The sequence below is a fragment of the Leucoraja erinacea genome, chromosome 40, assembly GCF_028641065.1.
Source record: "Leucoraja erinacea ecotype New England chromosome 40, Leri_hhj_1, whole genome shotgun sequence".
NCBI lineage: Eukaryota > Metazoa > Chordata > Chondrichthyes > Rajiformes > Rajidae > Leucoraja > Leucoraja erinaceus.
Genome location: NC_073416.1, coordinates 5,810,279 through 5,881,726, shown reverse-complemented (window position 1 = coordinate 5,881,726; position 71,448 = coordinate 5,810,279). Strand labels below are relative to the sequence as shown.

General features: G+C 43.7%; 3 protein-coding genes across 9 annotated transcripts in view; 1 reads left to right on the top strand and 2 right to left on the bottom strand.

The window, feature by feature from the left end:
- mcrs1 (microspherule protein 1) overlaps positions 1-3,400 on the bottom strand; it is a 23,940-nt gene extending 20,540 nt beyond the window's left edge. The window contains exon 1 of one of the 3 annotated variants that reach the window (XM_055664450.1): positions 3,260-3,400. The gene's annotated coding sequence lies outside the window, so the exon portion shown is untranslated. Of the gene's footprint in view, positions 1-1,794; positions 1,835-3,259 lie in introns of those variants that run through there. The other 2 variants (XM_055664451.1, XM_055664452.1) reach the window with 2 other exon arrangements.
- Positions 3,401-11,884: 8,484 nt separating this feature from the next.
- On the bottom strand, positions 11,885-37,227 carry pmela (premelanosome protein a). Of its 2 annotated transcripts, none has more exons than XM_055664445.1 (12): positions 37,092-37,227; positions 28,761-28,895; positions 26,370-26,516; positions 24,492-24,632; positions 23,512-23,673; positions 22,061-22,477; positions 18,991-19,584; positions 17,911-18,066; positions 16,571-16,676; positions 14,935-15,140; positions 12,755-12,842; positions 11,885-12,182 (listed from the first exon to the last, which is right to left on the bottom strand). In XM_055664445.1, exons 1-12 carry the CDS (start codon positions 37,153-37,155, stop codon positions 12,020-12,022), a joined length of 2,379 nt encoding a protein of 792 aa, XP_055520420.1. In that variant the 5' UTR covers positions 37,156-37,227; the 3' UTR covers positions 11,885-12,019. The 2 variants fall into 2 exon arrangements, with proteins under 2 accessions (XP_055520420.1, XP_055520419.1); XM_055664444.1 differs by having other exon boundaries at positions 11,886-12,182; positions 12,755-12,848.
- Positions 37,224-67,072, top strand: cdk2 (cyclin-dependent kinase 2). 4 transcript variants are annotated; one of them, XM_055664457.1, is made up of 8 exons: positions 37,224-37,362; positions 44,679-44,881; positions 47,085-47,162; positions 48,766-48,886; positions 55,391-55,561; positions 56,176-56,292; positions 63,367-63,570; positions 64,171-67,072. In XM_055664457.1, the coding sequence occupies exons 2-8, from the start codon at positions 44,766-44,768 to the stop codon at positions 64,273-64,275; spliced, it is 912 nt and encodes a 303-aa protein (XP_055520432.1). In that variant the 5' UTR covers positions 37,224-37,362; positions 44,679-44,765; the 3' UTR covers positions 64,276-67,072. The 4 variants fall into 4 exon arrangements, with proteins under 4 accessions (XP_055520432.1, XP_055520434.1, XP_055520431.1 ...); XM_055664456.1 differs by lacking the exon at positions 37,224-37,362 and having other exon boundaries at positions 44,601-44,881; XM_055664458.1 differs by lacking the exon at positions 37,224-37,362 and having other exon boundaries at positions 44,602-44,881; positions 56,176-56,277.
- Positions 67,073-71,448: the final 4,376 nt, after the last annotated feature.

Sequence of the window (71,448 nt, the reverse complement as noted above, 5' to 3'; positions counted from 1 at the left end):
TGGAAAAAATTGTTTTAAAATGCAGCAAAGCTATTCTGATGCAAGTCAAATAAGTTACGCTGCCTTTCATACTCATCAAAACAAACCCCATCCTGCCCACTCACCTGTAATCACCCCAGCTCTGCCCAGTATCCACCAAAATGTGGTGCGATATAGATTCCTGGCCACCTGCCTTGACCAACAAGGTGAAACGGTTATAGGTTCAAAGGCCACTCCTGAACATCAGCACCTTGACCAAAATATGTGGCTTCAGTTTTCTCAATGCTTAGCTCGAAGAAATTGCAGTTCATTCAAGTTTAAGAGGCAGCCCGACATCCCAGAGTTAGCAGTAGTCAAGAGGGATGATGAAGAGATACACATGATCATTATACATGCAAAACCAGTTATGGAAGAAAAGGTCAAGAATAATCCTTAGGCTGTAAGAGAAGCTATTGCACTGGACGTATGGGGCCTGATCAGATACGAGTGAGCAAAACCAAGCAAGGGCAGTTAGTGAGCTGTTGAAGAGCATGTGTGTTGGATAAAGAATGGTTTGTTGACTGTCTCAAAAGCTCCAGAAGACAAAATATCATGTCCTGCAATGGTCACAGAGAAATTCTGGTAACTTTGATCAACGCAATTTGAGTGACGTGGAACATGCAGAAACCCTATTAGAAACAAACTGGTCTGTTGAAGTAAGATCTTGATTTAATGCTGCATCATTAAAAGTTCCGATTCCAGGAAAACAGCAGCATAATCGCAGATTGTTTGACAAACATTGAGACTACATGTTGCATGTAGCAGTGCATTTCCATGGACATGGAAAGCCCAGTGAATTATGTGGCATGGCCTTGTTATTTAGGAGAAAGTGCCATCGACATGAGCTAACAGCCAATCTTACTGAAAAATTCTTTCAGATGGCAAAGCGGAAAACAATCAGCATCATTTTTAAACTTGTTAAAAAGTTGCACTCACTAAATTGACACCAGAGTCCAGAAACAGGCACTCTATGCCGAGCTCAGTTAGGAAGACTTATAGGGGGGTTGCACGTAAGGTCACTGGGTCATAGGGCTCAACGCACGAAGCCGCTAAATCCAACTGGAAGACATCCGTCACTTCCGGTATATGTTATTAATGCTAGAAACGTGTACTTTCCTACCTGTTAAAAACCGCCAAAATTTTGAATTTTTGCGCTGAAAAAAATGGTGGGAGTCGGGTAAGTGTGAGAGACATGTACCCAAATTTAGAATTCCAAAACGTGAAGCGAAATGAAGGTATAGAGAAGCGAGAACTGAAGGGACTACAGCAACTAAAGTGCTTGGTAAACATTGAAAATATTGGGAATTATCGCGTTTGCTCACTGCATTTCATCAAGTAAGGCATTATTTGTGTTTTTTCTTGATTCCTTTGGTATCTAAAAAGTCTCAGAAGTGATAAATCTGGCTGTAAATTTTTCTTCAGATGCGTTTTCATTTTGTATGTAAAAACCCACAAGAACCATGGGCGATTTACAGCCAGATTTATCACTTCTGAAACTTTTTAGATGCCAAAGGAATCAAGAAAAAACACAAATAATGCCTTACTTGATGAAATGCAGTGAGCAAACGGCCAATGTTCGCTAAGCACTCTGGCTGTTGTTGTCCCTTCAGCTCTCGTTTCTATCTACTGTCATTTCTCCTCACTTTTGGAATTCTGAAGTAGGCTAAATGTCTCTCACGCTTATCCCGATTTCCATAATTATTTACAGCGCAAAAATTGACTATTTCAGCGGGTTTTAACGGGCCCGCTACGCTGGAAACAATGGTAAGTGCCTACCTACAGTACATCGCGTGTAATCCATTTGGAGTATCGTAGCAACAGTACGGGTCATGGGTCGTGACCCGACTGCCGTGAAACCTCCCTATAAGTGGAGAGAGGAAAAGGTTCAAGCCTCCTTGAAAAAGTATATAACATCCCCATCGACTCTCAGGAATCCCTGGCCCAGAACCACTCAATTGTGGAGGACCTCATAGGATAGTTTGGAGAACTGAATCCACAGATTGGGATCACATGGAAGCCCTGAAAACGCAGTGGGAGGCACACAATACCCAATTCCCAATCTACTTTGTTGCAGCCTTTGCACTTTTTATCTGCATTATGTGGTGTATGACTTGCCTGAACAACCTACATTAATATTGTCACCTGTAACAAGAATAGTTTTTCATTGTGTCTCTGTACACTTGATAATAATGCGCCAACCACCCCATTAGGCACCCTCTGCCCACAGATGGGCCGAATGGCATAATTCTGCTCATATCACTTATGAAGAACACGGGTGGAAGCAAGGCATCCTGAATCCAGAGGGCTGCATGAGAAGCAGTAAACAAGTGAAAGAGGATGAAGAGGGTCTGTTCCGAACTTGTCGAACCGACAAAATGACATCGGACAGCATAAACGGCTTTAAGCTGACTTACTCCAGCATTTTGTTAAAGAAGGAACTGCATATGCTGGAAAATCGAAGGTAGACAAAAAATGCTGGAGAAACTCAGCGGGTGCAGCAGCATCTATGGAGCGAAGATTTCCTTCGCTCCATAGATGCTGCTACTCCAGCGTTTTGTTCACTTTCAACGCGTTTAAGATAGCGATTTTGATCGGTTGTTCCCATAGCAGAGACAGAAACGTAATTTGGAGGGGAGCGAGGGAGGGATATTAACAAAAAGCTTCAGAGGCACCAAGTCTGTATCTTGACGCATAACCACCATCACTGGTTGTCGCATACGTTAGGAGGGTCATGTGCAAGTCAGCCTGCACAACATGGGGTGGAACCCTCTCCAAGACAGACAGACGTGAAGCTCACCGTTTGACCTGTTTTTACAAAATGTTAAATGGTCAGCTCGACATAGACTACAAGACCTACACCAAACCAAAACCAATTAGGAGCAGACGAGAATTTGAGATTCCAGCTACCAAGGTAATTCGTTCTTCCCCCGCCTGCACAATTAAAGCACGGAATAATCTTCACCCTACCATAGTTACCCAACCAGATGCAACTACATTTAAAGTAGCTCTTTCTTCGCAAAAACCCTTTCTGGCTTAAGCCCTCCCTTCACCACCTCCAGTTTAAATTCAATTTGGAATATTTTGGAGGGCCAAGAAACCTGGAAGCACCGAAGGCACAGACCGGACGCCCAACGAGAACCTCCATAAATCTCCCGAAGCAGCAGTTATATCCGCAAGGTATAACCTCGGCATAAAATAAACCCCCCAAACATACTCAACCCCCCGCAGGGGAAAAACGTACCTGCTATCGATAAAAACTCCAAATGTCTGACTATAATTCAGCACGAGCCTCCGCTGCTCCACACAGGCCCCGCCGAGCCACAACCACCGCCCGCCAACGCTTCCGGGTCACAGTGGCAACGTTTAAAAAAAAAATTAAAAAGAAAAACACACATCTTGCCCGTCTTAAATTCACGCAATCAGAAGGGGGTTTCGGTTTTTCTAATCATTTCAAAATGAACTAAAATATTCGTCTTCAAACAAAGTAATCATTTCCGGGTCATCAACCGAGGCGGACAACAAAGATCTTCAGGCGGGAAAGCTGCCCCTGGAGGGAATGTATGTTAAGTGCTTCGAAATGATTTTAGATCGATTTAACTAAGCGTTCAGATGCTTGATTCAGCATTCAAAGTATAGTTTGGCAGCATTTTGTTGTTATTCTAAAGTATCAGATTAGAAATGACTTGGTGGATCCATGGATAGGTGATGTTTCAGGTCGGGACCCTTCTTCAATAGTTTAAATGTGTTGGAAGGAACTGCAGATGCTGGTTTAAACTGAAGATAGACACAGAAAGCCGGAGTAACTTAGCAGGACAGGCAGCATCTCTGGAGAGAAGGAATGAGTGTCTATCTTCAATGGTTTAATTTGTGGGTTTGCCTCTGTTAGTAATACTGTTGCTGTTGAGGTTTTAGGTCAAGTCTCGCTTCAGAAAATGGCTGACACTGACCGAGACTTACCGAAGGTGTCATTTTTTTCAATGCCCACTCGCTGGCTTGGTGGGTAGTTGCATTTGTGGTTTATTGGACTTTTGCCATCACTCAATCTGCCTGGTTCTCTTGATTCCAACCCTGCCTCAGTTCAGGTTATCTGAAACCATCCATACGTTTATTAGCTCTGGAAAACCATCTCAACATACTCCTGGCTGGGATCCCTAAATCATAATCATAATCAGAATTTATTAGCCAAGTATGTTTGTCAACAGACGAGGAATTTGGTTTGCCACACAGTTATACCAAAAAAGCAACAAGACACACAACTACATAAAAAATTGACATAAACATCCACCACAGCGGCTCCTCCATATTCCCCACTGTGATGGAAAGCAATAAAGTCTTATCTTCTTTCCTCCTGCGGTCGAGGGAGTTGAACCATCCGCAATTGGGGCGGTTGGAGCTCCCGAAGCCGCTCCCATACCAGGGACAGCGAGCTCCACGTTGTTAAAGCCCGCAGGCTCCCACGGTTGGAGCTCCTGAAGTCGATCCCTGGCAAAGGGATTGCGAGCTCCACGAGGGTAAGTCCGCAGGCTTCAAAGTCAAAGTCAATTTTAATCGTCACGTACACCCGAAGGTGCAGTGAAATGAATTTTCCAGCAGCGATACACTTAAAAGGAACACACAATACACAATAAAATTTAACACAAACATCCACCACAGCATTCTTCACTGTGGTGGAAGGCAGCAAAGTTCGACAAAGTCCGCGGTTGGAGCTACCGAGGTCCCAGCAAGAGGCCGCCAGCTCCACGATGTTAGGCTGCAGTGCAGACGGAGATACGACACAGAAAAAGTCGCATCTCCGTCGAGGAAAGAGATAAAAAAAGTTTCCCCCATCACCCCCCACATAACACAAAACTAAAGATAAACTAAAACATACGTTTTACAACAAAGTAAAAACACAAAGAAGGAAAAAAGACGAGGCAGACCAGTGGCGAGGCAGCCATCGTTCGGCGCCCCCTGGTGGTAAATCTATCCTCAATAAAACTTCAGTTGTCTAAACCTTTGTTGTCAATGTTCTAATTGATACCAAGTCCCATTCAAGAGCCAAGTGTGTTTAATTGGCATATTACCAACAACAGAACAATCCAATTCTTACTTGCAGCAGCCGAACGGGCCTTTAAACATAGTAAGAGAACGTTAGATTTAGTTCGTAGAGCTAAGGGACTCAAGGGATATGGGGGGAAAAGCCGGAACGGGGTACTGATTTTGGATGATCAGCCATGATCCTATCGAATGTCGGTGCTGGCTCGAAGGGCCGAATGGCCTACTCCTGCACCTATTTGCTATGTTTCTATGTTACTCATAGATAACAATAATAAACAAAACAAAAAATCAATAAATGATAAACCCCAATATTAGTGCAAAAACCTTAAAGTCCTTAGTGCACAGGCAGTTCATAATTCATAGTGTTTGAAAGACTGGTGGCTTTAGGGAAGAAGCTGTTCCTAAACCTGGCGTCACTGTTTTCAGACGACTGAATCTTCTCCCCGATGGCATGTGAAATGAGAGCTTGGCCACGTTGATGATTTTTGAGGTAGTGCCTCCTGTAAATCCCTTCAATGGTGGGGAGGTCAGTAGCTATGATGGGCCAGGCAGTGTTCAATCTCCTGTGTTCCTGGGCGTTTGAGTTGCCAAGTCACCACTGTACACGCTGACAAACCTTGAGTCAATTTTAAGATTCTTCAATTCAATTCAATTCAATTCAATTCAACTTTATTGTCATTGCACAGATACAAGTATGGGTACAACAAAATGCAGTTTAGCGTCTGTTCGTAGTAATAGTGCAATATAGAAATAAAAATACAGAATAAGCAAACAATGTGGACGGAGAGACTGGAGAAATCTATCGGCGGGACTCCGAGTTCAGCAATGTGATAGTGTTGTTGAAGAAGCTGTTCCTCATCCTACTTGTACGAGACCTGAGGCTCCTGTACTGCCTCCCTGATAGGAGGAGGGCAAACAGTCCATGGTTAGGGTGGGAGGGGTCCTTGATGATCTTCCCGGCCCGTCTCAGACACCGTTTTCGGTGGAGGGCATCCATGGCAGGGAGCGGGGCACCGATGATGTACTGAGCGGTTTTCACCACCCGTTGTAGTGCCTTCCTGTCACCTACGGTGCAACTGCTGTACCATACCATGAAGCAGGTGGTCAGGATGCTTTCGATGGTACAGCGGTAAAAGTTGGTCAGGATCTGGGGGGGACAGGTGAGCTTTCTTGAGCCTCCTCAGGAAGTAAAGGCGCTGCTGCGCCTTTTTGATCAGTTTGATCAGTATCCATAGTTTCTTCATGATATCATCCCTGCCTCTCTCGGTAATCTCCTCTATCCCTTTAACCTCTGATATCCACACCTTGCTTGCTCATTCCTACATTTAAACCACATCACCATTAGCAGCCGTGCCTTGAGACGACTCTTTGCCAAGACACTGTAAGAGTTTGCAGCCTTTTGAAGGTGCCAGGTGATGTATCCATTAGAACAGGCGGGGTTTGGATTAATGCTTCATCTTGTAGATGGCAATTGATAATGAAGCATTTTCTTTAGAGTGGCACAAAGCTGCCAGCATGGACAAAGTGCTCAAATCCAAGAGGGAGATGAGGATACAACCTTTATGACTTAGGGAGCAGAGCAATGGCCTTCCTACTGATCTAAACTAATGGAATGGGTTGATGTAATAGACGTTTTAAATGAAACAGTACCTAAGCTGTCAATTGAGCTGTTTATCCGCAAGTCTGTTGGACACATTCTTAATATTTCAAGATAACTAAAAATACGGCTTGACTATCCCTGCAGAATCCTTGCTGGCTTCCTTTGTCCTTCTCTTTGTTCAAGTTCAAGTTCAAGTGAGTTTATTGTCATGTGTCCTGTATAGGACAATGAAATTCTTGCTTTGCTTAAGCACACAGAAAATAGTAGGCATTTACTACAAAACAGATAAATGTGTCCATATACCATGATATAAATATATACACACATGAATAAATAAACTGGTAAAGTGCAAATAACAGAAAGTGGTTATTAATAATCAGAGTTTTGTCCGAGCCAGGTTTAATAGCCTGATGGCTGTGGGGAAGTAGCTATTCCTGAACCTGGTTGTTGCAGTCTTCAGGCTCCTGTACCTTCTAACTGAAGGTAGCAGGGAGATGAGTGTGTGGCCAGGATGGTGTGGGTCTTTGTAAATTTGAGGTGATCTAATACTCTACTGCCCAACTGTGAACTCACACCAATCACCCGTGCTCCTGTGCTGATGACATGCCCTGCATCTCACCCACGTTTTCAAATCCCTCCATCATCCCTTTCCTCCTTATCCCTGTAATCTCATTAAGACCAACAACCTTAAACAATATCTGTAAACCTCTACAGATGCAGATGCTGGTTTACACCGATGATGGACACAAAATGCTGGAGTAACTCAGCGGGACAGGCAGTATCTCTGGAGAGAAGGAATGGGTGATGTTTCAGGTCGACACCCTAGTCTGAAGATGAGTCTCGATCCGAAATGTCACCCATTTCTTCTCTCCAGAAACGCTGCCTGTTCCACTGAGTTACTCCAGCATCTATCTGTAAACCTCTAATTCAGGCCTCCTGATTATTCCCGATTTCCTTTACTCCCTATTGATGAATTCAACTTGGGATGCCAGACTCCTAGGCTCTGGAAATTCCTCAACATTTCTACCTCTCTTTCCCTGCTTTAAAATGTTTTTTTCACCTGCTCAATGCTGTCATTTTGTTCTTTGAAATTGCTCCTGTGAAGTGCCTTGGGGTATTTTGCCACCTTTAAAGGTGCCTTAGAAATGAAAGAAAGAAAGTCCAGGGTAAGAAGAAGGGTTTCGGCCCGAAACGTTGCCTATTTCCTTCGCTCCATAGATGCTGCTGCACCCGCTGAGTTTCTCCAGCTTTTTTGTGTAACCTCCGAAAGAAAGTCCTAGTGTGTACGAAGGAACTGCAGATGCTGGTTTACACCGAAGATAGACATAAAATGCTGGAGTAACTCAGCGGGACAGGCAGTATCTCCGGAGAGAAGGATGGGTGACGTTTCGGTACGAGACCCTTCTTCAGACTGAAATGTCACCCATTCCTTCTCTCCAGAGATGCTGCTGTCCTGCTGAGTTACTCCAGCATTTTGTATCTGTCTTCGCAGAAAAGTCCTATTTTAGTTCTGAATAAAACATCTTTGCAAAACACTTTACCTCCCCCCTGGACTCCACCCAAGGACCTAGGCAGTCTTTCCAGGTGAGGCAGAGGTTCACCTGCACCTCCTCCAACCTCATCTATTGTATCCACTGCTCTAGGTGTCAACTGCTCTACATCAGTGAGACCAGGCTCAGGCTTGGCGATCGCTTTGCCCAACACCTCCGCGCAGTCCGCATTAACCAACCTGATCTCCCGGTGGCTCAGCACTTCAACTCCCCATTCCAAATCCGACCTTTCTGTCCTGAGCCTCCTCCATGGCCAGAGTGAATCCCACCGCAAATTGGAGGAGCAGCACCTCATATTTTGCTTGGGTAGTTTATACCCCAGCGATATGAACATTGACTTCTCCAATTTCAGGTAGTCCTTGCTTTCTCCCTCCTTCCCCTCCCCTTCCCAGCTCTCCCACAGCCCACTGTCTCCGCCTCTTCCTTCTCCCCCCCCCCACCCCCACATCAGTCTGAAGAAGGGTCTCGACCCGAAAAGTCACCTATTCCTTCGCTCCATAGATGCTGCCTCACCCGCTGAGTTTCTCCAGCATTTTTGTCTACCTTTGCAAAATAAAGATCATTTTTTTAACAAAGAACTGAAAAAACGATAATGAATTCCCCTTTTGTCTCTCTTATCTGTTTAAAAAAAAATCTTTACTTCCTCATATTATACCATTCCCAATGGGTCTCAACCCGAAACGTCACCTATTCCTGTTTTCTAGAGATGCTGTCTGACCTGCAGAGTTACTCTGATTTTTTGTGCCTATCCCCGGAAATAATTCACAGGACTGCCTGCACTTGTTTGTCTTTGTTTTGACCACTAAGAGGTTCGTAAAGTTTCCCAGTGAAAAAGCAACGGGCCTCCATTTGGAGACACGAGGAACTGCAGGATTTATGAAGGGAAAATCATGTGTGAAAATCATCTGTTGGAATTCTTTGAGCAAAGTAGTCTGAAATCTTGATCAAAACAAAAAACGCTGGAGGAACTCAACCGGGTCAGGCAGCATCTGTGGAGGGAATGGACAGACGACATGTCGGGTTGGGAGCCTTTTTCAGACTGATGGAGTTGGGGGAGTTCAAGTTCAAGTGTTCAAGTGAGTTTATTGTCATGTGTCCCTGTATAGGACAATGAAATTCTTGCTTTGCTTAAGCACACAGAAAATAGTAGGCATTTACTACAAAACAGATAAATGTGTCCATATACCATGATATAAATATATACACACATGAATAAATAAACTGGTAAAGTGCAAATAACAGAAAGTGGTTATTAATAATCAGAGTTTTGTCCGAGCCAGGTTTAATAGCCTGATGGCTGTGGGGAAGTAGCTATTCCTGAACCTGGTTGTTGCAGTCTTCAGGCTCCTGAACCTTCTACCTGAAGGTAGCAGGGAGATGAGTGTGTGGCCAGGATGGTGTGGGTCTTTGATGATACTGCCAGCCTTTTTGAGGCAGCGACTGCGATAAATCCCCTCGATGGAAGGAAGGTCAGAGCCGATGATGGACTGGGCAGTGTTTTACTACTTTTTGTAGTCTTTTCCTCTCCAGGGCGCTCAAATTGCCGAACCAAGCCACGATGCAACCGGTCAGCATGCTCTCTACTGTGCACCTGTAGAAGTTAGAGAGAGTCTTCCTTGACAAACCGACTCTCCGTAATCTTCTCAGGAAGTAGAGACGCTGATGAGCTTGTTGGAACAGAGAGATGGGGCCGGGTCTGAAGAAGGGTCTCGACCCAAAACGTTACCCATTCCTTCTCTCCAGAGATGCTGCCTGTCCCGCTGAATTAAGGGCCTGTCCCACTTGGGCGTCATTTGCGCGTCACGCAGATGACGCGCAAAGATTTTGTACATCCCAAAATCCTGGGGCGCCGCGCACGACCGCGTGCGTCGTGACACATAAATTATGTCGCGTAAATGACGCGCAAATGATGCCCAAGTGGGACAGGCCCTTTACTCCAACTTTTTGTGTCTGTCTTCTGGGGCCAAGCCAAAGTCTGCCAAGTGATAGGTGGATACAGGTGAGGGGGGGGTTAGATAGCCATTAATTTGGTATATTTTTAAACGCAGAACAGAAACTTGAAAGTAGACAAAAATGCTGGAGAAACTCTGAAGAAGGGTCTCGACCCGAAACGTCACCTAAGCCTTCGCTCCATAGATGCTGCCTCACCCGCTGAGTTTCTCCAGCATTTTTGTCTACCTTCGATTTTTCCAGCATCTGCAGTTCCTTCTCAAACAGAAACTTGAGAATCACTTTTCCATTTTGGGTTGATGTGCATTAAAGGATGTTATTTTTGCAACTGAAAATTCATTTCTTTAATCGCTATCCATTGCCTGTCCACTGCCACACAAATCAAACGTATTTTCGCAGTCGACCACAGTCAACGTAACTCTCTTCTCATACCTTCATAGCTTCCATTCTTTAAATTTAAGACCCCAGTTTTACGTCGAACTAAAAGAAAAGACAAAGTGCTGAAGTAACTTTACGGGTCAGGCAGAATCCCTGGAGAACATGGATAGTTGACATTTTGGGTCGGGACCCATTTTCACATGACTTTCAAATAGACACTATGTTTCTTCACGGTAACTTGAACATGCAAATAGATATCCCATCTCAAACATAGCGCGTCTGTCGATACAGGTATGTTTTCTCAGTCTAGATTTTTTTAATGCTTGTGGAGGGTTTGAATTCACAGCCTTCTGAATCGGAGTTGGGAATGCTACCGAGAAAGACAAATGGACATTTATTTTGTCAAATATCCTGAGCTTGCTCATGCTTATTGTGCACCAGAATATTAATATATTTCTGAAAATATTGTTGCACAATAGAATAGAATTCTTGCGGCAGTGAGATAATTTGCTGCCTCCTAGTTGCCTTTGCAATGATTTAATTCTTGGCAGCCATGATGAGGAACCAAATGGAGTTCAATCAGTTGTGTTTCCTCGCTGATAATGTCTGGATAGTCCATACAATGTTTGATGAAGTTGCAAAACTACAGCAAAGAGAAGACAGGTGATTGTTTTGACTGACTTTGGTTTTCCTTATTGCAATGGAAAAAATATGTGTAGCACCAGTAGCAAAACATTTAGTTGATAATGTTAGAGCTCTTTCTGGGACAAGACATTATTTGATGTAACAGAAACACTCTGAACCCCTTCTTACCATGTAATAGTGTATGTCCTTTTGCCTTGGAGAATGAATACAAGTCTAGAGCAAAATAAAGGTATTCAAACGATATAAAGAGGTACTGGAAAAATAATTCCAATGTTGATAACATTTGTGTCAATTTTGCTGATCGATTTGTGTCATTTTTTGCTGAAAGGCCTTTTGTGACCTCAAAATATCCTAATGGACGTTACCTTTTAAGTGTAGACACTGTTGTAACATAGCAAATCGGAGAGATAATTTGCGCAGAGCAAGCACCCAGAGCAACAACGTGAAAATTATGAAGTGATGTGAAATGAGTGATAAAAATTGGCCAAAATAACAGAAGCAACATCCCTACTCTTCTTCAAAATAGCGCCGCGGAAACCTTCAAAGGCAATGCAAGCTTCCAATAAAGCAGCGCTGGATGGCCAACATAGGTGTTGCATGGTTCGTAATCTGACTTAGGCAAGAGTATTGTCCATTCAGCCGCAAGTGACACTCGCAAGATCAGGCAAGAGGAGGCAATGTGAAGGTCGCAAGTAGCCGTGGCAGCTTTATTTTATTTAATTATCACGGTGTTTATATCTTTTTCTCTCATGCATGGAAAGAAAAACACACAGGTGGAATGATGCTTGGATTACATTTTATTGGTTACATGTGTGGGCTTTATTAACCCGTGTGCATTGTCTTAGACGACACACCTGTGCAGCAGAGGGCTGTTCTCACCCACCCCACTCCGTTGTCGGCTGAACATATTTCTCAGGAAAATGTTCACCAAAGCTCTGTCTGGAATCAACTCGGAATTGACCCTGGAGCGATTCTGGTTCAGCGGAGCATATTCCTTGTACTTCCTGTTGAATGGGAGACAATTCAGTGAAGAGGATTTAAAATAGAAAGCGCCCACATCCAGCAACAGCGCGGGAGCAGAATAATCCGAACAGCCACTGGATGCAAACGCTATCCCATCCACAATTTAAAGGGGGATACAGTTGCCAAATAATGATGAAGAATGTTTAACAAGTTTTCCGAAATGATTTAGCAAAATGATAAATAAGAAATGATTTTCCGAAATGATAACTAAGTATTTACACAATAAGCTGTGTAAAATGCTGGAGTAACTCAGCGAGTCAGGCAGCATCTCTGGACAAAAGGAACAGGTGACGTTTTGGGTCGAGATCCTTTTTCTGACTGCTCCAGAAAATGCCACCTGTTCCTTTTCTCCAGAGATGCTGTCTGACTCGCTGAGTTACTCCGGCTTTTTTGTGTGTATCTTCTGGACAATCTCTTGCTCCCTCGTCTTTAATCTACAACGGAGCTTTCAGGTGGTTCTGCTTCGGGGTTCAGATGTCAGTAGGAAAAGCCAAATGCCCAATTATCCTTGATGCAGCATGTGTCTTTCATGGTGCAGCATGTGAACACTCACCTGTAGATAATGGCCACAACTCCAATGATGCTAACACTGAGCAACATCCCAACCAGTACTAGTACCTCAGTGGTATTTGTCGTCCCACCTGCAGCTGAGAAAAGAGTTGTGTTAGTCACTCAAAATCACAGCAATTCACTTAATTTACTTGCAGAACATTGACGGCAATCTCCGAGCAAAAGTCAGAGTAGTAAATGTGTTGAAACAATCTAACATTGCATGCAGAGAGACACAAAAAGCTGGCGTAACTCAGCGGGACAGGCAGCATCTCTGGAGAGAAGGAATGGGTGACGTTTCGGGTCTTCAAACTTCAACATTGTATGCAGTTCTGGCCACCACACAAAAGGAAGGATGTAAGAGCGCTGGAGAGGCTGCAGAGGAGATTCACCAGAATGTTGTCTGGGATGGCGTGCTTCAGTTATGAGGAGAGACTAGGCTGTTTGCCCTGGAGAAAAGGAGGTTAAGAAGGGATATCATTGCGGTCTAAAAATTATATAGATAGGGTAGACTGCAGAAAACGTTCCACAATATCAGGAGTTAATAAAACAAGAGGATATGGACACTCGGGTCGAGTGTCTGAAGAAGGGTCACGACCTGAAACATCAACCATTCCTTCCATCCAGAGATGCTGCCGGTCCCGCTGAGTTACTCGGCATTTTGTGTCTCTTCAGTGTAAACGAGCATCTGTAGCTCCATCATACACAAGAGGATACAGATTTAAGGTAAGGGGTAAGAGATTTAGAGTGGATCCGAGGAGGACGTTTTTACACCCAGAGAGTGGTGAGCGCTTTGAATGCACTGGCTGAGAGACTGGTTGAAATAAAGTCACTGACAACATTTAAGATGTGTCTTTATTTGTAGTATTCTGTGCAGTTCTGGTTGCCCCATTACGAGAAGGCTGTGAAGATTTGGAAACGGTGCATAGGAGGTGTACCAGAATGATGTCTGCATTGGCGATATTAGCTGCAGGAAGAGGTTGGATTGTTTTGTCTGGGACACCGGCGTTTGCAGGGAGAGGGGTAAGTGGTAAGAATAAGGAGTAAACCATTTAGAATGGAGACGAGGAAACATTTTTTCTCACAGAGAGTTGTGAGTGTGGAATTCTCTGCCTCAGAGGGCAGTGGAGGGCCGGTTCTCTGGATACTTTCAAGAGAGAGCTAGATAGGGCTCTTAAAATAGCGGAGTCAGGGATATGGGCAGGAACGGGGTACTGATTGGGGATGATCAGGTGGGGAAACTAGGTGCACACCGGGCCATTGGATAGCGGAGTCAGGGGATATGGGGAGAAGGCAGGAACGGGGTACTGATTGGGGACGATCAGCCATGATCACATTGAATGGCGGTGCTGGCTCGAAGGGCCGAATGGCCTACTCCTGCACCTATTGTCTATTGACCTGATAAAAGTACATAAAGTTATGAAAGATATTGACAGGTTAGACAGTCAGAACCTTTTTCGCAGGATGGAAAAATCAAATACTAGAGGGCATAGCATGAAGGTGAGATGGGCAAAGCTTAAAGACGATGTGCGGGGCAAGTTTTTTTACACAAGTGTTGCTGAGCACCTGGAATGTGCTGCCCGGGCTGGTGGCGGAGGTAGATATGATTGTGGTGTTTAAGAGACTTATGGAAAGGGACATAGATATGCAAGGAATGGAGGGATATTGATTCTGTGCAGGCAGGTAAGAGTTGGACTTGGCATCATTTTCGGCACAGACATTGTGGACCGAAGGATCTGTTCTTGTTCTAGAGCACTTGGTCTTGAGTGTGTGTGTGGAGCTTCACTGATAAGCTAACAATGAGATTAAGAAATATTAATAGTAAAATTCCAGCGAGTTCTTATTCAGCTATTTTGGCCATTCGTCACTGGAACAAGTAAAGATTTTCTCTTGACTATATTGTTTAAGAAGGAACTGAAGATGCTGGAAAATCGAAGGTAGACAAAAATGCTGGAGAAACTCAGCGGGTGAGGCAGCATCTATGGAGCGAAGGAAATAGGCGATGTTTCGGGTCGAGACCCGAAACGTCGCCTATTTCCTTCGCTCCATAGATGCTGCCTCATCCGCTGAGTTTCTCCAGCATTTTTGTCTACCCTCTTGACTATATTAGTTCCATTCGCAGTGGAATGACAGCACAAACCAAGAATGCCGTTATATTCACTCATTTTGTTTGGACAGACTTACTTGGGTTCACGTTAACATGGGCGCTGGCAACAGCCAAGCTGACGGCATTGGTCATGGAAACGTTTACACAATACGTTCCGGAGGAGTTGAAGAACTGGCGAAGGATAAGCTGGCATTCATCAGCAGGCACCACTTCACTGCAGTCAGTTTGCTGAGGATTTATACAGTCTGCATCCAAGACGACAGTACAAATCTCACTTGGAAAGCTGAAAAATAAATCACAATACTTAAAACTTGCATCTCACCATTGTGCAACAGTTCTTTCATCGTAATACAATGGAAGAGCCTGGACAGTTTTTAAGGCACCTGTTCATAAGTGATAGGAGCAGAATTAGGCCATTCGGCCCATCAAGTCTTCTCCGCCATTCAATCATGGCCGATCTATCTCTCCCTCCTAACCCCATTCTCCTTCCCTCTCCCCATAACCCCGGACACCCGTACTAATCAAGAATCTATCTCTGCCTATAAAATATCCATTGACTTGGCTTCCACAGCTATCCGTGGCAATGAATTCCACAGATTCATCACCCACTGACTAAAGAAATTCCTCCTCATCTCCTTTCTAAAGGAACATCCTTTAATTCTGAAGTTATGATCATTGGTCCTAGACTCTCCCACGAGTGGAAACATACTCTCCACATCCACTCTATCCAGGCCTTTCACTACCTGCTGCTCAGAGTTCTTGGCACGAAAGAGAAGTAAAAATAGTTTTGTTGAGAAAGACAAGATTTTCTCATCAAAACGCATATGTCCTTGGCCAGACCACAAGTGTTGAAATGTTACATTCCTTCAATATGTCCAAATGGAAATTCTGGCAAGTCGGGTACCAGACCGGTTGCATTTCAAACTGAATCAAGATTATTGTAATTATGGCCAATTATCTTACCAACTATGCTATTTAAATACCAAATTCAACAAATACTTATCCCTGATGTATAGACTAATTATTGTGCTTGATAGCTCCATTTCCCAGCCAGTCACAAGGCTGGCCTGCAACATTTTCTGGTAACAGAAAATGTTTCAGGCCAAGCCAGGTCAGGTGCGCAGTCGAGAGCATGCTGACTGGTTGCATCGTGGCTTGGTCCGGCAACTTGAACGTCCAGGAGCGGAAAAGAACGCAGAAAGTTGTGACCACTGCCCAGTCCATCATCGGCTCTGACCTCCCCACCATCGAAGGGATCTATTGCAGTCGCTGCCTCAAAAAGGCAGCCAGCATCATCAAAGACCCACACCATCCTGGCCACACACTCATCTCTCCGTTGCCATCGGGAAGAAGGTACAGGAGCCTGAAATCTGGAACATCCAGGTTCAAGAACAGCTTCTTCCCCACAGCCATCACGACATCAAACAAGTGCTGAACAATAACAGCCTATTGCACTTTATCTGTTTATTTATTTGGCACATATATGGTCAATGTATATAGACACACTGAACTTTTATCTCCTGTATTATGTTTACATATTCTGTTGTGCTGCAGCAAGCAAGAATGTCATTGTCCTATCTGGGACACATGACAATAAAACTCTAGGCTCTTGACTAATTACCTGTGTTGCTCATGCAAGTGGAACTGCGTCTCAAAACTGTTAATTTACATTAAATACGAAACGTGATGAGAATGCTCCTGCACCATACATACCTTCCCTGACAGGTCACCGTGAAATCCACAGCATTTTGCTGCACCTCCGACACAGAACCTGGCGCCACATTTGATATTTGCACAATTTCCACACTTTCGATGCTCTCTGAAAGAAACGAATAGGCAAGACGGACCCATCAATCCGGGAACAGCCCCATCTCAGCATCCTCTTCAATAACATCCCACAAATCCATTAGCAGAAAAGTAAAATAATTAAATTTATCTTGGTTGTAGCTTTGAGTAGTTCACATGTTGCACCACAAAATCACCAATAGGTGATAGGAAACTGGCTCCAACCTTAGTTTTAGCACCCTTTTCTGTGCACAAGTCTGGTGTACAGAATGCAAGGAGTGTGATTAAGCCATTCTCATTGCACCACTTTGGGCTGATCTGAAGTCTGACTTTTTTAATACATTGGGATTGGGGAATGGAAATCTAAAGTGCGCAAACTCCATTGATTTATTGGTATTTGCTTTATTGCATCGGTTCTACAGTCTACTACATAGTCTACTAATTTTATGTTATATAGTCTATTACATTGTGGGTGACACGGTGGCGCAGCGGATGAGTTGTTGCCTTACAGCGCCAGAGACCCGGGTGCAGTCCTGACCACGGACACTGTCTGTACATAGTTTGTCATTCTCCCCGTGACCTGCGTGGGTTTTTTCCTGTGATCTCTGGTTTCCTCCCACACTCCAAAGACGTTCTGTAGGTTAATTGGCTTGGTAAAATTGTAAATTGTTCCTAGTGTGTGTGTGTGTAGAATAGTGTTAATGTGTGGGGATCGCTGGTCAGCACGGACCCGGTGGGTCGAAGGGCCTGTGTGCGCGTTGTATCTCTAAAGTAAACTAAATTACATAGTGTACTACACTGGTTCCTTCAATAAGAAAAGCTCTAGGACCAGGCTTGTGGCAAGGAACTTTAATATCAATTTTTTTTTTTTTAAATAGTGTGCTGGTGCTGCATGGTATACAGAGTTAAGAGTTTTATCGGCCATTTTGTTGCTGACAAAAAAACTAGAAGTGCTTTGTTTGGAAAGACAACGTTTTCTGGACTTACAGAGACTCAGACAAAGGTCATTGCCAGCCATTACAGCAAAAACATACTTTAAAAAATTTTTTGGATCCTTCAAAGTAACACAGCGCACTTGGTTTTGTTTTGAATTTAATAGCCTTGCAGTTTTGAAAGTTTGTAGATTTGTTTATCTGACTGCCGGTGGGGATATCACAAGTCCACGAGCATTGCCACTTTCATTTCACTGCACATCTCGTATGTGTATGTAACGAATAAACTTGACTTGACTTGACTTGACTTGATATCTATTTCAAAGCCATACTCACGGATGGTGTTGATGGTGGTGATGAAGGTGCCGTAGCGGAAAAATAAGCAATTATCTGTCGGTTCCTGGAGAGCCTGTCGTTTCACCAGCACCAAGCCCTCGTCAGTGCCTGCGGCAGTTGGCTCACTCTCTTGAATCATCATCGTGGCAAGTTCAACTATAGATTCAAGAAAGTTCAGTTAGTGAGAAGGGTCTCCACTCCAAACGTCACCCATTCCTTCTCCCCAGAGATGCTGCCTGGCCCGCTGAGTTATGGGCCTGTCCCACTTACGCGACTTTTACGGCGACTGTCGGCACCCGTTATAGGTCATTGCAGGTCGCCGAAAATTTTCAATGTGTTGAAAATCCAATGGCGACCAGAAAGACGCTACTACTCTTTGGGCGACTGAGGAGACGACTCACGACCGTACAGGCAACATGTCGTGGGTGAAGCCTGTATGGTCGTGAGTAGTCGCCCAAAGAGTCGTACCTTGTTCTGGTTGCCGCTGGATTTTTAACATGTTGTTCTGGTCGCCGCTGGATTTTCAACATAAGTGGGACAGGCCCATTACTCCAGCATTTTGTGTCTATCTTCGTAGTAAACCAAATGACATGGCCATTAAGTTCATGCATGTTTTGTTCATGCCATGATGTTGTGACCAAAGATTATCTTTGGTTGTGACCTTGTTGCTGAAGGAACTCAACAATATTGTTACAATGTATTTTAAGAATGGAACCCACGTAATTTCAGATCATGACATTTCTGTTTTCCCATTGAACAGCAATTAGACTAAATTAAAGGAAACAGTTTCACCAAAGTAGGTTTCAGCCAACATACTAGGGGTTGCAGATTTCTATAAAACATCTCTATATCGCCGTCTATCTCTCCCATTTCCCTTTCCCGTGACACTCGGTCTGAAGAAGGGTCTCAACCCCTCACCCATTCCTTCTCTCCAGAGATGCTGCCTGTCCCGTTGAGTTACTCCAGTATTTTGTGTCTACCCTTGCATCTGCAGCTCCTTTCTGCACATCTACAAAACAGCATTTAAGTGTTTTCAATTTTTTTTTAAAGTCTCTAATAAAATGCACATAGAAAACCTACCGGTTGGTTGTTCCGAGGCAGTGTTTTCCACATTTATAGCTTCGCCGGTGGTGGAGGTTGCTGCAATGATAGCTTCATCAGAGATTGCTGCGTTTATGACTGCGTCAGTCGTTGCCGCGTTTATAGCTTGCTCTGAAACTGTGCCTGCCGCATTTAAGAGTTCATCAGTGACCAGGGTTGCTGCACTTGCAGCTTGTGCTGGGGCTGCAGTTGCCGCATTTATAGCTTCATCAACGGAGGGGGTTGCTGCATTTAGAGCCGGTTCTGGGGCCGCAGTTGCCGCATTCATAGCTTCGTCAGTGGTGGGGTTTGCCGCATTTAGAACCAGTTCTGAGGCCGCAGTTGCTGCATTTATAGCGTCACCAGTAGCAGAGCTTGCTACAATTGTAGCTGGTTCTGAAACAGCAAGGGCTGCATTTAAAGTTTCATCGGGGGCAAGAGGATTGATGGTGGAAGGAGGATTTGGAACAGGGCCCCCAGTGACAGAGGGGAGTATGGTTGGATCCTGCTGAGATGCTGGTGCAGGGGAATCAGACACTGGAGAAGATATAGTTATAGGTTCAATGCTTGGTGGTTGAGAAGGAGCTGCATTTCCTATGGGAAAAAAAATTAAGATGCAGTTCTGAAGTCTTTGTCAGATGTACCAGACAAAAACCAAATGAATATCAAATTCATTTCTATCTTTTTACTTGAACAAGTGTACACTCATGCGCTAACATTCCATAACTTTATAAATGACCAGTCATTTGTTGCGATATTAAGAGCAAGAGATAAAGCTGCTGCCACCTATATTGAGCGCAGAACAGAATTTTCCACATTGCAGCGGTTTTAAACCAGTGAAATAAATGTACAGGTATTTAGACACATGAATGTCATTGATAAAGTTTAATTTGCTTTTGCAGTATGCTACAGTACACATTTTGGTCTCCGCCTAGCAAATCTGTCCCAAAACTGGATCATGATAATCTTCAGACTGCGATGGTTTTATACAGAACCATCCATTTTAGCAAGCTCAGTCCTCAACTAAAAACAGAAAATGCTGGAAATAATCAGTAGGCCAGGCAGCGTCTGGGGAGGGAGAAACAGAGGTAATGTTTCACATTAATAACTTTTCTCCAGGACATTCCTGACTAAACGTCAGTATTCCGAAACCTTAAATCGGTTTCACCGTTCGCAGATGCTACCTGACCAGCTGGTTATTTTCTGCGTCTATTACTGATTTCCAGCCTCTGCAGTATTCTGCTTTTTGAACACTCTGTAATTAAGGTGCCACATGGACACTGAAGCAAGTGATTAATTTACGCTTTTTTTAAAAAGATGACAATGAAACAAATGCAGATAAAATTTGATGAACCACATTCCCTCCCACAATAATTTATTTATGATTATTGAAGACTCAAAGATATTAAGGTCTTTCTTCACGATCAAAAAAGATGACTTGGATTTAAACAGTATAGGAGATTTTAAAAAAATGTTTCCATGTAACCTCCCTGAAGTACTTAGACACCATTGTCTTTTTGGAACACAGTTGCTACTTTAACCGCTGGTGGGCATTGAAATTTGACAAGCAATCGCTTCTGTTGACACTAATGCAACAGTACTCTATCAAACAATGTAACATATAGCCTTTATTATTTTTAGCAGTAACAAGAATAAACTTGCTATTTGAAAAGACCTTTATTTTTGAAAAAAACCTGCGGGAAAAATAACTTTGTTATCGTGAATCTGGAACTCCCTGGTCCCTAACCCTCTTTCCCACAATTGTCTTTATGGTGCAATTTTCTATAACACGAGGTTTCTTAGAAGCGCAACTATTGCTTTATTACAGAACTACCTGTATCCAGTTTCGGTTACCCAACATCACAAGATATAGCCAACCAGAAAGATGGTGAGTTAGATTTAAAACCCAGAAATGGGTTGCTTCTGCCAATATTGAATCTACTCCCTTCAGAAAGCATGTTTGAACAACACTCCTAGTTTTTGAAGAAAAGTATAACCAATACTTCTGAATGCTCCTAAATACTTCTTCATTCTATCCATCACCAAGACCGCCTACTTCCAACTCAGTCTCTGCCACTACTTCTGCTCAGCTACTCTAACTTATTTTATTTCATATACCGGTTTTTAGACTCAACTATGCCGTTGCACTCCAGGTCAACTTGCCATTTTTTATCTTCTGTAACCTTGAGCTTGTGCAAACTACTGCAGCCTTTTGGAAAACTCCTGCCAGAAACTCCCTTTAACACATCAGTCGTGTACTCACTAGCTTATTTGACTCCCCTTTAAGCAACACCTCTGACGCATCTTTTCAAATCCATCCAAGGCTTTGCCCTTCAATAGACAATATACAATAGTTGCAGGAGTAGGCCATTCGGCCCTTCAATGTGATCATGGCTGATCATCCCCAATCAGTACCCCGTTCCGGCCTTCTCCCCATATCCCCTGATTCCGCTATCTTTAAGAGCCCTATCTAGCTCTCTCTTGAAAGCATCCAGAGAACCTGCCTCCACCGCCCTCTGAGGCCGAGAATTCCACAGACACGCAACTCTCTGGGTGGAAAAGTGTTTCCTCATCTCCGTTCTAATCGACCTTCCTGTCTCTGCATCTTGTTCCAGCCGAACAATCCACTCAGATCTTGCTCTGTGTTGCTCCAACTCTTCATCCCCAGTTTTAATATTTGAATCGGTCCATCCTCAGTAGGTGCGCCTTGAGATGCCAAGCCTCCAAGCCCACCAACCCTCCCCACCATTCTTTCTTTAAGGCACGTTTTAAAAACCTATCTCTTCGAGTCTAGACTATGACTTTTATCATCTGTTCCACTACCTACATACATGCTTTACTTTCAAATTTTGATAATGCTTCTGTAACATTTTACTACCTTAAGGTTCCTTCTTAAATGAAAGCAGTTGTTAATGCTTTCTTCTTTTAAAAAATAAATCTGCACACTTTAGCACCATATGTTCGTTGCCCTCACGCTTTCCTCAGCTGCAACTTGCAAATATGTAAAGTAAAAATGTCGTGAATCATTTCTGCTTCAATCCCAGTGTTTATCATCCTGGGGTTTTCCTACCTGTAGAAACCTCCCCTTCAGTTGGCTGGCTAGATACAGGAGATACAGTCAGTCCAGAGGTGACAACAGGGAGAGCTGGCGTAGAATCAAAGATCATAGTTGAGATCATCGGATTTGAACTCTCGGCTGTGGGATTGGCTGTGCTGCACACAGTCGATGGTATGGCGGCCTGTATGTCTACTTGCGGTTTGAAAACTCCTGTTGCGAGGTAGATGTGTGTCACTGTGTGGACCCGGGAGATGAGAATGCCACTGCCATCTCCAAAATCCCAAGTGAAGCTGACGTCAGCATTGTTTAAATATTGGCTTGGATCATGGAGTTTAATTCCAAATAGGATAGCCCGGTTCTGTATGAAGCTGGTGTCTGCATCATTGAGATCACTGATCTGGGAAATCTCAACGGAGAATGGAATCTGATCTGCACAGAAAAATACAAATTAAATTAGTGCAGGATTTCACTTGATTAAACACTGTTGAATTGTGCCGTTAAATTTCAATCCAGAGACACTTTTGTGCAACAACTTATCCAATTGTAGAGACCACTTTGACACGTAACTAGTGTGGAAGGAAAATGAATCCAGGGTGGCGCTACTGCCTCACAGCACCAGAGACCCGGGTTCGATCCCGACCATGGGTGCTGTCTGTACGGAGTTTGTACATTCTCCCTGTGACCATGCGTGGGGTTTTAATAGCTTTTAATACCTATCTGAACCTTTTATAAAGCAAACATTTTGGGGGTACGGCCATAATTCCATGTCCATTCCTGTAATCTCTTGAATAGGTGCAGATGGGAGACCTTTGTCCATTCCTCGAATCCCTGTGGAGAAGGACTTCCAGAGTGCTGCTATCTACACAGTTGCAGGGTTTAGATCCAGCGACATCGATGAATTCTCCTACACATCGGCGAGACCAAGCGCAGGCTCGGCAATCGTTTTGCTGAACACCTCCGCTCAGTCCGCCTAAACCTACCTGATCTCCCGGTTGCTGAACACCTTAACTCCCCCTCCCATTCCCACACTGACCTTTCTGTCCTGGGCCTCCTCCATTGTCAGAGTGAGGCCCAGCACAGATTGGAGGAACAACACCTCATATTTCACTTGGGTAGCTTGTGCCCCAGCGGTACGAACATTGACGTCTCTAACTTCAACTAAATGGATACATGCAAAGCGAACATTCAACAATGAAGTTTTGAAAAAAGTGTGCTGGAGTAACTCAGCGGATCAGGCAGCATCTCTGCAGAACATGGATAGGTGACATTTTGGATCGGAAATGTCACTTACCCACGTTCTCCAGGGAAGCTGTCTGACCCGCTGAGTTACTGTTACACTTTGTGTGGTTTTTTTTTAATAAACCAGCGTCTGCAGTTCCTTGTTTCTGCAATTGTTTTAATTATATCCGACAATAAACCACGCACATTGTCAAATAGCTTCACCGTCCGACGCTCTCACTTACCTGTGATTGTAAACCTCGAAGTGGCTTTTCCAATGGGAATAAATTTATCACGTCCGCGACAATGGTACACCGCTACCTCCATGGTAAAGGAACCCAATGGGATATCTGCTGTGTCGATAGTCAGCAGAGAGGTGGGACCACCCATCACCTGCCAATACTTGCCTGGAAGATAGGTCAAAACATGCCAATGCGTCAATTCCTTACGACGGGCCATGAATCATTTTCCCAACCATCAATTACAAAGATCTAGACCGGTTAATTCACCTCAGAACACCAGAACAAATTGCAATCTAAACATAGTTAGACACAAAAAGGCTGGAGTAACTCAGCGGGTCAGGCAACATCTCTGGAGAAAAGGAATGGGTGACGTTTCGGGTCGAGACCCTTCTTCAGACTGAGAGTCTGGGCAAAGGGAAACGAGAGATATAGACAGTGATATAGAGAGATATAGAAGAAATGAATGAAAGAATGAAAGAAAGAAAGATGACAAAGGAAACTGGCCATTATTCACTGTGGGCCGGGTGAAAACGAGTTACAGGCAATGAAACTCACCAGGATGACATTGAAACTAGTCCAATCTAAGCAGCCTGCTCTCAAAGTGCTGCAGTCTTTTCCCTGAAACTGAACATTTCCTTCAGAAACTACAGTGCTCTGAATTGCATATTGCATTTTATAAAGACTCCATCCATTTTATATCTGTGGATGTATCCAACAGTTGATAGAACTTTTTTCCCAGGATGGAAATAACATTTGCAAATTTCCTTTGTACAATTCTTTGTTTCATTTTATTAAATAGAAATTATGAAGCCACACAGTGACTAGCCTAGTAATTAAATAAAATGTCAGCAATAAATCATATAAGATCAGACCGCATGTACTGTACCATGCTGTGTTCAATGCCCATCCTTATGCTATGCAGTCTCATTATGACATAGATGGGATCAGCTCTGAAGAAGCTAAATAAGTCGTGACGTGCATACCCAGTGCTTGCCACACAAAGATAAATTTGGATCCTTTCTTCCTCGAGATCCTGGGAAAGGGTTTCCCATCTGGAAACATCTCGTCTTCATACTGCAGAGTATCATTTGGATATACTTGTTCTCCAGCATGTACGTGGGTACCTATTGGATAGGAATAGGCAAGTTTATCAACTTTACACCAAATACATCAGATGAACATTTACTTGACACATTCATACCTCTTTGTACTTTCGTGCTTCTGGCACTGTGAGGAATAGATAATAGACAATAGGTGCAGGAGGAGGCCATTCGGCCCTTCGAGCCAGCACCGCCATTCATTGTGATCATGGCTGATCGTTCCCTATTAATAACCCGTGCCTGCCTTCTCCCGATATCCCTTGACTCCACTAGCCCCTAGAGCCCTATCTAACTCACTCTTAAATCCATGAAGTTAAGAGTTTTAAACACCTATCAAAATAATTTTGATGCCTATAATACAAAAATACCATATTGCTTTGGACTAAAATAAACATGGTGCTGGACTACAAATTTGAATACACGAGGGGCTAAATGTTATGACTGTCCGGTGGGACAAGTGTAGATGGGGCATATTGGTCGGTGTGGGCAGGTTGGGCCGAAGGGCCTATTTCCATGCTATATGACTCTATCCATGTGGCTATCCAAATGTCTTTTAAATGCCGCTGTCATATCTGCCTCCACCACCAATGCCAAGCACCCATCACTCTCAGTGTAAAAATAAAACCTACCCCGCACATCTCCTTTAAATGTTGCCCCTCTCACCTTCAAGCTCTGCCCTGTAGTCATTGACATTTCCACTCTGGGATAGACGTGCAACAAAGAGCTATAACAGTTTTCCTGACTTTATTCTATATTCCTTCGCACAATTACCTCACGAAAATATATCAGTTTGAATTTTAATTATCTCAGGAACAATTCCCGATTTCCACTGTGAATTACCTGAAAGTCCTTCCTGACTTTGCCTCTCGATTAATGTTATTGTTATGGTCCCAGTGTACGTGACAATCAAACATTCTTGAATCTTAAAATTCCTGACTGTTGACAATGGCTGAGTTCTAATTTGAAGGTTTGCCCCCTTGAGCTCCTCTCGATCTACTCTATCAAATCCTTTCATCGTCAATAACACCTCAGTTAGTTCACCCTTTAATCATTTCTGTTTGAGGGAATACAAATTGACCTCGTGATTTAGCTTTTTTTTTTCCCGCCTTGGTATCTCTGTCATGAATTTGTGCTTTAATCTTACTTCCTACCAGCCCGCTCCCTTCTCCTTCCCAGTCACGCCAAGATAATTTGCAATTAATCGCCATTGTGATCTGTGAGTATTTTTGAAGGTTTGACTTTCCTGCATTTGCAGTCTTAGCCCTCAATCATTTCTACTTAAAGGAATACAATTCTAGTCCTAGAACTATACAGCATAAAAACAGACCCTTCAGCCCATCTTGTACATGCCGACCAAGTTGGCATTCTGGGCTAGTCCCATTCGCTTGCATTTGGCCCTTATCTCTCTAAACCTTTCTTATCCACATATCGGTCCGAATATTTTTTGAAAATAGTAATTTGTCCACTTCCACGTCTTGCTCTGATTGAGGGCGTTGCTCCTGAGATTCCTCTTTAAATCTCTCCCATCTCACATTAAGCCGAGTTTTATAGTCCTCTCCTTGGAAAAAAGACTGAGAGTGTTCACTTTATCCATACCTCCCATGATTTTGTATACTTCCGTAAAGTCCTTGTAATTTAACCCTTTAAGTCCTGGTATTCTGAGCAGCCAAGTCATTCCGTATGCTGCCCAGGTTTGCATCGCTACTGGCCACCCCAGTGTTATATTATTTTGAGACAAAAGATGCCTACTTTTCAGCTTACCGTTCAGAGTACAGTTTTCAGCCCAGACAATTTGTCCGTCAGATCGAATAGTTTGATTCCTGGGGAATTTCAAGTTAATGTAGAAGGTTGATTTAGCGCCAGTTAAGGTGGGAGCGTCGTTGTTAACTTCAACTGAAATTGGTCCTCCTGTAAACAAGAACAACGTCTGATTGTGCATCGCTTAATCACACAAGTTAATTGTAGATGAACCAACAAATTGTCCACAGTTCCTGGCTCCTTAATCCAAAATGTATCACTGGTTCGTAAACAGAACGGACTTTGTCCCACTAGAGTCTTAATCTGCATGGGAGTATTAACCATACAGATGCACCATAGAAAGCATTTTATCAGGATGCATCACAACTTGGTTTGGGAACAGCTCCATCCAGGACTGCAAGAAATTACAGCGAATTGTGGACGCAGCCCAGACCATCACACAACCCAACATCCCTTCCATTGACTCTATTTACACCTCACGCTGCGTCGGCAAGGCCAGCAGCATAATCAATGACGAGTCGCACCCTGGCCACTTCCTCTTCTCCCCCCTCCCATCGGGCAAAGGGTATAGAAGTGCGAAAACACACACCACCAGATTCAGTGACAGTTTCTTCCCAGCTATAATCAGGCAACTGAATCATCCTACCGCAACCAGAGAGCAGTGCTGAACTACTATCTACCTCATTGGTGACCCTCCGACTATCTTTGATCGGACTTTGCTGGCTTTACCTTGCACTAAATGTTATTCCCACATCTGTACACTGTCAATGGCTCGAATGTAATCATGTATTGTTTTTCCGCTGACTGGATAGCACGCAACAAAAGATTTTCACTGTACTTTGGTACACGTGACAATAAACTCAACTGAACTGATCATTCATGGGTTATGTTCAACAATCAATTCCTAGAATACTTCAAAATAAACGTTATATCCTTTACATATTTGTAAATTAATTTAATCCTCTATCACTTCTTCAATATAAATAAATTGTGTCCACCTTTTGCATAGATCCCCAAATTTACAAGAATTTGAAAGAATCATACACTCTCCAAACCCTGGCAACCCAGGGACATATTTATTTTTATGTTTGTGCTTCTTATTCACTGATTTTTCTTTTTTTTTTTTAATTCTGTACACCTGTAAGTTTGGAAGGGGCTTTCACTTAAGCTCATTAACGTTTAAATTCTACAGCAGAATACCAAGACATATCAGTGCAAGCAACCCAAAACACTGACAATAACTTGCCTTTATGCAACAAATTTAATTTTCTTAAATGTCCCAAATACTTTACAGGAGCTTTATCAAACAACATTTAACCTAGAACCTTTGGAATGAATGGCTAAGAAGCCTGCAGGCGGTCGGATGTCTAGAGAGGCAGGGAGGTTTAGTAGGGAAAAGATTCCAGAAGTTAAAGCTCAATAGCTGAAGCTATGGGGCGGGGTGAAGGTGCATGAGATGTCAACGTTGCAGGTATGCAGAGCTCTTGGAAGGTTTTTAGAGTTTAGAGATACAGCGCAGAAACAGGCCCTTCAGCCCACCGAGTCCGCGCCGACCAGCAATCCCCGAACATTAACACTATCCTACACACAATATGGGCAGTTTACATTTTATACCAGGCCAATTAACCTACAAATCTGTACGTCTTTGGAGTGTGAGAGGAAACTGAAGATCTGTGAGAGAAAGTACAAACCCCGTACAGACAAGCACCCGTAGTCGGGATCGAACCGCGTCTCTGGCGCTGAAAGCGCTATATAGCAGCGACTCTACTGCTGCGCCACCGTGTCGCCCACGGTTCTAAGGCTGAAGGAGATGAGGGAGCTGGGAAGGAAGGCTGCAGAGAGGAAGTTAGAGAAGGAAACAGGAGGGAGCAAAAAGGGATGGGAGAGTTCCATTAGCAAAGTTTGAGGGAATGAGGAATAGAAGAGCTGGCCACAACAGGAGATATACAATGGGAGAGGATAATCCTGCTTTATATATTGGCGTTGGTACTATACCAGTGGGCTTGATTTAGGAAGAAATAATTTGTGAACATATCTGTTTGCTGGCTAATTTCACCCAAACATCCTAAAACCACTGATTTCACTTCAGTTCATCTTTTGTTGTGTGCTCACCAGTCAGTGGAAAGACAACATACATGATTACAATCGAGCCATTCACAGTGTACAGATACAGGATAAAGGGAATATTGTTTAATGCAAGGTAAAGTCCGATCAAAGATAGTCCGGTTTATACAATCAGCAGAACTCGAGTGAACCTGAAGTTTGACATACTCATACTCTAGGTCTGAAGAAGGGTCTCGACCCGAAACGTCGCCTATTTCCTTCGATTCATAGATGCTGCCTCACCCGCTGAGTTTCTCCGGCATGTTTGTCTGCCTAGGCTCATACTCTTACCTTTCCAACAGTCTTGCCACCTGGAGTCTCCAACCTTCCACATGGGGTAAAGATCCGAATTCCAGGCCTTGGAGCCAGACGACCATCCCGGAGTCGAGTTCTCTTTGGTCCTTCTTTGTCCACCATTGGGAGACCCTGTCAACAGACCAAACCACGACGGTTAGTTATATTCAATGTATCTCTGCTTCAACAAGTTAACCAGGAAGAAAAAGGCTGAAGACAGACACAAAATGCTGGAGCAAAGCCCCTGTACCACTTAGGAGACAGCAATTCGTTCTTCCCCCGCACAATTAAAGCATGGAATAATCTCCACCCAACTATAGTTACCCAACCAGATGCAACTAAATTTAAAGTAGCTCTTTCTTCCCAATAACTCTTTCTGGCTTAAGCCCTCCCTTCACCACCTCCAGTTTAAATTCCATTTGGAATATTTTGGAGGACCAAGAACAAGAAGAACAAGACCTAAACAGCAACCTCTGGTGACCTTGCCCACCACCCAAAAAAAAAATCAAGGTCGAGGTGACCTGCAACCTCCTACCACCTCCCATGCATATGTTGAAAACCTTCCTCGACTATGAAGATAACCGGCTTCGACTAGACCTGCGACTAAAAAATGATCGATTTTTAAAACAGCAACCTATTTTTAGTCGAGGCCGGTTTTAAACATGATGAAAAAATAGCAGCAACCTAGATGAAGCCTCGACCACCGCGGAAACCACTTTCGACCATTAGGGAGAGTGACCAAAACCTCCGGTGACCTCATGGAAACCTTGGGTGGCGGGCAAGGTCACCAGAGGTTGCTGTTTAGGTCTCCTAAGTGGGACAGGGGCTTAACTCAGCAAGTCAGGCAGCATCTCTGGAGAAAAGGAGTAGGTGACGTTTCGGGTCGAGACCTTTCTTCAGGAAAAGGATGCTTTTTTTTCTGGTAGGTGAAAAATAACAATGGTTGCTGACGATTGGGCATTTTGTGTACTACAAATCAATGTAAGAAGCTAAGAAAAACCTTTCTGGAATCTGACTACCTCCATTGCACACAATCCAAACGTTACCAGCTTTTGATTAATTGACCTGACATTAGAAGTAGAATTTGTTCTGTATTGGCAAAGGATTTATTACTATATAAAGTCACTTCTGATCTTTCTCTGCTCTAAAAATCGTTTGTTCTCACGGACTTTGTGTTGAGGTTTTCTTTCTTTCTTTTGCCTGAAGAAACATCAGGCTATTTGAAGCATGTGATAAATTCCATCTCCATACATTGTGATACAGTGAGATCCCTGGTGAGAACATCCACATCACATGCCTTCCAAATCTTCCAGTGATCTCGTTCATGTGACTGTCAGCTGAGGAGCCTAATTCATGCCCGTTATAGAGGGGTTAACAAAGTCATCAGAGCAAATACTAATTGAATTTGTGTCCAATTTCCGTGCAATTATACCTTGTATTTACCTATACTTCACATTTTCAGGACACAACTTTCAGGAATAACATATTCAGACTATTATTCTCAAAAGTTGCAAACTCAAATTGTTTTCTGATTTTCTTTTGTTAAAAAAAAACACATAAATTGTTTGTCCTCTGCATTGCAAAACGGTTAGAACTCGTTATGGAGGGAATCTGGTATTAAACACCCACAGGTTACCAGGATAAGCTTATAAGAGGCATAGGCATGCTGGGGAAATGATGCAAATACCATTGTTCCATGATTACCGTGAGCTTTCTCTCTCCCGCCCTCACCCCACATTGATGGGAGACATGCTGGAGAACCCTCAGGGTTATTCATGTTTTAGGCCAGCAGAAGTAGCTCATCACACTTCACCAACCTTCCTTCCTAGCTCCCCGTTCTTCTTCATACTTACAACCCTCCAAGAACTTTCTATTCCTGCACCCTTGACTTGTAATCACTGTGATAGTCACACAGTTGAAACAATCAATCGAAGTTTCTCCTCAAAAGCTCTGTGTCAGTTTGACAGTGTGTGTGCCTTTAAAAACATTACACATATGAGGAAAAGCCAGTAACCATAGCGACAAGTTTGACATGGTTAGGCTTGTGCCAAGATCATCAACAGCCTCTAATGAAGCACTTATAAATGAAAAGTATTTTACGTGTGTTAAATTCTTGTTCTAGGTCACTTGATGAGAATTCATGCAGAATTCTGCACTCCAATCACAATCAATCACAATAACACTTTATTAGCCAGGTATGTTTCGCAACATACGAGGAATATTTCATTTGCCAAGTCAGTCATACAAATAAAAAGCAACGGAACACACAAAACACATTTTAACATAAACAGTGGCGCAGTGGAAAAGTTGCTGCCTTAACCCCCTGTCCCACTTAGGAAACCTGAACGGAACCTCTGGAGACTTTGTGCCCCACCCAAGGTTTCCGTGCGGTTCCCGGAGGTTTTTGTCAGTCTCCCTACCTGCTTCCACTACCTGCAACCTCTGGCAATCACCTGCAACCTCCGGGAACCGTACGGAAACCTTGGGTGGGGCGCAAAGTCTCCAGAGGTTTCCGTTCAGTTTCCTAAGTGGGACAGGGGCATTACAGTGCCGGAGACCCGGGTTCAATCCTGACTACGGATTCTCCCTGTGACAGCGTGGGTTTTCTCCAGGCGCTCCGCTTTCCTCTCACACACCAAAGACGTGCAGGTTTGTATGTTAATTGGTTTTGATAAAAATTGTAAATTGTCTCTTGTGTGGAGGATAGTGTTAGTGCACGGGGATCGCTGATCGGCACGGACTCGGTGGGCCGAAGAGCCTGTTTCCGCGCTGTATCTCTAAACTAAACTTTAAAAAAACGTAACTAAACTACAGAGTTGCCTCAATGCACAGACAACACTGAATGCCAATGATCTCAACAAAGGTCACGGTTTTTTACTTAATCGTATAAGCAAAGGATTATTCACACCCATTCCATCGGTACAGGTGAGAAGAAACTAAACTGAATTATACTGCATACATTGATTTTTCAGCTTTGGCTTCAGATCACAGGAGTATGTATCAATATCCATGAGTTTTGAGACATTGGTTTGAACTTGAGCAGATGGGATGTGTCACTACACTTCAGAATTCATTATGCTACAACCTTCAGCAGTTGTATCATCAATGAAGATAAGTGAGCCAGTACCTTCAGCAGCCATACATGCCCAGGCCATAACACCCCCACCACTGTGTTTCACAGATTAGGTGGTATGCTTTGGATCTTGGGCAGTTCCTTCTCTCCTCCATACTTTGCTCTTGCCATCACTATGCTATAAGTTAATCTTTGTCTCATCTGTCCACGAGACCTTTTTCCAGAACTGTGGTTGCTCTTTTAAGTACTTCCTGGCAAACTGTAACCTGGCCATCCTATTTTTGCGCCTAACCAGTGGTTTGCATCTTGCAGTGTAGCCTCTGTATTTCTGTTCATGAAGTCTTCTGCGGACAGTGTTCATTGACAAATCCACACCTGACTCCTGAAGAGTGTTTCTGATCTGTCTGACAAGTGTTTGAGGATTTTTATTTCTGAAAGAGAGAATTATTCTGCCATCAGCTGTGGAGGTCTTCCTTGGCCTGCCAGTCCCTTTGTGATTAGTAAGCTCACCAGTGCTCTCTTTCTTCTTAATGATGTTCCAAACAGTTGGTTTTGGAAGCCTAATGTTTGGCTGATGTCTCTAACAGTTTTATTCTTGTTTCTCATAATGTCTTCATTGACTTTCATTGGCACTACTTTGGACCTCATTTTGATAAACAGCAATAAATGTTTCCAAAGGTGATGGAAAGACTGGAGGAAAGACTAGGTGCTGAGAGCTCTCTTATACTTGCATTAAGGAGGCATTTAAACACACCTGAGCAATTACAAACGCCTGTGAAGCCATGTGTCCCAAACATTATGGTGCCCTGAAATAGGGGGGACTATGTATAAACACAGCTGTAATTTCTACATGGTGAAATCAAAATGTATAAAAATGGGGCCTTTAATAAAATCTGACAATGTGCACTTTAACCACATGTGATTACCGCTGAGTTACTCCAGTTTTGTGCACCTACACATATACACACACACACGCACACGCACACACACACACACACACATAAAGAACAAACAAACAATAATAGTGCAATGATAACAATAATAGTCTGTGTAGTTTAGAGCTTATTTGGAGGTTGTAGTGTTTAATAGCCTAATGGCTGTCGGGAAGAAGCTGTTCCTGAACCTGGACGTCACCGTTTTCAGGCTCCTGTACCTTCACAGACACACACACACAGAGTGGCGAATCTGTGGAATTCTCTGCCACAGAAGGTAGTTGAGGCCAGTTCATTGGCTATATTTAAGAGGGAGTTAGATGTGGCCCTTGTGGCTAAAGGTATGGAGAGAAGGCAGGTACAGGATACTGAGTTGGGTGATCAGCCATGATCATATTGAATGGCGGTGTAGGCTCGAAGGCCTACTCCTGCACCTATTTTCTATGTTTTTATGTTTTCTATGTTTTCTTCCCGATGGCTGGGGTGAAATGAGTGTGTGGCCTCCACTCCAGCACAGGATGTAACAACAAAGTGGGCATGCCACCTGGTGTCCTTTGGGGCAAGAAGGTACAAAGAATAAAAGAGGCTGTTATCTAACCTCTCCTCTGCCGACAGGACATCGCAAATCGTTTCATCGCAAAGGAAACGGCTTCAAGCTGCTCTCACTGCTGTAACAGTGGTAAGCCCAACAGCCAATTTGCATACAGCAAGATCCCACAAACAAATTGATGAATACATTTTATCACGATTCATTTGGTATGTTGCTATTCCTAAAATGGATTTAACTTCTACCTAGTTATAGCCTCAAGTCATTTTCATAAGTAGTCTTCAAGTACTTCTGCAGCCTCTTAATTCTACATTCGGAACATAAATCAATCTCTGATCAGATTGCTTGAAGGATAACAGTCACTCACCTCCATGCAAAATTTTGAATTCAAGAAGCTTTAAGAATGAGGAAGATAGTGGTGTTCAACTGGTTTCATACCAACTCAACACAAGTTTGATAGACACACAATGCTGGAGTAACTCAGCGGGACAGGCAAATCTCTGGAGAGAAGGAATGGGTGACGTTTCGGGTCGAGACTGAGGAGGGTCTCGACCCGAAACGTCACCCATTCCTTCTCTCCAGAGATGCTGCCTGTCCCGCTGAGTTACTCCAGTATTTTGTGTTTAACACAACATTCGTTTGTGGTGACAGTTATTGGTGGGCAGCCCAGCTGGTTAAAAGCTCAACAGCAGCAAGAGAGATCACAAAGCTCTCAGGTTGGTTCCTGGATCCACCTTTTTTTGCTGCAATATTGCTGTAACTTTAGAGGGAGCACACAAACGGGGCCACATAAACGCAAAACGCATAAGCAGCCTTCAACACTTCATCTAAGCATAAGTTAGACAGACATAAAATGTTGGAATAACTCAGCAGGACACACAGCATCTCTGGAGAGAAGGAATGGGTGACGTTTCGGGTCGAGACCCTTCTTCAGACCCGTGTCTATCTTTGGTGCACAGCAGCATCTGCAGTTCCTTCCTAAACGCAAGTCTGATATTGGTTTACTCTCAGGATTTCAAGTGCCTCCAAAGATAGGTAGATTACAAGCAATTTACTAAATCTGGAATTTCCTTCTCACTATATTCTTCGAGAATGTTCAGCACACTTCTGCACCTTATTAATATGCGCTGATGTTTGCTTGAGTCTGCACACACCTTTTTAATGTGATAATTGTATTTTCTGACTGTATCCAATTATCACCGCTCCTCGTTGGAACAATTTCCCACTTTGTTAAGATAAGACACAAAAAGCTGGAGTAACTCAGCGGGACAGGCAGCATCTCTGGATAGAAGGGACGGGTGGCGTTTCCGCCCACTTTGTTCACTCTTAAAGTCTGCAGAAGTATTCTAAATTTGTAAGATAATTAATGGATAAACTTATGTATTTCAGGCCGGTGGCTTGTTCACTTGAGGCTTTAAAAATGTTGACTGCCTAAAGTTATATGGGACAAAGCCAGTCTCCTTGATGGCGATGGAAAGCAGGAAAGGACAAATGGTACGTAACTCAGCAAAAGGCCAAGAACAATGAGTGCAAAGATAATTGAGAATAGTCTGGGGGAAATAACATGTATGAGGAGAAAAAGGTGAAAGTGGTCCGCCCTGTTTCGACTAATGCAATCAACTCGACGTGCACAAACGGAAGATCAAATAGAACAAGTTGTCCAACAACTTTAGGCTGTGCACGCCACACGGAAGAAGAAGGAGAGGAGGTGAAACAGCAGGAGAAAGCGAGAGAGAGGGGAAGAAAGAGATGAAGGAGGGAGGGCAAAAGGTGTGGGACTGAAAAAGGGCAGGAGTGGAGAACGGGAATGGAGGTAGAATAGCGAGGGATACAGAAGAAAGAGAATATTGGGGCAAGGCATGGCAGGAGTTAAAGGGGAGAGTGAAGAGGTGAGAAAAGGGGGGAAAGTGGGCAGGCAGAACAAGGGGAGGGGGTCAATGGGGAACTGCGAGGAATCAGGAAAGGTGGGAGAGTGAATGAATAGAGCAAAAGTACGGGGAATTTAAGCAGGACCAATATAAAAGAGGGGAAGACAATAAAGAGAAAAAAAGAGCAGAGAGAGAGAGACCCAAATATGCAGATGCAGAGATATCTTTATTAATGTTGCTGTTGAAGTGGCAGCTGAGAACTGCATGAAATGCATTCAATGGCATTTACCTGAAACCCTGTAAACATGGACCGTAAACAACCTGGAGTTAACATTACCCACAGCAGACTACCAGCACCGTGACATGAGGGAAGATTCATGCCTGTTCAATATTTAAGATGGAATATCAAATGTGTTTTTGATGTGTGTTTAACATTTCACTGTAGTTAGTAAACAGAAAGAATCATCTTTTATTTCCATTCCCCCGTGTCCTCCCCTTCTCCCCACAATCCCCAGAAGAAAAAGAAATAGTAATCTGCATCCTCTCACCCCGCAACACATTGAGTTGGTGTTGCAGTATTCTGAATTACAGATTTTCCAGATCATCCTACAGTTTTGCCAAGGCGGGGGAGGAGTGCGATGATTAAGCCCAAGACAGCAAATACAACCTGTTAGATTTTAATGTCAAGCTTTTTATTCAAAGTGAATTCTCTGTTTCTTGTCTCGTTACTTTCAAAATTCAGCCATTTTACACCTCAGGATTGTGTGACTCTATCTTGATAACTTACACCCTTCAGCAAAATCTACTTTCCGTGATGGTTGCACTTTTGGTCCAGGCATTGAAGGATTTGTTTTAACCAGTAATTTTGCTGATACACACAGACCCTGCTTTCTATTCTGGTTGAATAGCAACTAAGAATGTTTATCCAATTTAACCGAGAAACCGGCAGAAAGAGTGCGTACTCCCAAGGTTCAAAGAGTCAAATTGACTTTATGTTTCCTAAGACATAGACTTCCCTTTCAAAGTAATTTATTCGCTGTAAAACACTTTGGGGGCATCCTGAAGTTGTGAAAGATGCCAGATGAAAAGTACATTTTCTTTGTCACCAACTAATATTTTCAGTTTGAACTCAAATATAATTAGTTTTCCCATTGCTCTGCTGGATTCATTCTTTAGATCTTTAAGATTACCACTGTAATTGCAGCCAGCAAATCAATTCCTGTTAAATTGCAACAAAACCGAATGTTGGCTTGGACAGTTGGATGGTGAAAATCACTTTGTTAATGACTGTGGAAGAATCGTATACTTTGAGGCAGCATCTAGGCTTCCTGAAAGCTATATTTAGTTCCTAATATAAAGTCAAAATATCTGTGATCTGATCTGTAGTTAATTTTCACCAAAATAATTCAAGTGACTGCGACAGTGGCAGCTTTGAAACTAAATTTAAATACGGCACAGACCCGACACCTAAACGCTGTGAACATTTTCTCCTCGCCTCACACCTGCCAAAAGCCGAATGGAGATTATATAACAGGAAGGAGGAGAAAACCTTTAACAGAGAGAAAAAAACATCATCAACCCATTCAACACTAAAAACATCCTTAAAACACCCAACATGTAGAGAATTAAATATGTATTCCCACTCTGTAGAATATTAAATGTACATTCACCTTTTGGTAAAAAAAATGTTTTAATGAACCTTTCCAAGACTTTAAAAAAAACAGATTGGAATTATAGAGATGAAACCTAAAAAACAGATTGAATTCTAGCAAAGTGTAATTTCTATTTGCCAGAGGTGGTTTAAACAGCTAGCAATCTAAAGAGGAAAACAGCTTCTTATGGAAACTATAACACAGTTATATTAAATATCAATAAACGATAGTTGGATGTAAAACATGTTGAACTTACAGCCGGTAACTAAAGGAGCAGCACAAATGATAAAAATCAAGAGCAACTGCTGTTTGATCCTCATCTTTTTCTTTATTTCTTCTTCCTTCCAACGATTCAGAGATGAAGAGAGCGCATCTTACAGACAAGCCACTTATAAATAAGTTGGAGTCGTCAAATGAATGCAAACCCAGCCTACTTGTGACATCAGTGAAACAAACGGCAACAAACTTAACCTTTTGAGAGCTGCTGGATAAAGAGAAAAGCACTGAGCACTTAAATCCACACTCGGGTATGTTTGAGATACCTATAAATAATCAAATTTCACCAAAATTCAACAGTGAACCTTCACAAAAAATATACAGCCTCTGTCATTCTAGTGACCAGCATATGTCTGTACATCTCTAAGTTCATAATATTATTTCCCACTTTGTCTTCTTGTGCATACAATTATTTCACTTTCCTGTTTCTCTCACTTTCTGTTCTTTTTTTCTTCTTTCTTTTTGCTTCTGTTATCTTTTCAACCTGTTTCTCTCTCTCCCTCCCCCTGAATTTCTCTATCTCTGAGTTGGTATATCCATAGAATCATGATATGTTTGCATCACAGTAAGTTTACTTAGCTTTTTGTGTTAGTCCTGGCTGTTTGCTGCAAAATTAGTTCTGCTGTTCTCTTCTGGATAACAAGGGAAAAGATTGATCCAGTGGCAGCAATCAGGATAGTGGTGATTGTGAGGAGATTGATCAGGAAAGGGGGAGTAATGGGTAGTATCAGAGAAGGACAGGCAGCATCTCTGGAGAGAAGGAATGGGTGACGTTTCGGGTCGAGACCCTTCATCAGACTAGGAACAGCATCTCATATTTCACTTCGGCTGCTTACAAACCAGTGGTATGAGAATTGATTTCTCTAACTGCAAGTAACTCCTTCTCTCTCCATCCCTCTCCCACCCAAGTCCCACCAGGTTCCCGTTCTCACCAGGCCTGTTTCCTTTATCATCGTTACTTTTTTTTGCATATCTTTCATTCATTTGTTCTAAACATCTCTCCATCACTGTCCTTATCTCTGGTTTCCCTCTCCCCTGCCTAGTCTGAAGAACGGTTTCTAACCGAAACGTCACCCTTCTCTCCAGAGATGCTGCTTGTCCCGCTGAGTTACTCCAGCATTTTGTGTCTATCTTTGGTTTAAACTAGCATCTGCAGTTCCTTCCTACGGTATCAGAGAAGATACAATTACATGTGGTGGTTATGGAATCGCTCGTAGACCAGACCAAGGCAGCCTTAATCCCTGAGGAAATTAGCGTATCTGATGGAACCACAATCTTGTTGTTTTTCATGGTCAGCATTACCAAGACTAATTCCAAATTATTAACTGAATTTAAATTCCACGGCTGTCATGATGGGATTGTTGATCCAGGTCTCTGGATTACTACTTTAGTTCAGTTTAATTTATTGTCACGTGTACCGAGGTAAAGTGAAAAGCTTCTTGTTGCATGCTATCCAGTCAGCAGAAAGACAATACATGATTACAATCGAGCCATCTGCAGTGTACAGATGATAAGGGAATAACAAAATCACGTTTAGTGCAAGGTTAAACCAGCAAAGTTCGATCAAGGATACTCTGAGGGTCACCAATGAGGTAGATAGTAGTTCAGCACTGCTCTCTAGTTGTGGTAGGATGATTCAGTTGCCTGATAACAGCTGGGAAGAAACTGTCCCTGAATCTGGAGGTGTGTGTTTTCACACGTCTATACCTTTTGCCTGATGGGAGAGGGGGGAAGAGGGAATGGCCGGGGTGTGACTCGTCCTTGATTATGCTGTTTGCCTTGCCGTGGCAACTTGAGGTATAAATGTAGTCAATAGAAGGGAGGTTGGTTTGTGTGATGGTCAGGGCTGCGACCACAATTGGTTGCAATTCCTTGTGGTCTTGCATGGAGCTGTTCCCAAACCAAGCTGTGATGCATCCCGATAAAATGCTTTCCATGGTGCATCTGTGGGTGTCGGTGAGAGTTGTAGGGGACATACCTAATCCTTCCAAGGAAGTAGAGGTGTTGGTGTGTCTTCTAGGTCGTCATATGGGTGCTCCAGGTGAAATTGTTGGTGATATTGACCCCTAGGAATTTGACGTTTTCAATCATCACCACCATGGTGATAGCCTTGATCCCTGTGACAAAGCACTCCAAGGGTTCCTTGGGCTTGTTATTAGATGTGAAGATGGAAGGGACAGAGGAGGAGGTTTAAGAAAACGATTTTCAGCGGAAAAACGAAGCCAGAGGGTACAAGTACAGTCCATCCACACTGAGATCTGTTTCACAGCCACCGTGTGAGAGGAGTGTTTATTTTGAACGTTGCAAAGAACATCTAGTCCTTGCACATTCAAGTACTTGCGATGTGTAAAATGCTGATTGCAGGCACTAAGGCTTAGTGCCAGATTGTGAGACAGATTCACACCTGCTTGTGTTATTCAATTGTGTAAGAAGGAACTGCAGATGCCATTGCCTAGGGTGGGGGGGGCGGGGGGGAACAGAGATAAAACCAAACATTTCCTTACAGCTAGTGAAGTAAAACTGCTGGGAAAGGCATCAGTGGTCTGCGGGCATGCATATTGTTATGGTGGGTGAATAATGAGAGGGGCCAGGAAGATGGCTGTAAACCAAACCTCGCAAATGCAGTTTCTGCACAAACCAGGATTGTGGATGGGGAGGAGAGAGAGAGATTCATACACGGCAGAATAGAAAGGAGGCACATGGGGAAGCCAGTCAGCCCATCTGGCCTACTCCAGCATTCATTGCCATCGTGGCTAATCATTCACACTAATTCACAGGGCGGCACAGAGGCGTCGCTGGTAGAGTAGCTACCTTGCAGCGGCAGAGTCCCGGGTTCAATCCCGACCTACGGTGTTTCTGTTTGCACGTTCTCCCTGTGATTGTGACACGGGTGCTCCAGTTTCCTCCCACATCCCAAAGACGTGCGGGTTTGTAGGTTAATTGGCCTCTCCAAAATCCCCCCCGATTGTGTAGAGAGTGGATGAAAACGTGGGATAACATAGAACTAGATTGATCAGTTGAACGATGGTCGGCGTGGACTCGGTGGGCCGAAGGGCCTCTTTCCATGCTTTATTTCTAAACAAAACTTCACTATCCCGTTCCGACCTTCTCCTCGTATCCCGTGATCCTTTTGACATGAATAAATAGATCTAGCCCCTTCTTGAACATATTTAATGACTCAGGCCCCACTGACTTCTCCAGCCTCAGGCGGAAGACATTTCTCCTCATCTCAGTATCTTGAGGTTGTGACCCCTAGTTCTCGACTTTCTTGGCCATTAGGAACATTCTCCCTGAATCTCGTCCGTAGAAATGAAAGCTTCAATATCAAGCTTTGAATCCTCTCAGAGGGGAGAAACTGAGCAGTGTGCACTCTGTGAAGCAAAAGCAGCCAAAGGCCTGGCCAGATATTGGATTGGAGAGGAGTCCATGTGCAGTGTGGCTGCCTGGGGAAATGAATGGTACAAACAGCAGGCTGAATTCAGTAAGGATCTCAGGTACATCACACGCACTTAACAAATGTAATGAACCTCAGATTGATGCTTCAGATCACTTACTGCGGTTCTCCACCGATCGAATGATTCCTAGAGTTTTGTCTCTTCTGCTTAGGTGTTGGTCACTTATGCGTAAAGAAGGATTTGTATCTGTTTATAATTTGTCTACAATTGGGGCACATGGGTGGCACGGTTTTGCAGCAGTAGAGTTGCTGCCTTACAGCGTCAGAGACCTGGGTTCGATCCCAACTACGGGTGCTGTCTGTACAGAGTTTGTACGGTCTCCCCATGACTTGCATGGGTTTTCTCCGGGGTCTTCGGTTTCCTCCCACACTCCAAAGACATACATGTTTGTAGGTTAATTGACTTGGTGTAAATGAAAATTGTCCCTAGTGTGTGTAGGATAGTTTTAGTGTGCGGGGATCGCTGGTCGGCGTGGACTCGGTGGGCCGAAAGGCCTGTTTCCACTATGTATCTGTAAACTAAACTAAATTAATTTCATAAGTTCATGTGATAGGAGCAGAATTAGGCCATTCGGCCCATCAAGTCTACTCCACCATTCAATCATGGCTGATCTATCTCTCCCTCTCCACCCCATTCTCCTGCCTGTATCTGGAATCCACCCGCACTAATCAAGAATCTATTTATCTTTGCCTTAAAAAATATCAATTAAATTGGCTCTATCTGAATTCCACAGATTCACCACCCTGTGTCACTTTGTTTTGCCCTCACAATAATTTCCCAGGTTGGCTGTTTGCATGTGATCTGCTTCTATAAGATTGTACGTTAGATGTCTCGTCCCAAGGATGAAAAACCCAGTTTTTTTTCCAGTCATTATGCAAGGGGCTGTCTCATGACTTTTATCTGCACTGCCTTCAATGTCATCCCAGTGTCTCATGACTACAAGTGAACGCAGGATTCAACTCTTTCAGAGAATGGATGATTAAATCATGAAAGGAGTCATTGAAATCATAACTGGCCTCTTTTAAGAGGAGCACAAATGTGTTCCAAATTTTGACAGAACTAATTCAAATAAAAACATCGCAAATTCCTCATGTTCTTCAGTCACAGAAAATTCTCAGCAGACCCCTCATACTGAATAGAACACAGGATGGAATCTGGCTGAAGCAACCACAGAGATAGCATTATAGTAACCATCTTCTAGAAAGGCGACAAATCTGAATGCAGTACCACAGAGGGGTCTCCTTGCTGCCTCCTGTAAGGGGATATCATCGCTAAGGTCCTTCACGATGGACTACCTGGAGCATAATAATGAAATCAATGCAAGTGCCCTCACCCAGGACAACATCCCTGATATTGGGGTCCTGGTTGCATTCAGATGACCCTGCCATTCACTCCCCAACACCAGACGCCCACAACATACACATTGTTCCAAACTGTGTCACAGGAAAAGGTCACCGGGTAAAAAGAGGAAAAGATTCAAGGATCTTCCCAAAACTTATTTGAAATGTAACATTCCCACTGACTCATAAGTGATAGGGGTAGAATTATGCCACTCGCCCCATCAAGTCGACTCCGCCATTCAATTATGGCTGATCTATCTCTCCCTCTCAACCCCATTCTCCAGCCCTCTCCCCGTAACCTCTGACACCCGTACTAATCAAGAATCTATCTATCTCTGCCTTAAATATATCCACAGCTTTCTGTGGCAAAGAATTCCACAGATTCACCATTCCTGGGAATCTCTGACCCATGACCACACAAAGGGGAGAAGGAGCATTCAGGATAGTATTGAGAGCCTCAAGTCCAAGCATCAGGAGCACATAGAGCACAATGGAAACTCTAACAGATTATCCCCACACCCCCTCAGCCACCTTCTGCCCCATCTCTTGAAAAGTGCTAGTCATACATTGGCCACAACAGTCACCTCAGAACCCACAAAACCCGAGTGGAAGTAAGCCATCCTCCATCCCCAGGGGTGGCCGAAGGAGAGATAACATGAGATTACAGTACTGACCCATACGCATAAGTTATAGGATCAGAATTAGGCCATTCGGCCCATCAAGTCTACTCCGCCATTCAATCATGGCTGATCTATCACTCTTTAAACCCATTCTCCTGCCTTCTAACCATAACCCCTGAAACCTGTATTAATCAAATGATTATGATTTTTCCTGTTTGATTTACAATCCATAAGCATTGTTGATTAATGTTTTTCATTATAGAGTTACATGGCATGGAACCAAGCCCTTCGGCCTACCAAGTCTATGGTGACCAACAAGCACTCGTTGATATTAAACCCATTTTATTCTCTTCACATTCCCATCAACTGTCCCCCACCCCCACATATTCAATGCCACTCATCCACATACTCGGGGCAATTTGCAGTGTCCAATTAACCTACCAACTGCACGTCTTCGGCAAGTGGGAGGAAACCGGAGCACCCGAGGGAAACCCACAGGGAGAATGTGCAAACTTATGTTCCCGATGTTGGGGGAGTCCAGAACCAGGGCCCACAGTTTAAGAATAAGGAGTAAGACATTTAGAACGGAGACGAGGAAATACTTTTTCTCACAGAGAGTGGTGAGCCTGTGGATTTCTCTGCCTCAGAGGGCAGTGGAGGCCGGTTCTCTGGATGCTTTCAAGAGAGAGCTAGATAGGGCTCTTAAAAATAGCGGAGTCAGGGGATATGGGGAGAAGGCAGGAACGGGGTACTGATTGGGGATGATCAACCATGATCACATTGAATGGCAGTGCTGGCTCGAAGGGCCAAATGGCCTCCTCCTGCACCTATTGTCTAACTCCATACAGACAGCACCCGTGTTCGGGAGTCACCAGAGCTGCAAGGAAACAGCTCCACTGGTCACACCCTTTTGTTTCGACTTGTTTAACACTGATTCCAGCAGATACCAAAACTAATGGGACGCCCATTATGCATGGTGCCTACAAAGCAATTCTATGCAATGTGGACACAAGGAATTGCAGAATCTGGTTTACAAAAAATAATACACAAAGTGCTGGAGTAACTCAGCGGGTCAGGCAGCATCTGTGGAGAACGGATAGGTGACGTTTCACAAAGTGCTGGAGTAACTCAGCGGGTCAGGCAGCATCTGTGGAGAACATGGATAGGTGACGTTTCACAGAGTGCTGCAGTAACTCAGCGGGTCAGGCAGCATCTGTGGAGAACATGGATAGGTGACGGTTCACATAGTGCTGGAGTAACTCAGCAGGTCAGGTGACGTTTCACAAAGTGCTGGAGTAACTCAGCGGGTCAGGCAGCATCTGTGGAGAACATGGATAGGTGATGTTTCACACAGTGCTGGAGTAACTCAGCGGGTCAGGCAGCATCTGTGGAGAACATGGATAGGTGACGTTTCACAGAGTGCTGGAGTAACTCAGCAGGTCAGGCAGCATCTGTGGAGACATGGATAGGTGACGTTTCACAGAGTGCTGGAGTAACTCAGCGGGTCAGGCAGCATCTGTGGAGAACATGGATAGGTGACGTTTCACAGAGTGCTGGAGTAACTCAGCGGGACAGGCAGCATCTGTGGAGAACATGGATAGGTGATGTTTCAGGTTGTGGCCCGAAGACGGTCACCTATCCATGAGTCTGAAGAAGGGTTTCGGCCCGAAACGTTGCCTATTTCCTTCGCTCCATAGATGCTGCTGCACCCGCTGAGTTTCTCCAGCATTTTTGTGTACCTTCGATTTTCCAGCATCTGCAGTTCCTTCTTAAACACCCATCCATGTTCTCTGGAGATGCTGCTTGGCCTGCTGAGTTACTCCAGCACTTTGTGTCTTTTTTCCCCCCACATAATGTGGACTCATTTTGACTGCGTATTGCTTAGGTTTTCCAAATGTTTATTTCAATTGTTGGGTACAGCCAATACAGACTGACAGGCTTGTCGAGCTGACCTGGGGAGCATATTGCCCACCAGTCTCCCCCCATTCGGGTGTAAAGCAGGTAAGTAAGGCTCCTTTAATAAGTCCTCCGGTGACGCTTCCATCTAACATTGCCTGGTCCAATTGTGTAGAACGGGGGTGGAACTGAAAGAGCGCGGGAAAGGCAGTGTAATGGCGCGCCGCTAACGGTTGCGATACTGTCCGTTTTCAAGCCCGGCTGAAAGTTACCATCCGCCGCGCCGGAGACCCCTCCCCAAGATCAACTCGAGTGCAGGGGAGGGGGGGGAAACACCGAGAGGATGGACAACTTCCAGAAAGTGGAGAAAATAGGGGAAGGGACGTACGGGGTGGTTTACAAAGCGAAAAACAAAGACACGGGAGAAGTGGTGGCCCTGAAGAAAATCCGACTTGACACGTGAGTGATGCCGCCGGCTTGAAGTTGCGAGAAGAGCGATCGTTGCGGCCGGGATGTCCTAGTCCCGACACACACACACACACACCAAAGACTCAAACCGGCTTTTTTTTTTGTTGTATTTTGCTTGGAGCCGCCGCTATCTCTCCATGCAAACTTTATCCATGTCTGAAGAAGGGTCTGGACCCATTCCTTCTCCCCAGAGATGCTGCCTGTCCCGCTGAGTCACTCCAGCATTTTGTGTCTATCTTTGGTGTAAGTTGCCCAAGGATTGGATTCTACAAGTTTATTTGCCCTAACTTTCCTGAATAGCGAGCGTGTCGCTCGCTATTCAGGAAAGTTAGGGCAAATAAACTTGTAGAATTTTTTTTAATTCCCCATTAGATTAGATTAACGTGTCCTTACTATCATCTAATGGAGAAAATTAAAAAAAGGCCTGGGCGATACAACAAATAATGGTCTTTTTTTTCTCGAAACGAGACAGCCGTCTTATACAGTTTCCGCATGGCGTCATGACATTCTGTGTACTTCAAGTTGTTCTTGAGATTCAGTTTTGTGGGTCATGTGCCCAGTATTGGTCATGACTTGGTTTTTAATTTATGGCCCGTGTTCATCTCGCCTCGGGGTGATTCTAAGGGACGTCAAAATTAGCCAGAGGGACCCAGGCAAAAGATAGCCAGGGTCCCTGTTCAAGGCAACACGACTTCCTTCAGTAGTTGGGTCTGATAGATAGTGATGTCTGTGGAGATCATCTCCTGCTGTCATGTTGACTCCTAGTTGGATCATCTCCTTTGGGCCTTGACAGTCCCTTGAGGATGACTTAGTCCCACTACATTTCTGAGGTCTGAAGAAGGGTCTCGGCCCATTCCTTCTCTCCAGAGATGCTGCCTGTCCCGCTGAGTCACTCTAACATTTTGTGTCTATCTTTGGTGTAAACCGGCATCTGCAGTTCCTTCCTACAAGTTTTTGAGGTGACTGATGAGGCGAATGTGGGACCCGGACCTTCTGTTGGTCATGTGATGGGAGGTGCCTGACAAACGGGCAGGTAGTTTGCCCTCTTCTGCAGGCCGGCCGTGTTCCTAATGCACCCCTCGATCTAAGCTGAATGCTGTTTCTCCATTGGGCTGTGAGGGAGGGGGGGGGGGGGGGGGGGGGGGGGGGGGTTTCACTCCTAGAGTGGTGAGTGCCTGGAATACACTGCCTGAGAGAGCATGGGAGCAGAGTCACTGACAGCACTTCAGAAGTACTTCAATTGTCACGGCATTGCAGGCTATGAGCCAAGTGCTGGAAGATGAGAGTAATACGGGTGGGTACCCACTGGTCAGTATGTACGTGGTAGGCCCAATGGCCTGTTTACCTGTTGTATTACTCTGTGCGATTGTGGGCCAGGGATTCTCAGAAGTCAGTGAGGATGTTGCACTTTATAAAAAAAAAAATAAAAAAAAAGAAAGCTTTAAGAATATCCTTGAACCTTTTCCTGATATTCTATTCCCATTAGAACGCTCAGAACAGAGTGTCTGTTCTGGGGGAAAAAGACACAAAGTGCCGGAGTAAGTCAACGGGTTAAGCATCATCTCTGGGCAAATGTGGATAGGTGATGATTTGGGTCTTGACTCTTTAGACTGATTGGGAATCTGTTCTGGGAATTTTTTTTGTTGAAGATTTAAATGACATTGACTGTGTACGAGAACAACCTGAGTCTGAAGAAGCGTCTCCACCGGAAACATCACCCATTCCTTCTCTCCAGAGATGCTGCCTGTTCCACTGAGTTGCTCCAGCATTTTGTATCTTTCTTCGGTTTAAACCAGCATCTGCAGTTCCTTCTTACACACTGAGTGTAATTAGGACCTGAACGCTGGGGGTGTTGGCCTAGGAAAGGATACTAATATTTGGAGAATAGACACAAAATGCTGGGCTAACTCAGCGGGATAAATTGTCCCCAGTGTGCAGGATAGTGCTGGTGTACAGATAGTGCTGGTCGACGCAGACTAGGTGGGCCGAAGGGCCTGTTTCCACACTCTATCTCTAAACTAAACTAAGCTTGCAAGTGATGTCCACGCTGTATTCTGTGAAGAAAGAACATTTAAGATGTAACAGTGCCTTATTGACATGTGGCGGGATTCCTTTATTTGAGTTGTTAAGAAAATTGATGCTTTGTTTCTCTTCTTTTCCTGACTAATAATCAGTAATCCACGCTGTCTTTCAGGGAAACAGAGGGTGTTCCAAGTACAGCAATACGAGAAATCTCCCTTCTCAAGGAACTGAACCATCCTAACATCGTCAAGTAAGGACATTTTATATTTAATGGGAGAATTCCTTTACATTTTCGGTTTACTCAAATGTTTGAGTCTTTCATGTTTAACACCTTTAAATATGCAGTGGTTGTTAGTTAGACTATTGATGGCAGCAATATTGCACACAGCAACATGGCTCGAGCAGAAGTGGTGCGTATTTGCGCAAACTGTCAGTAAAGTTGTGTCCACTTGCGCAAACTGAGCAAACTGCATTGGCAGCAGTGACGTGAATATACGCGCAAAGCAAGGCTTGCACTGGCATCAGCGAGGCGTATGCACAAAGGGAGATCGCGATAGCAGCCGCACATTTGCGCAAACTAAGATTGGACTCTCCGCAATGTAGTTTAGTTTTGTTTTTAGTTTAGTAAAGAAATGCAGCATGGAAAGAGGCGTATCAGTCCACTGGGTCCACAGTGATCACCTGTTCACACTTGTTCTACGTTATATCACGTTCTCATCCGCTCCCTAAACACCGCCATTTTTATTGAGGCCCATTGGCTGATCTCGCATATCTTTCAGATGTGGGAGGAAACCGGAGCACCCGGAGGAAACCCACGCAGTCACAGGGAGAACGTGCAAACTCCACACGGGCAGCACCCGAGGACGGGATCAAATCTGGTTCTCTGGCGCTGTGAGGCAGTGGCTCTACCAGCTGCGCCACTGTGCAGGCCATTTTGTGCAAACAAAGTTTGTACTGGCAGCGATGAGGTGTACCACACTTGTGCAATGATGGCTGTGTTGCCATGGAGAATTATGTTTGTAACTTTGAGATGAATATTGTTGGATCTGTCTGTTAGGATGGGTTTGGTGGGTGGTTCGTGTTGTTGCAGGACAGGTGTGGGGACCACGTCACATGCGGGACAAGCTTGGGCTTTGCCTTCTGTGAGTTCCCAATTCCCATTTTAAGTAGGTGAATAATGTGGGCAAAACCCTCAGTAGTTGAGTCCAGATGTGCACTGCGTAGTACACTGCTACATCCATTTACATGTCGAATGCATCAGGGATCTAGGAAAAGAAATTGGGTAAAGTGAAACCATGGGAAGATTTGCAACAAATGGTGAAAATTGATTAAGAACTTCTGGTTATGCAGTGTGAATAATCTATTGTGTAGGAAGGAACTGCAGATGCTGGTTTACAGATCTTGGTACAAATCGGGATCTGTGCAGTTTCTCGTTCCGACATTTAATCTATTGCGGTTGATTCAAGGTTCAGTACTTTTCACCACGTGGTTAAGAAACGAAAGTGCTCTGTGGCTGCAAAAGTTGAGCATTTGATCTTGGCCAACTTGCAACTTTCCAACTGGTATCATACTTTAGAGTAGACCATGCTGTTAAATCCCATCCACTTTCTATCGCTGTTGCAGCCCATGTCAGATTGCTTGCTAACCAAAAATCTTCCTGATCACATTTCAAAGGGTTAACTCCCGCCAGTGTGTGCTAACATGCGCAATTTTCAAGTACTTGAGTTGGCCCCGACACAATGAATGAGCAAGAGGTTTTTTCAGAAGAGAATTGGGAATGATGCTGGAAACCATGTCTAGATTACTAGTATTCCTCTTTTCCCCTCCCTCCCTCCCCCACCCCGCTCCTTCAGGTTACTTGATGTCATTCACACGGAGAATAAGCTCTATTTGGTCTTTGAGTTTCTGCATCAGGATCTGAAGAAATTCATGGACGTCTCCTCAGTCACTGGGATCCCGTTGCCGCTCGTCAAGGTAAAATCACATTGGTTTCATGGAATGAAGTTTAAAAATTGACCAGAGCAAGAGCAAGCCGAATACTTGAGAGGTTTTCGTATCATAGCTCAGATTATTATTTTGTCTGACAGCATTGTGGCTATATTTCTGATGCAAATTAAACTGCAGAAGTACGGATGTCGTCGAGCGTGACCTTGGAGTGTCATCTTGGAGAGCTGCTTAAAGTGGATTCTCTGCCGTCTCAGAATGCCAAGCTTGTATTCTGCAGATGATCTTGGGCACGAGCTTCGGCGGGCTAATCCTGTGGTCAATGGTGAATTGCATCCATGGGGGGCAGCCATGGCCAGTCGCGTGTGTGCTGCACTGGAGTGTCTCGGGGAGGAAGAGCCTGCATTTCCATCATGCATCCCACATTCTCAATGCATTACAAAGCTCTTTCTCGTTGTAGATCACCATTAGAAAACTATGCCGTGCAAGCAGGCATAGCGGCCCATGCGCGCAGAGCAAGGATGCACAAACAGCAATGAAATAATTGACCATTTACCCTCGTTTTGATGGCTTTTGTTGATGGCTAAGCAATAAGAAAACTAGAGACAACAGGAACTGCAGATGCTGGAATGTTGCAGAGAACACCCACTGCTGGAGCTCAGCTGGTCAGGCAACATCTCTGGAGGGCATGGATAGGCGACGTTTCAGGCCTGAAGAAAGGTCCCGATCCTGAACATCACCTATCCATGTTCTCCAGAGATGCTGCCTGACCCGCTGAGTTACTCCAGCACTCTGTGTCCTTCAACTATAAAACTGTTTTGCTTAATATGGTGCCATGATATCTGTTGTATCTAGCTCAACCTTTCATCCAAAAGACATACTCCGGATTCTGATTTCCAAAATGATTTGTTAATATGGGTGGCGCAATATTTTGACACCAACAGTTTGCAGTACGGTTGAGAATATAAATCCTGATTTACAAATTGTGTGGCCTTTCCAGGTGCATGTATTCAGGTCCAGTGCTATTATGTACAGCTGGGTTGGTTTTCTTCAATAAGACATCTATGACTCTAATAGGGTCTCGATAAGACGGACACAGAGGATGGTTTCCACTTTTGGATGAATCTAGGATCGGAAGGAATAATTTCAGAATAAGGGGCTGCCCATTTCAGAGAGAGATGAGACGACGCAGAAACTGCAGGTGCTGGAACTGTGAGCAAAAACAAACTGCTGGAGAATCTCCTTGTCTCTGGAGGAACTCAGCAGGTCAGGCAGCATCTGTGGAGGGAAATGGACAGGCAATGTTTCGAGTTGGGACCCTTTAAGCTGTGGCTGGAACTGTGAGCAAAGACAATAGACAACAGCAATGGGAGAGGAGTAGGCCTTTGGCTCTGGAGGAACCTCAGCAGGTCATGGCAGCATCTGTCAGAGGGTTCCTAAATGGACAGGCCCTATCTAGTTCTCGAAAGTTGGGAACCCTTTAAGCCGCCCTGTGGGCAGAGGAATTCCACTGACTGCCATATGGGATGAAAAAAGTGTTCCCCTCGTCTCTGTTCTAAATGGCTTACCCCTTATTCTTAAAGGGTAGAGTTAAATAGGGTTTAAATCACAGCCTGTGCTGCTCGCATTGCAGTGATGGTAGAATATTTAACTTGGCAAATCCTTTAACCACACGTGTGTGAAGGAATGTGTGTAAAAGAATAGCAGAATTCAGGTTTTTTATTTTATTGTGTTAATGGCCCTTCATATTTTTGAGAAGATAGACACAAAAACTGGAGAAACTCAGCGGGACAGGCAGCATCTCTGGAGAGAAGGAATGGGTGATGTTTCAGGTCAAGACCCTTCTTTGAGAATTTCTAACAATTAGATTTTTATTCCAGGTTTCAAACAGCAGCCGGTTTTAGCTGTTCTGCTGGCACTTTTATTCAAACTTGTGATCTTGCAATCCACGCACAATCTGGAGTTTACCTCCCTGCCGATGTAACTCGAAACCAGCACCTTTGAAATATTGTGTGTTATTTTCTCTGATGGGGGTGTTTGGAACCAGGGAATATCATCTTACAATTAAGACCCAACCCATTTAGGAGTGAAACCAAGCAGCATTTCTTCACAAGAAAACATAATTGAAGCCCGCTCTGAAGGGCTGCTGGGAAGAATTGAAACTTTGAAGGTGAAAGTTAATCTTTTTTCTATGATTGAGGGTATCAGGGGATTACGGAGTTGCTGTGCAGATCACCTGTGGTCATATATTTATAACTTCCCAGTGAAAGACCATTCACCCATCGTACTGATGCCAGCGCCCAGGGGATTAACCCCATTTCCCCTTATTTACCTCAACTGATGCAATCTATTCCACCCTGTTTAGTTTAGAGACACAGCGCGGAAACAGGTCCTTCGGCCCTCCACGTCCGCGCCGATCAGCGATCCCTGCACACCGACACTAGTCCCACACACACTAGGGACAATTTGCAATCTTTACGGAAGCCAATTCACTGACAAACCTTTGGAGTGTGTGAGGAAACCGGAGCACCCGGAAAAACCCATGCAGGTCACGGGGAGAACGTACAAATACCGTGCTGCCAAGCACCCGTCGTCAGGATCGACCCTGGGTCCCTGGCGCTGCAAGGCAGCAACTCTACCGCTGCGCCATTGTGCTGCCCCTTGTTGCACCAAAATTTCCATATTTACCCACTTGTATCGACGAATTTCAGGCTTTTCGCTAATGTCACCCTTTTTGTAGCGATGTTACAGAACCTACCTTCGGCGCTGCAGATCTGCCACTGGCTGTGTGTGCGACTGGTGCCTTTGAGGGGGGGGCGGGATTAAAATGCATGTTTGTATCGCTTGTCGGAGAGGGATTTCCACAGGCTGCTAGTCAATGAAGAAAAATCGATCAGACTTCTGTTCCCGTTTTAAATCACTGGACAATTTAATAGTTGGATTAAAGTAAAAGGCGACTTCGAACGCCGTGAACACCTTCAATGTCACAGATCGTAATATCAGGACAAAACAAAGGGTAAGTCGTGTATTTCACATATAATCTTGCTTCTTGGGGTGGCTTTAGTCTAATTTTAATTTGCAAAAATGTTATTTAGTCCCCAAACAATTCGGCCATGTCTTGCCTGTCGATATGGGGTTAAAATTCATGGCAACGTTCCAATCAATCGCATTCCAGAAACACCCACTCGCAAATTGATTAAGATTCTCATTTTTTCTGGACATGTCATAAGAGCATCTAAATCGTCTATATTTTGTGTAATTGTCTATCCATAATCAATATTTTTATACTAAATATCCACAACCGTTTTAGTCACATGTATTGTGCAAAAAATAATAATTTTGATTATATTGAGAGTGGATGTTTCTAGATTAATTTATGGGAATTAAACATTAAATTTCTTCCATTTGGCATATAAGTTCATGACAGTGAAATTTAAAAATCATGTTATATTGTGAATTCTTGTGTGAATGGGATTAGATTGTTATTTGGATACTTAGGCTATTTAAAAAAAATTTTTTGACTTAAGAAATGGATAGATGTTTAGATCTAGTAATTGAATTTAGATTAATTTAATTGATTAGATAAATTTAATTGATTTGATGAAACGGATGAATATGAATTTTTTGATGGATGTTTACTATTTATTTTAGCGTTTAACTTTATCATTTCTATATTTTTTCTAAAACTGCAAATAATAACTTGTTTCTGTTAATACTGTTCCGTGCTTTTTTTCTTCTTTACATTTTAAACAGATGTCTCCAAAGAAGAAATGCAAAATTGTCAATCCGAATGCCCAGCAAAAGAGACTGATTTAGACAGCAATCGCAGAGATTATCTGAATTTGGACTACTCCAAATGTGATGATCTACAGGACATTCTTGATGGGAAAGTAGTGGGCAGAATGGCATGTCATGCATGGTTTGAAGAGCAAAAACTTGTCGTTTACAATGCCAAATATAAAAAGTTGTGGAAAAACAAGGTGTACAGAGTTGCTTATTGGTTACAATCTGAGGAGTATGATGATGCTACTGATTATGATATGCCAATGTACCAGCTAGCAACTGATCTTCTCCATAAAGACTTATTGCTAGAAATTGTAATTTATTTACCTATCTGTTACGGACTTACAGCATATAATACAATAATATTAAAGTTCTGATCTTGAGAATATCACATTTTTGAATTTTCAAGGCAGTCTGGGTGTTTATTACCATTTCCGTCACAACGGTCAATTTTGTAATTAGCTACAATTAGGTAACTAACTAATTATATGCTTTAATTTCAGGTCATCCAAGTAAGATGTTTTATATTTGTTTCAGAATGCTTCAATCTATAATAACTGAAAATGTCATTCAGTTCTCTTAATTTTTAAGGAGGTTATGGGATTTTGACTGTCCTCAATCACAGCTTTTGTGTTAAGTCAATGGAAAAGCAATAGGGAACAAGATGCAAATTTCCGAGTATGAAAATGGCCATAACTTTTTTAATACTGAAGATATGGAAGTGAATTAGGTGTCAAATTAAACTGTTTATGCTTTATCTGATGGAATAAATTGTAGACTTGATTTTTTAAATCTCAAAATGTTGTAACATTGCTACTTTTTGTGTGTTTAACAATTGTTGTGGACTCGGAGGGCCGAATGGCCTGTTTTCATGCTGAAGAATGCTGTGCTGTAGCATGGTTTCTTCCCAGAATTGCAGGGAATATTTAACTGATGGGAGAACGACTACGTACTGGTCTCATACTGTGCTGATGTTACTGATTCACTGAGTGCCGTGTTTAAAGCTGCCTTCCATCGTCTCGCTAATTCTACACTTGTCATGGCTTGCACCCTAAGCAAGATCTTCATCCCCTTTTGGAGGGATGGCCTTGCTCTTTGTCAAGATTCCAACCTGTTAACAGCTAAAGGAGAGGAATCTCAACATCCCTGTCTCGTCTGTTACGGGACTTCTGAGCCTGAAGAAGGGTCTCGACCTGAAACGTCACCAATTCCTTCTCTCCAGACATGCTGCCTGACCCGCTGAGTTACTCCAGCTTTTTGTGTCTTATCTTCTGAGCTTTACAACTTTATTTAATTTTGAGCTCTGTGGGGAAACTTGAGTTTCTTGATCACAGTGTTCTCTCTAAAGCTTCGAGTCTTGTTCCCAGCAGGGACAGAATGTCAATGACACTGAGATGTCAGGAGAAATTGCTTTTACAGCTTTTGCTTTTCCATTTTCAATTCTCATCGATCTTAACATGATGATGGGTGTGAGCTGTCTTGTTGCTGACCGGACAATCCAAACCCTCACTGAAAGGCTGCCGGTGAAGTGTTGAAACTTTCAAGGTGATAGTTAATCTTTTTTATTGCCCGATGAGCGAAGGTATCGGAATTATGGAGTTGCTGTGCAGACCACCTGTGGTCGTATACTTGCAACTTCACAGAGAAAGGGATTGACCTACATCCCCTTATTTGCATCGACTGCTGCAATCTATTCAATTTTGTAGTTAGACAGAAAAAGCCGGAGTAACTCAGCGGGACAGGCAGCATCTAGAGAGAAGTAATGGGTGATATTTTGGATCGAGACCTTTCTTCAGACTGAGTTACTCCAGCTTTTTGTGTCTATCTGGTTTAAGCCAGCATCTGCAGTTCCTTCCTACATGTTCCATCCCATACATGGTCTTTCATTCTGTTTTTGCCATTAACTTGCATTAAATAGTAATTTGCAGTGGCCAATGAACCGACTACCCCGTATGTCTTTGGGATATGGGAGGAAACCAGAGCACCCTGGAGGAAACCCACGCGGTCTTGGGGGGAGAGTTTTTATTCCACGCAGACAGCACCGGAAGTCGGGTTCAAACCCTGGAACTGAGGTGCAGCAGTTCCGAGACTGCTGTAGTCTAATAGAAGAGTAAAGCGGAATCGGCTTGAGCGACTGAAAAGCCTCTCCCTGTGGAAGTTGTTGCACCAAATCTTTCCATATTTTAAGCAAAGCAAAAATACATTTAAAAAATCTACTTAATTATAGAAACATAGATAGAAACATAGAAATTAGGTGCAGGAGTAGGCCATTCGGCCCTTCGAGCCTGCACCGCCATTCAATATGATCATGGCTGATCATCCAACTCAGTATCCCGTACCTGCCTTCTCTCCATACCCTGATCCCCTTAGCCACAAGGGCCACATCTAACTCCCTCTTAAGGGCCACATCTAACTCCCTCTTACATTTTCCCACACGGACAGACAAATTTCAGTCTTTTCACTAACATAACGCTTTTTGTGTGTTTATGGATCGTCGTGGTCCTTGAGGGCTGATGGGCCTGTTTCCATGCTGAACAATGCTGTGCTTTAACATGGTTTCTTCGCAGAATAGCAGGGAATATTTAATTGCCAGGTGAAGTTGCGTAAACAGCCATGGGATATTGTTGCTTTTTCATGTTTTGTTCATCATCAACCTTAACATAGTGGTTGGTGTGAGATGTCTTGTTGCTGAGCTTATTAATGATTGGGCTTTTTTTTTCTCCCTCTCTCTTTCCCCCCCCCCCGGTTCAGAGTTACCTATTCCAGCTGCTACAGGGGCTTGCGTTCTGCCATTCGCATCGAGTGCTTCACCGCGACTTGAAGCCCCAGAACTTGCTCATCAATGCGGAAGGTGCAATCAAACTAGCTGACTTTGGGCTCGCGCGAGCCTTTGGAGTGCCTGTTCGCACGTACACCCATGAGGTACGCTTATTGAGTGGGCTGCCGCCTCTGGGCGTTGTCGGCAACTGAGCCATGGCAGCTCCCACGGCTCTCGTGATCCGCGGTTCCCTCCGCAACTCCAGGGACTGGTCATGTAACGCACGGCGTGATCAACACTCTGTTACTCATTTCCTCCACCCGCCATCTCTGCAACCTCCCTCCACTCTCCTGACGAGCTCTCCATATGTCTTTGGCGCGATCAATTCTGCCACGTATCGACATGGATTGGGAATCGATAAACTGGCAGAAAGCAAAGAGTTGGGAGGAAAGGGATCGTGGTCAGGATGACAGGATAATAGTTCTCCAAGGGTTGGAAGTTGCCTGACCTACTTGGGTACTTCCAGCATTTTCTGCCTTTGTCCCCAAGGGCTAAAGCCTGGAAAAGTAAGAGAATGTGAGATTGGGTAGAAATAGTTATGCAAGTATTTATTTTCTGAGAAAGCATGAAAAATCATTGATGAAAATATACCCAGTCGTCAAATACTTATTCTCTGTGGAGGTCAGAGACTGTACAACTATAAATATTATTCTACAGGCTCAAATCAAAGGGAATAGAATGAGTTTGAAATAGTATGTTTTTTTTTTTTCCCTTGCAGGTTGTCACACTGTGGTATCGAGCCCCAGAAATCCTCTTGGGATGTAAATATTACTCCACTGCAGTCGACATCTGGAGTCTTGGCTGCATCTTTGCAGAAATGGTAACAGATTCTAAAGTTAGTTAGCATAGTTTTATCATGAGATAATGATTGATGTGAAGAATATCTTAAAGATGCATTTCCTGAAATCCTTTATCCCCTCTGTTTCTCCTCTTCTGCTCTCGTCTCTCGGATTGTGTGTTCCTGACAATGGGGAGGTGTTGCAATTGTGTCCCCAAGTGTGCTTGTTACTGGCTTCCACCACCAACATCAACTGCTCAATCAGCAACCCGCCCCTCCCCCCCCGAATCCCACCTTGCTGCACATACCCCTCCAAGCTACTACCCTTGGGATGCGTAATACAATGAATGATAGAAGTTAGACACAAAATGCTGGAGTAACTCAGCGGGTCAGACAGCATCTCTGGAGAAAAGGAATAGGTGACGTTTCGAGTCGATGCCCTTCTTCAGACCCGTTTCGGATTGAGACCCTTCTTCAGACCGACCCAAAACGTCACCCATTCCTTTTCTCCAGAGATGCTGTCTGACCCGCTGAGTTACTCCAGCTTTTTGTGCCTATCTTCGGTTTAAACCTGCACCTGCAGTTCCTTCCTATACAATGAATGATCCCTGTATCTGCGTGTGTTTGTTTTTTTTAGTGGGTTTAGAGTCTGCTGAAGGCAGTTTTTATACATAATTTTGTGGCATACAGGACTGCTTTTGTCACAACATCCCCACAGCATGATACCAGCCCCGCTCTGTGATACCGCCAACAGCATCGATCCAGACGGGTATCATCAGGTCGGGAAATTTTCGAGTGGGGTTCTTCCAATACATTGCCATGTAAAAGATGCCAGCACGTTTGTTGCCAGCAGCTACCTAGCTTGAGTGTAAATCCTGACAAGATGGCAATGGTACCCGTGGAAATGGAGAATGGCCTATCAATATGATCATGGCTGATCATCCAACTCAGTATCCTGTTCCTGCCTTCTCTCCATACCCCCTGATCCCTTTAGCCACAAGGGCCATATCTAACTCCCACTTAAATATAGCCAATGAACTGTGTGGCCTCAACTACCTTCTGTGGCAGAGAATTCCACAGATTCACCACTCTCTGTGTGAAAAATGTTTTCCTCATCTTGGTCCTAAAAGATATCCCCCTTATCCTTAAACTGTGATCCCTTGTTCTGGACTTCCCCAGCATTGGGAACAATCTTCCTGCATCTAGCCTGTCCAACCCCTTAAGAATTTTGTAAGTTTCTATAAGATCCCCCCTCAATCTTCTAAATTCTAGCGAGTACAAGCCGAGTCTATCCAGTCTTTCTTCATATGAAAGTCCTGACACCCCAGGAATCAGTCTGGTGAACCTTCTCTGTACTCCCCCTATGGCAAGAATGTCTTTCCTCAGATTAGGAGACCAAAACTGTACGCAATACTGCAGGTGTGGTCTCACCAAGACCCTGTACAACTGCAATGTTGTGCATTCCACTTGTCCTGGGAACCTGGCTGTAAAGTATCAGAAGGTTGAAGCGTGCATTACATCAGTCCAGGTGCTGTAAGTGCAATCTTACTGATTTGCAGCTTGTAAATAACAATTCCCGAACATGCTTCCCTTCGCTCAGCAGTGTGGCTATTTTTCTGTGTTTCACACCAGGCAGAGCTGCTTCTGCCCATAATTATCCTAACCTAACCTCCTTCTTTCCAATTAGCAGTGCCAAGGATAGTAACAGGTAGTGAGCAGCCACTGTTAGTTGCTACAAGCCCATTGAAAATCCAATTAAATGCATATCCTTCACTTAAATATAGAAAGTGAGGCAGCCATTTGGTGATTAGCAGAGGTGCAACGTCGTTTCATCAATTGAATTTATGCCACATTGCCTGGAGTGCATTGAGCCACCGCACAAAGACATTGATTCAGAGTGTTGAGTTCCAAAAGAAATACTTCTGTGCCTTTGATTGCTAACATTAGCTCTCAGATGATCTCCCAGCCTCTCTGTAGCCTGATTCCCGTGTGATGCATCTCATCTGGTTCTCCTCTGGGCCACTGGGTTGTAGGGCATGACATGGTGCATGACTTTGGTGTGATAGGGTGGGGAGGTGGTCAGCGGTATTCTTGCAGCCGCCCTAAAAGATAAAACGCATAGTTTAGAGATAGTGTGAAAACAGGCCCTTCGGCCCTCCGAGTCCGCGCCGACCAACGATCCCCGCGCATTAACGCTATCCTACACGCACAAGGGACAACTTTACATTTGTACCAAGTCAATTAACCTACAAACCTGTACGTCTTTGGAGTGTGGGAGGAAACCAAAGATCTCAAAGAAAACCCATACAAGTCACGGGTAGAACGTACAAACTCCGTACAGACAGCACCCGCAGTCGGGATCAAACCCGTGTCTCTGGCAACTCTACCGCTGCGCCGCCATGCTGCATTTGTCTCAAATGAACAGAACCATTTCTCATTCAAAAGTTTTGAATTTTAAGCACTTCGGTGTAGTCCACTTGATGTTTGTTGAATATGGTTACTGGAAGGCAATGGGCAACTTTTCCATTCCCACTGCTCCCATCATTTCCCTCCCTTCCTGCCTAGGCACTGTGTTCTGTAAAGAAGATAGCTCAGTGAGCAGCCTCCAGCACCCTGCCATTGTTTCCTCTTCCTTTTCGGAAGGGCCAGTCCTCTGCATGAGAACCTGCTGTTGCAGGGCTGAATGGCTCTTGTCATTTAGCATGACTAGAGATGGTGCAAAAGCTTTAAGTTCTTGGGGCACTGCAATCTGTTCAAGGTGGACCAGTTGTACCTCAGCAGGTCTGGGATTAATGTCTTTGCAAAGAGGTCCACTCCTGGTTGGGGAACATTTAAGCTAAAATGGCAGTGTTCTGTTGCCCTTAACCAAACGGCTCGTTCGGCCCAATGCTGTTATTGTGTCTGCCTCAACTACCTCCTCTGCCAGCTCGTTCCATCTACCCGCCACCCTCTGAGTGGAAAAAGTTGCCCCTCAGGTTCTTATTAAATCTTGCCCCTCTCACCTTAAAACCATGTCCTCTTTGATTTCTCCTACCCTGCGTAGAAGACTGTGCATTCACCGTATCCATTTCCCATATAATTTTACACACATGCCTAGTTCTGCTCCTGTAACATATGAACCGCTATAAGATCAGCCCTCAGGATCCTACGCTCCAAGGTTTAAAGTCCTAGCCTTCCCAACCTCTCCTTATAGCCCAGGCCCTCACATCCAAGATATTCTCTTTGTTCTATCCATCTCTGTCCAACTCAAAGCTCCTTTCCAATTCTGATGAGTCTTTGATCTGAAACATCAACTCTGTTTCTCTATCCACCGGTGCTGCTTGACCAGTGTTTTCTGTTTTTATTTCACATTTCCAGCATCTGCATTTTTTTTAATTGGCTGGTCAATAGAATGTCTTTAGTTGTGGATAAGGATGGTAAACTGCTGGCACGAGTAGCAATGTGGGAATATGATGCGACTCAAAGGACTGTATTGGGCACTTGATATTCCAGGATATAATGTGTTCAGAATAGATTGGGAAGGAAAAAGAAGAGGTGGGTGATGATTCTAATTGAAGATGCTTGAGAGAGTGATGTTCTTGAGGGAGTTAGGAAGAGAATCCTTTTGCATGGACTTAACCCAGGAAGGAATGTACCACCACTGGAGCTATCGGGTGGTATATTAGAGTGGTGGGCAAGGAAAGGGTGGAATTTCAGAAACTTGCATTGTTTGCTGGTAAACAGACATTTCTGCAATTGGTTCTGGAGAATGAGTTGACCTAAGAATGAGTGGGGGAACAGTCAGAGAACAGTGATTGTTGAGACAGGTATCTCTGCATGAAAATAATACTTTATTGCCCAAACTTACTCCATAACTAAAGGTTTTCTTGCTCCTTCTCCCCCCCCCACCCCATCCCTAAGCAGAAGAAGGGGAAATTGAGTTGCTGTTCTTTGTTCCAGTAACGTTTTGCAAAGATGTTCACTGTGTAAGGAGCAGAATAAATAGAGCTCCTCTGAAATGTACTTTCAAATGGCTTCATTGTTTGAGTATGATGCATGATTCTTGTGCAGTGGGCTCGTGGTGTAATGGAACTTTCTGACCCATTCCCATTCGGATAGAAATTCTTGCTCTCCACTACACATACTTCTGCTTTTCTTGTCACATAGTATGTTCACTGTGTTTCACAGAATCATAAGGACTCCGGTGGAGATGTGATTGTGTGCGTCACCCTAAGGTTATTGAGGGGAGAGAAAGAGTTCACTGTTAATGAAATATTCAAAGTAGTTGAGCCTGATCTGTAACCATTGCAAGGCCAAACTGCCATGTGAGCACTGGAATGAAATTATATTCCTTTTCATCTGTGGCTCTAAAATGGTGTCCTGACTGCAGAATGAGGAACACTAGAGGATTCTGGTGGAACTTGTATTGTGTGAGAACTTGTGAACCGTCACAGGTCAACACAGTGTAGGGAGGAACTGCAGATGTTGGTTTAAACCAAAGACAGACACGAAATGCTGGAGTGACTCAGTGGATCAGGCAACATCTCTGGAGAGAAGGAAGAGGGTAGAGACACTTCTTCAGACTCGTTGAGTTGCTCCAGATTTTTGTGTCTCTCAGGTAAATACAGTATGGTGCATCAAAAATAACTTGGGGACAAATATTATTTGCTTTTACTTATAGCTTAGAATTACAGCATGGAAACAGGATCTTCGTCCCGCAGAGTCCCAAGTCAACCGTCGATCACCCATTCACACTTGTTCACTGTTATCTGACTTTCTCGTCCTCTCCCTACAGACTAGGGGCTAATTTACAGAGGCCAATTAATTAGAGTAAACCCATGCAGTTACAGGGAGAACAATCTTGTTTAAAGAAGAAAACGTTGGAAGGGCCCTAATGATACAACTTTTAAAATAACATTTTATTTAAAATAATTTAAATATTTTAGTTTAAAATACAAATTTTGAAATGTCTGGTGATCCCAGTATACAAGTGGGAGATGCTACATCCAGTAAATCTATTGAGAATCTTCAATTGGATTCAGTATTTGGTTTCCTGATCTTCTTTCTTGTGGGTGGTGTAACAGTTGAACAACAACAATTTTACATTTGAATGTTTAATCCAAATAATTGTAATCTGGGTGGCAGAATGCATTATTGTGATAACTCCTTTATGATGTTGTCCTGATAGATTTGACAACCAGGATCCTCCAGTTTAACGTTGAAGGGCTTTCCTAGTTGAAGAGAGTATCTGGAGGAAATTCATGCGGTAATAGGGAGAGTTGAAGAGATTAGCACGGTGGCAATCCCGACTACGGGTGTTGCCTGTACGGAGTTTGCGCGTTCTCCCCGCGACAGCGTGGGTTTTCCCTCAGATCTTCGCTTTTCTCCCACGCTCCGAAGACGTACAGGATTGTAGGTTAATTGGCTTGGAATAAATGTTAAATTGTCCCTGGTGTGTGTAGGATAGTGTTAGTGTGCGGGGATCGCTGGTCGGTGCGGATTTGGTGGGTGAAAGGGCCTGTTTCTACACTGTATCTCTAAACTAAACAAAGTATCTTGCTGACAACATACAACAAATAATCCTACGTCATTTTTGCCACCTCCAACGTGACCCCACCACTCGCCACATCTTACCATCTCACCCAATGTCTGCCTTCCGCAAAGACTGCTCCCTCCGCAACTCCCTTGTCAATTCTTCCCTTCCCTCCCGTACCACCCCCTCCCCGGGCACTTTCCGTTGCAACCGCAAGAAATGCAACACCTGTCCCTTCACCTCCCCCCTCGACTCCATTCAAGGACCCAAGCAGTCGTTCCAGGTGCGACAGAGGTTCACCTGTATCTCCTCCAACCTCATCTACTGCATCCGCTGCTCTAGATGTCAGCTGATCTACATCGGTGAGACTAAGCGGAGGTTGGGTGATCTTTTCGCCGAACACCTCCGCTCAGTCCGCAATAACCTACCTGAACTCCCGGTGGCTCAGCACTTCAACTCCCCCTCCCATTCCCAATCCGACCTCTCTGTCCTGGGTCTCCTCCATTGCCAGAGTGAGCAACACCGGAAATTGGAGGAACAGCACCTCGTATTCCGCTTGGGGAGCCTGCATCCGGCGGGCATGAACATTGAATTCTCCCAATTTTGTTAGCCCTTGCTGTCTCCTCCCCTTCCTTAGCCCTCAAGCTGTCTCCTCCCATCCCCCAGCCCTCGGGCTCCTCCTCCTCCCTTTTTCCTTCCTTCTCCCTGCCATCCCCTATCAGTCTGAAGAAGGGTTTCGGCCCGAAACGTTACCTATCTCCTTCGCTCCATAGATGCTGCTGCACTCGCTGAGTTTCTCCAGCATTTTTGTGTACCTTCGATTTTCCAGCATCTGCAGTTCCTTCTTGAACACAAAGTATCTTGCTACTATGTTGAGGCTCGTGTCACTGATACCATTTATGTTTTGAAAAGACCCGTGTCTCCACCAACCAACAGACTTGCCAGAATCTTATCTTTACCTGCTTATACATGTTATATCAGGCAATGTTTCTGGTGTGGAAAATGCATTGCCATAATATTCAAGGAAACATTAAATAGAGTCCCTGGAGTGTGCTGACTGCACTTGCCTCCACCGAACAACACAGTGTTGGCATTCCTGGGCCAAAAGGCAAAGTTTATTTTAGCCTTTTGGAAACTGCTTATACAGTGGGTACACAATTAGTTGTAAATTATTTCTTGTTGTTTTCCCTGCATCTTATCCTCCACTCCCTGCCATTGCATTTTAAATGGTTTGTTGAAATTTTGTGGTGTGGGTATGAACAGTGGTGGACTGGGTCTAAATATATTGGTTGCCAGGAGACAAAGGGGTCCCACTTCATCTGGGGCCCACTTGCCATCGGGCAAGCTGACACCCTGGCCAGTCCGCCACTGGGTATGAAACATTGTAGCCTGAATACCATATCAGAGTTGCTGCCACATGTAAACTGGACCAGGAATCGGCAACATCAGAACAGAGGAGGCAGCAAATTGGTGAGGGGTGGAATCTTGAGTTTCCAATTATTTAATTGCCGCATTGCCTGCCTGTGAAAATTGAGCACACCGTTGCAGCCGACTACTCTTGAAGCCATGGTGTGGTTTGTGCAAACTTTACAGACAATTCTGCTTTTGTTTGGTCTCAGATCACAAGAAGAGCCTTGTTCCCTGGAGACTCTGAGATAGATCAGCTGTTTCGCATATTCCGAACCCTTGGAACGCCGGATGATTCCATCTGGCCAGGAGTGACATCCATGCCCGATTACAAGCCCACATTTCCACGGTGGATTCAACAGGATCTTAGTAAAGTGGTCCCCCCTTTGGACGAGATTGGCAGGGATTTGTTGGCGGTGAGTACGAGTATAATGTCCTGTAAAGATTTCTAAGGAATTTTAGTGAACTGCAGGGTGATCAAGCTGTAGAACTCGAGCTCTGGACTGATAGGACTTTATGATAGAAATTTCCTATACGTCCAACTGTAGTTTCAGGCTTGTGTGAAATAGAGAAGTTAGTGTAGTGGTAGTTTAAGAGTAAACCACTCACAACTTGTACCCTTCTGACTTTGCAAGCAAAAGTGCTTAAGATCGAATGCAAGCAGAAAATAGAAGTTTTCTACACTTCTACTGATATACCAATGTATAAATTGTAAAAATCTGGAAATAGTTTACACTTGCCTCTGGTATGGACCGTAGGGAAGAGTTTATGTTTGAAATTAATTCATCATCCCTACAAAGGATTGGATAATAATTTGTCCTTGGCTGTTCATGTACAATTGAGGCTATTTAGCACACCGAGAGACACTACCCCTGATGCTCTTTCAGTTTTCCCTTCAGTCTTAATGAACTTAAGGTTTTTTAAACTTCCCGTGTATTCTTGAAATTCTTATGAATTTGAAAGCGGGGGACATGTATGACTGAGAACTGACCAAGTTTGATTCCTCTTTCTTGCAGCAAATGCTTCAATATGATCCAAGCAAGCGCATCTCGGCGAAGAACACCCTGACCCATCCTTTCTTCCAAGATGTGACCAAACCGGTCCCTCACCTTCGAGCGTAAAATTCAGCTGCTCTGAAAAGCCTGAAGTCTCTTGTAGGGAACCGACGAAGGTGTCTATTCATACAGTCAGCCCAGTCTTTATTCGCAGTGCCAAAGATTCACTTGTTGGCCACTAACATCTTGTGAGCTTTTATTTACAAATTCCATCTGATCTTTGTGGACATTCAAATTTAACACTTTTTATATTGAAGTATTTTTTATATTCTTCTGCTAAATGGGTGACATCCCGTTAGACTACCTCATGGGGCCATCTTGGCTATGACCAATACAGATTGAAAGGTTCTGGAAAGTGTTAGTGCTTCCATTGTAATACAGAGGGACAGAATAGTTGTGCAGTTGTGCTAAAATACTCTGTTGCTTAAAGTATGCTCTAATTATATTGACCAATTAATCAAAACATTTTTTTTTAATAACCCTCATCTTTTCATCTAAAAGAAAGCTAATCTCCATCTTTAAGCCAAGAAGATCACAGTTTGATTCTTCACATTTACGGATCTCAGTAAAGTGCCACAATTTTCTGGGTTTGAAAAGGTGAAAAGGCCATGATTTCACTTCCTGGTTACTATCCAGCAGACCTTGCCGACAGTTTATAGGTAGGAATAACAATGTGAATGCAATGCAATGCATCTTGAGGTGGGTGCGTTCAACCAACATTCATTCCCCGGTCTGGATTGTGAAGAGTGACCTTTTAGACAAGCTAGAAACTGCTTGCTGAGCTTGAAGAGTTAGTCTAGAGGAGCGCAAAAATTAAGTAATGGGGTGATAGTTTACCGAATAGCTGAAATAGACTGTGTTTTAGATCCGATTTAAAACCAAACCAAACATAAATCCGGTGCTTAAATTAGTTAATCTCAGCCAGATTTGCAGTGGAGGACGCACTACAGTTTTAATGAGCAGGGGAAGTTGGCCTGGCTTGGTCACCACTTGGGTGTTTCCAACAGGAAAAAAACGTGTTGGTATGAATGTCTGGTGAATATTTGCTAAAGCATGTCAATAAAGTAGAGGGATGGGTAGTAAATGCATCAAAAGGCAAAGATAGATTATATCGATAATACTTTATTATAATTGATTAGGCTACCAGCGGGTTCACCTAGCAGATTAATATTACAGGTGTAGTTTGTCAGGACGGTCACTTTAGTTCACTGCACCATGATTAAGTAAATCTGATAATCTACGTTTCGGGTGCCTTTGTCTCCCGGTAGGAGCGTGACTACTGTAGTTCAGTCTTGACTCCAGCAGGGACGTTGGCACAGTTTGTCAGCGTATACTGGTTTAACGTTAGTGACAAATTCTTGATAGTAGAAAAAGCACAAGTAACAAGCGTGGTGAACGAAGAGGGTAGTGAGCTGTACAAAGAATCCACGAGCACATGGTCGTGAAGCTTCTGAATTGTCTGACCTTTAATTCGAGTTAATTTACAATTGAATCGAGTTGAATCAACAATCCCACGAAAGCTTAATTAAAACTCTATAGCTTAAAATGTCACTTCAAAATAATATCGAAATGTGATTTTAAAAACACAAACTTTTAATCTGCTGTCTAACTTCTAATCATGGATCTGCAAAGGGCAATATTCCAGTGTTTTGAGAATAGTTATAAATATCATTTGTTTTACACAAGCTCACCTGAATTCTTATTGGAGTTTAGCCAGCACATGTGTGTTTCAATACAATCTCGCTGCTCTCACTTTGGGTAGGTGTGCCTGAGTGACACTCCATTGATGGGAGATCAAATATTTGTGATTAATTGGCTTACAGCGGTGATTAAAATTGGGTACAATGTGTCTGCAGCCCAAACACAACAGGCAATTATACAAGTGTGTAGCCTCTGCTGTGCTGTGTTACTGATTTTCAATTTGTCTATGGGTTGAATCCTAATGGTCACTAAAATAAGCCTCAGGAATGCCATAAGCACATCAAACCCAGTAAAATGGCGAATACACTGATGCAGAAACCAGCTAGGTCAAAATCACAATGTGATGTCCACAGATTGGTTAAAAATTATAATCGCATAATTATTCTCATGATTCATCAATGTCTTTTGGGGAAATCTGGGAGGCAGCAACTAGTCTCAGAATTATTTTCCTGCCTGCAGACCTCTGAGGGAAACCAGAATGAGATCATTAGCTAAGTGTGTAAATGGTTGAGAGACGAGAAGGCCCCGAGTGACTCGATGGTTAAAGCCACTGTTCAGTAAGGAACTGTGCAGCACAGTAGCGAAACATTTCTGGTGCCTTGCCTCAGGCAGCAATAATGGTGCCTTGCTGCCTGAACTAGAAAGAAGGGATACTGCCATAGATTTTTGTCTCGTGTTCCATTGTAATGTCCCTCAACCATCCATTTCAACTTTAGTTCAATTCACCAACTCGTCCCACACTGTAGTAACTAATCCTTTTCCGACCAAGTCTTTGGTCTATTTTAGACTTTGGTATTTTGACTATTTTATAAAGAAAACTCAAACAGCAGTTTATATTTTCAAACTTAACTATCCATTTTATGTCTGAAAAGATTTATTTAAATTTGTCGTACAGATTAAAATTAAAGAATGTTGTAAATTCTGGTTTCCTTGGTGACCCATTTCTGTACACTCCTGCATTTTGGCACACTGGCTGTTGTGGTGGCTTGTCTGTGCAACTTGCCAAAAATAATGGTCTCATAATGGTGCAGTGTCCGCTATTAGCACCAATCTGACCCTGTGGGTGAGCTTTGATTGATTTATTTTTTAAACTTGGGGATTCATGAGATTTACAGTGGCCATGTTTTAAACTTGTGGAAAATTAAAAATATTTGTAAACAAAGTCATCCGTGTGGTAGAAAAATTAAAAGTTATATCCACTTGAATTGCACGTACACTTGGATTACAAAGGAACGTGTTTTCTGCGTTTCTGTGTCAGCCAGAAAGAGGCATTCTTGTTTTCTTTTCTCGTGTTTTGCGCTGTGACTTTAGTTTCTAATTCGGACTTCAACGGCCCATCGTCAGTTAGACACTCCTCTCCAATCTGGAGAGGGCACTATCACCCATATCACCCATCAGTGACATTGTGGGCAGCACAAATTGAACGCTGGAGGCCTGGTTCCAGTGGACATCCATTTAACCTTATTGTGATTCATTATTACAGCTCTGGGATAAAGTCGTGTGATTTCACTACAATTGTTCACCTTTAATTAAAGCCAAAAGTGCTGGTGAGTGAATCTCGCTCCTCTCATCCTCCACCAGTCAGCGGTTTATTATAAATAACAAATCTCTCGTCTCCCTCTCCCCTGACTTTCAGTCTGAAGAAGGGTCTCGACCCGAAATGTCAGCTGTTCCTTTTCTCCAGAGATGCTGGCTGACCCGCTGAGTTACTCCAGCTTTTTGTGTCTATCTTCGGTTTAAACCATCATCTGCAGTTCCTTCATACTAAGGTGATTTATTTTATTTTGTGTTATTAAAATTATTTTATGGCTGATGTGCAGGTACAGCAAGTAATTAGCTCTGAATATATTCACTGACACTATTGACTGAGTTGGAAGTAGTGTAGATCAACCATGTCAAACCCCATAAGAATTCTGTATGTTTCAATGAGACCGTCTCTCATTATTCAAAACTCTAGAGTAGGCCCAGGCTGCTTGATCTCTCACATGAATCAATCTGCTGCATAAACATTACATTATCTCTATCATAAGTACATCCATCCTTGGGGTGGGAGACCATATCTGTACATAGCATTCCCAGCTGTAATCTCATCTAGGTTACTCATAATTGCAGTATCTTGCAATAAAGGCCAACATACTATTCCCCTCCGCAATTAGTTTCTTATTGTTGTGGTTATGGTAGTGGACTAGAAATCTAAATGCCTGACCCGAGACATGGATTCGAATCCCAGTATGACAGCTGGTGAATTTAAATTAAATTTTGAATTTTAAAAAATCACGTCGGTAATGGAGTTCATGAAAATGCCTGTTGCTATAAAATTCTTCTTGGGCCCCCTTCGGTCGTGGCTGACCATGGGTGCCTCCAACGTGCTATTACCTATATGGAGGACGCCTGTGTGTGACTTTATTTAACGTGGGGAGACTGGTGCACAGACAATCCTTGACAGATCTGGGTTAGGATCCAGTGGCATGGAGTCCAAGGCGACCGGAGATCCTTTTCTGCTGCAGCCTTCCCAGCCGTCGTGACGCTCCACTAAGGTCAGCCATCGTCCTCCGCCTGTTCCACTGTTGAGGACTTGGTTGGATTGCTCTTTGTCAGAGACCTCCCCCTCGACCTTACCGCCATGGGTGGCCCTACCAGGAGCATCACTCCAGACGGCATCGCTCTCAGGATCTCAAGTCCACACAAGTTCATTTCAACACGACAAGGTGACAATCCACAGGATAATAGAATCTGCTTTATTAGCCCCCGGTTCATGAAGTTACTTAGTTACTTTTGTGCTGAATTTAGGATTAAAGTTTTGACATCCAACCTTCCATTTGATTCCTCCTCAATAGAATATGCACATAGAACAGTGCAGCACAGAAACAGGCCCTTCAGCCCAGTGTGTGTGCCAAACATGATGCCAAGGGACCAGCACTCTGCCTGCCAAAGGGATCAGCACTCTAGATAATAAATACTTGTGTCTAATGCAAATTAGCCATCATGGGTTCATTGAATGTTGCTTATTAAATCGACATTATGCATTTGTTTAATTCCATGCGTTCAGAACATAGGAATTTATTCTCAGTTCTTGCCACCTAATGTGACTTCACAAAGCAGATAACGTTAATACCAACAAGATCTTGAAGCCCCCACCACTGGGAGTTATCAACCTTGAGGTTAGTGAATAAAGATAATGTCCTTGAAATTTCATGAGATAAATTATGCTGGAATTGCACCATTGAACCAGAACCTGCAGCTGTAAATGCAGAACTGAGTCTGCTGAAATTTGGCAAGGTAAGTCGGTTTAAAAATCTTTGTACAGAAGGGGAGTATTGTGCTCAGATTATCAAGAACCCTCACCACCCTGGCAACGCTCACCCTTCACTCCTGCCAGAGGATGGTGCTTTGGAATTCAATGACACAGACGGCGGTGGAGGCTAAATTATTGGGTATTTTTAAAGCGGGGATTTATCGGTTCTTGATTAGGGTTGGTGTCAAAGGTTATGAGGAGAATGGGGTTGAGAGGGAATAATAGATCAGCCATGATCAAATGGTAGAGCAGACCTGATAGGCTGAATGGCCTAATTTCGATCCTATGTTGTATGATCTTTGGAGAATCAGAAATAGTTTTCTGAATGTCAGCATCTCCTAACTCTATGTAACTTAGGACAAATTTTAATTGGCTTGCTGGGGTGTCTGCGGGGACCTATTAAATATAGAAACAGACTTTGTATTTTAATTTGTGGTTATTGAGGTATCAATTGTGTTAGGGGCTAGGAGAATCAAGGGATATGAGGAGAAAGCAGGCACGGGTTACTGATTGTGGACGATCAGCCATGATCACAATGAATGGCAATAATTGATTGAAGGGCCAAATGGCCTCCTGCACCTATTTTCTATAATTAGGTGCCAGGCTGCTAACCTTGAATAATCTGATGCAATATCTATTTATTTTCCCCGCTTCTACTCTCTGATACTGTATATCCTAGTGTTACAGTTCCATGGTAACCTCGATCATTTGCCTCTGAGAAATGTATCTGCCACTTTTACAAAAAAAAAGATTGTCTGATTCAAAAGAAAGTTGAAGTCACAAAGAGTTCTTCTGAAGCTACAGTCAGAATATGAACTTATTTTGGTAATTACCTTGTTAGCCAAAACTTTTTTTAATGAGGCTTTGGAGGCAATTTGACCTTGCACGTCTGTGTCGGCTCTTTGAAAGAACTATCCAAATTAGTCCTTGATAGCGTTGAACACTGTTCCTCATGCAAGGCAATAATAAGTATGAATTTATTATTTTTTTGTATAGCCTTGGATTTGGCCGTATTTTTATTCCATCATTACCGTGTCACTGTTCTTCTCAGTTGATTGCTGCAGGATTCCTGTCCACATGTAGGTCTGTGCCGGGTCGATGTGCGATGTGACCATCCGAGGGAGACAGTTCATGGGGGGCCACTCAGCAGGGCCGGTTCAGAGCAGCTATATCTCTGGGGATTAAGCTGTTCCTAGGTCTGGAGGTGCGGGCATAGAAGGCCTTGTAACGTCTGCCGGATGGTAGAAGTTTGAACGGACTATTGCAAGGGTGTGAGGAGTCTTTATGAATGCTGATGGTCTTCCTGAAGCACTGTGTATTGTAGATGCCCTCCACGGCTGGTAGCTGTGTCCCAATTATCTTCTGCGCTCTGTGGACGACCCGCTGAAGAGCTCTCCTCCCCGCCTCCGTGCAGCTGAGATGCCATATGTTAGGATGCTCTCTGTGGTGCAGCGGTAGAAGGTTGTCAGCAGCTGTTGGGGCAGACCAGTCTTTTTCAGTGTTCTCAGGAAGAACAGTCGTTGCTGTGCCTTCTTGACCAGCGCAGTGGTGTTTGTGGACCATGTGAGGTCCTCCGAAATGTGTGTGCCCAGAAACCTGAAGCTGCACACTCTCTCCACACTGTCCCCGTTGATAAAGATTGGAGGATTATGTGACCTTCTGAAGTTGATGATCAGCTCCTTGGTCTTAGAGGTGTTTAGGGACAGGTTGTTATCTGAGCACCAGTCCGCCAAGTTCTGCACCTCCGCTCTGTAGTGTGTTTCATCAACAATCTATGTTTGCATTGTAACAGTTAACTCTGACCCGGATATTTCGGGACACCTCCAGATTCAGGGACAGTTTCTTGCAAGCTGTTATCAGGCAACTGAATCATCCTACCAACAACCAGAGAGCATCCTGAGCTGTTACCTTTCTTGGTTCTTGGTCCTCCAAAATATTCCAAATGGAATTTAAACTGGAGGTCGGTTACCTCTTTGGTAACCCTTGCACTATCCTTGATCGGAGATGGACACAAAGTGCTGGAGTAACTCAGTGTGACAGGCAGCATCTCTGGAGAGAAGGAATGGGTGATGTTTCAGATCAAGACTCTTCTTGCATCCTTTATTTAACAATGTTACAAAATTTTGAGATTTAACAAATCAAGATTTATCGCACCAGATAAAGCATAAAAAGAGGTTTAATTTGACACCCAATTCACTTTAATATCTTCAGTATTTAAAAAGTTATGGCCATTTTCATACTTG

What these genes read in the sequence shown, in the direction of transcription:
- cdk2 (XM_055664457.1), top strand. Translation starts at nt 44,766, where the DNA reads ATGGACAACTTCCAGAAAGTGGAGAAAATAGGGGAAGGGACGTACGGG. An exon ending in AAGAAAATCCGACTTGACAC is followed by an intron (nt 44,882 to 47,084) that starts GTGAGTGATGCC and finishes GCTGTCTTTCAG; the next exon opens with GGAAACAGAGGGTGTTCCAA. An exon ending in TTGGCAGGGATTTGTTGGCG is followed by an intron (nt 63,571 to 64,170) that starts GTGAGTACGAGT and finishes TCTTTCTTGCAG; the next exon opens with CAAATGCTTCAATATGATCC.
- pmela (XM_055664444.1), bottom strand. Translation starts at nt 37,155, where the DNA reads ATGAGGATCAAACAGCAGTTGCTCTTGATTTTTATCATTTGTGCTGCT. An exon ending in CACCACCATCAACACCATCC is followed by an intron (nt 16,677 to 17,910) that starts GTGAGTATGGCT and finishes CGTTTCTTTCAG; the next exon opens with AGAGCATCGAAAGTGTGGAA. An exon ending in ACGGTGACCTGTCAGGGAAG is followed by an intron (nt 15,141 to 16,570) that starts GTATGTATGGTG and finishes TTTATTTTTCAG; the next exon opens with CTTTCCAAGTGAGATTTGTA.